The sequence below is a fragment of the Magnolia sinica genome, chromosome 1 (assembly GCF_029962835.1).
Source record: "Magnolia sinica isolate HGM2019 chromosome 1, MsV1, whole genome shotgun sequence".
Classification (NCBI taxonomy): domain Eukaryota; kingdom Viridiplantae; phylum Streptophyta; class Magnoliopsida; order Magnoliales; family Magnoliaceae; genus Magnolia; species Magnolia sinica.
In genome coordinates, this window is record NC_080573.1 from 135,092,585 (window position 1) to 135,164,673 (window position 72,089).

General features: G+C 41.2%; 1 protein-coding gene across 19 annotated transcripts; it reads right to left on the reverse strand.

The window, feature by feature from the left end:
* Positions 1–3,564: 3,564 nt before the first annotated feature.
* Positions 3,565–54,083, reverse strand: LOC131219021 (protein PIN-LIKES 3-like). 19 transcript variants are annotated; one of them, XM_058213993.1, is made up of 14 exons: positions 53,887–54,082; positions 53,714–53,789; positions 25,520–25,569; positions 23,921–24,097; positions 22,467–22,546; positions 21,441–21,565; positions 19,772–19,893; positions 19,143–19,391; positions 18,064–18,156; positions 16,838–16,938; positions 5,409–5,461; positions 5,142–5,327; positions 3,732–3,871; positions 3,565–3,590 (listed from the first exon to the last, which is right to left on the reverse strand). In XM_058213993.1, the coding sequence occupies exons 4-13, from the start codon at positions 24,053–24,055 to the stop codon at positions 3,747–3,749; spliced, it is 1,269 nt and encodes a 422-aa protein (XP_058069976.1). In that variant the 5' UTR covers positions 24,056–24,097; positions 25,520–25,569; positions 53,714–53,789; positions 53,887–54,082; the 3' UTR covers positions 3,565–3,590; positions 3,732–3,746. The 19 variants fall into 19 exon arrangements, with proteins under 19 accessions (XP_058069976.1, XP_058069987.1, XP_058070049.1 ...); XM_058214004.1 differs by adding an exon at positions 31,311–31,370 and having other exon boundaries at positions 3,571–3,871; positions 53,887–54,080; XM_058214066.1 differs by having other exon boundaries at positions 3,571–3,871; positions 25,529–25,569; positions 53,714–53,769; positions 53,887–54,081.
* Between the last annotated feature and the right edge of the window lie 18,006 nt (positions 54,084–72,089).

Genomic DNA, 72,089 nt, shown 5'->3' on the forward strand with positions numbered 1-72,089 from the left:
AAAAAGGTAAAATAAAAAGGACTTATTAAATTACCTCTTATTAAAGAAGCTCTTATTAAATTGAAATGGAGATGTCAAATGAGTCCATAGTCTTCTTCTGCCAACATCTACCATGGGCAGCAATGCAATGTGATGGGACAGGAAGAGATTTCATTGGCACCCACAATGGACAGGAATTGCTAATAAGCAGGGATCACAGTAATCATCTGATATTGTCTAACCAAAAAGCATCACATAAACTTGTTAGATGATGTTGATATATATATAATTTAATCATTTTTATTGTAGGCAGCACCGTAGTGCATGCTTTTTCATCACGCGTGCTTTTCAGTGAGTCAAGTGAGGGCTGCAGGCAATTTCCTCGTTGAATCAGGATCCTTGTAATATGGTTAAGCCAGGCAAGATGCTGACGGGCATGATGGAGCTGTCAGCGTCCGTTGGGTAGTGATTAAATGGTAGAAAATTGCTTTACTACATGTGGCTCAACTAAACAATGGATGGGTCTGCTTCTTTGGGCTGTGTATAATCACTTTACAATGCAACTTGTGGACCGTTTGGATCTTACAGTAAATCACCACCTCCCATATTCACAGGTCAGTCGGACTGGTTGAATGGACTAATCTACATGACAGGATCTTGTTTTGGTGGACCCCACACGACCTTTTGATATTTTTGTCTTATTTATCCTTTTCACCTCACCATACAGTGCAGGCAAGCAAGGAAAAATGGTAGGGTCCACCACTTAGTAGAACCCCAAAAGGCAAAAAGTGTTACCACTTAATAAATAAGTGGGCGGCTAATAGTATAATCGTCTCTCTTCTTGGATGGAATGTCTTCGCAAATTCAACTCGTTCTCCACTCTCGGACGAGGGCTTTGTTTTAATGTTTGCTATTTCTATATCAGGAGCGAGTATAGTCATTGAATCTAAGGTCCTTTTTTAATGATCCAAACCGTTCATATGATGAATGCCATTGATGTAGATCACCCTCTTCCTCAAAGATAACTACTGAACAGGTTGATCACCGTAAGAGAGACTTATCAAATCTATGAATAAAAAGCAAGAAAATAAAATTAATATTCATGAAAATTCATAAATTGATTGATAAATGAAATAAACAAGTCTACAACCTTTAAATAGGATTCCTAGCGTCTGAAGACATTTCGGAATTAAACTAAAACTATACTCTCTAAAATTCATAACTTCGTATGTGGCTTATCCATGTCATTCTCCTAACTTTTCTAAACACTCTTTGCATGTTGATCAATCCTTTGATCATTTAACTCCTTTAGATGTTGTCAATGTCAACAATTCTCCGATTCGTAAACAGTGTGGATCATTGCAAAATGGCACTGAATGTAAGAGCTACAAACCCTTCCAATGTCCCAAAAATAATGCAGAGTTTTAGTGGTCTCAACAACCAATTGAGAATCTAGCCCTAAGCCTTCTTTCGGACTGCTGAGGTAAGAGTACTCCATTTGTAGGTCTCTGATCAAAGAGTTTCAATCTGGAAGATTTTATGGTCATCCCCCAAATAGATGGTCCACCGTATCAATGGTTTGGATAATAGAACCATGGGCCCCAATTGTACGAAACTGGCCGATCAAGGAACTCTCCGTGTCCAGATGTGCAGGACTTAATAATCCCCACCCTTGAATTAATGCTAATTCACGGTGAAAGTCAACAATGGTGAGCGTTGAGGAGATTGCATGTGAGTGTTGAAGAGGTCTTCAAATAAAGAGAGAATATATGGTTAGTCACTGTTGTACCGTATTTTTTATGAAATCCAATTGGAATAACGTGTGATAAGATGACAAGACAGGGAACATTTGAGAGAAATTTAAAAGCAAATCAAGCAATCGACAAAGCAGCCGATAGCTATCCAAGAAGCTAATCAAGTAGCTGATAGTCATCCAGAAGCTAAACCAAGCGGCTGATAGTCATGTAGAAGGTCGATCAAGCGGTCGATAGTCATTCTAGAGCTCGACTGATTGACTGAACGGAATATGGTAGAATAAACAAGGAGGCCTGGAGCATTTAGGATAGGTGGCAAGTTTATAAGGAAGTTTCTAGAAGGTTATGTAGTGCTCGAACGATTGCAACAACAGTTAGAACATGGGAAGCATCCAGAATAAAAACAAGTAATGTTGAAATGGTTATAATAACCGTCATAAAGTGGAGAAACATACAGATGGTCGGATTGAGACTATAAATAACAAAGGAATTCAGTAGAAAGATTCGTCTCATACCAACCCAATCAAACCTAATAGATTTTTTAGTTACCTGTCATTTATATTTCTTAGTATAATCTTTTAGTTTTTTACTATTGTTTACCTTCGATGGTGTAATCTGTAGGCGTTAAACAAGTAATTGGTAATCTTAGCTATAATTTGAATCTACGCCCATACACTATATTCAGTTCTTCATCTAGGAATGTGTTCTACAATAGCTCTACATGACCGACTATAATTATTCCTTTCTTGATCTTTTATCTGTAATAAAAAATCCTTTCATATGAAAGGCAAATGTGTAACCCACTTCAGAGGACCAACCCTAATCCTTGAATATCGCCTGAGTGAGTGATGGAATAGGCGACCGATCTCATTCGATCTCAGTTATATACTACGTATTTGATGAACTCGATGCTACGGGTCATAGTTGTTTGGTTTGAATTGAGCTACAAATTCAACACTGGCATGCCCGCACTCACTAATCATGTACCCAAATTTAAAAACCAACCACCACAGTTACCACATAATAAAATAATTCCAACTGATGGTGTAGGGTCTCTTCACTTTACACAGCTACACAGTTCTCTCTGTCAATCAACGTCCGTGATCCACAGATAATACCTCAAGGGGCCCACCAAGATTGTAACATGTATACTTAGCACAAACTTGAGGATCCAGTGCTCTCAATATTATCCAAGTTGGTTATCAGGCACTCAATATCCACACAGGGGTACACATGTACAAGATCAGGACCTTTCATCTGGTGGGCCATACTGTGGATGGAATGTAACCCAAAAGTCACACAAACGGGCAAACCCACCCATTGACTGGAGGAATCCTAAGGGCTACCAATGGGTGGTTGATGAAGAAGCCCCACTAACAACTGATATTCAACTAGCAAAAATCCTCCAATGGATGGGTAGGATCATCATTCTCATGTGATTTTTGGCATTCGGTCCATCCATGCTATACAGCACACTAAATGAACGCTGTAGATCGCATAAACATGTGCCACGTGTACGGAGATTAACTGCTCGATAACTAACTCAGATATTAGCAAATATAGAAGCAGAAGCTTTCTCCAAGAACAAAATCTGAAATATTAATATCAGCTTCAAATCATGACATGTACAGCATCCCAAACACTAACTAGCTAGTCAATAAGCACCCCAAATGAAAAAGGAAAAAAAGCTCCTCTAACCAATGACAAACACAGTTTATTTTATTCATTTGAATTAAACAAAAGCATGCCTTGAAACCCTTTTTTGAGGGCGACAACAACAATACAAAAATAATTTTAAACCATGGGGGCTGAGAGTGGCCAACACCAACCATCTCACCGCATAGTGGTAGGATGCAACTAGATTGTTTGGTGTCCATGTTATGTATCACAACATCACCATCCATGAAAATATCAATAAACAAATTAATGAAATGGGCGAGTAAAAAAATAATGGTGCATGACCATGAAGTTCCAGGTTAGCAGCGACAATCGACGTACCGTAGCATTGGATGATCATCCCACAAACCACATAAAAAACATGCACCAAAGCGTGAGTGCGACTGTTGCCAAGATGTAAGCCCACAGGAAAATAACAGAGCATTCGCTTTCACCTGCCCCAAACAATTGTGTAATTGTACCTACCAAATTCATGAAAGATAGAATCAGTCTTCAGTTGGAAACCACCAAGGAAGAACATTTTTAAGATTTTGTATGACCAATTAGAGTTTTATATGTGGAACTGAAATTTAATTTATATTAGTGCCTATGGGTATGTATGGGTGTTCTCACTTCCCACAGTGAAGGTGATGTGCTGTGTCCATTTCACGAGTGATATGAGATCATGACTTCCCACTCTTATTAATGCTGGGGCATTTTCACAGCGGGCTCGAGTGAGGTGACCTGTGGGATGCAGGGGCACACTCGGGGTGGGCGGCCCATGTGAGGTAAAGGGAGTACCAAGGTGGTCTTAGTGCTCTCTTTCGAAAGCGAAGGCAAGGGTCATGTCTACAGTGGGACCGAAGGGAGTAGTGAAGGCTCAAGGAATGGGAGAGTCCCAAATGGATCCGAGAGTAGGTGGCTCGTGTGAAGCGGAACCCATGTGAAGTGGGGCCCACAGGAGGGGTTCGGCCAAGGTCCTAACCCATGGAATGGATGTGGGGCCTGGGCTATGAGATAAAGGGATTGATTCGCCATGCTCTATCAGTTCGAGCTTTTAAAGCACGTGGTTAATTGTCCAGTTGTAACTGTAAAAGGCCAGAAAATGGAAGACTACATAATGCATGTTCCATTTTCTGCAACGTTCCTGTACATCAAATGTATCCCATCTACCATGAAAGCCCCACCAACAGCGATTCATAGGTACAACAACATATGCCAAGGACTGCTGGTAGCATACCCATTTCATATCAAAATTGCACCAAAATGCTTTTCTTAAGCCTTGTTTGGATAAGCAGAATTCAAGGTGTGGACATTTAAAAAGTAATGACTATTTAATAATTATATCCATAAGCACTATTGAAAAAATGGATTCCATTTTTAAGGGTCCTGTTTCTTTTACAAGAGAAATCTGATATTCAAGTCACAACCTTATATCTTCCACTAAAAAACCGCGAGTCCAAATAAGGCTAATGATTGCTTTGTGAAATCCACAGTTTTCTTTGCAATCTTTCTTTGCAATCCAAACAATGAAAAATGTCAAATTAAGGAAAAGCAGTTTTTTTCCCCCACGCATTCCGCCTATCCAAACATGGCTTAGCTAAAAAAGAACCAAGAAGTCCACAGGGGAAAACAACAAGCGATTCTTGACATCAATCCAAAATCATCTTAGTCTAAGATACCATGAAAACATTATGGACATTGGTGGATTTTAAAGTTCAGTGCAAGTAACATAGATGTGGGGTATCTTACTTATATTCATTGCAGGTGGAAGTGCATATTGCACCAGAAGCATGAACTGATACAAAGGATTGTTGCCCACAAAACCAAAATGAATTGCCGCTTTCACTATGCCTATACCCAACACAGGCAGAAGGATATAACGAACGACTATAATTCCAATGACGATTGTGATTCGAATTCCTGAACCTTGTATTCCTGAATGGCACCAAGTGTTATTAGTCAAAGGCTTTCCTTTCTAAAGGAAAATGACTCATTTAGGATGATATGAGTTAGTACCCTTGATAAGGTTTCCTCCCAGTATTAGGGTGACCGTTGGAATAGCTGCATTACTGCACAAAGGAAAAGGAAAATAGACAATGCTAATGATTCTTTTAATCATTACTTCCTAAAAAACATAAAAATGGATGCAATAAACCCTGCTTATAAACATACAAGTGCAATTGACACATGATGCCATATAAATCTTGTAGCATTCAAACGAAAGTGCTGCTTTGGAATCATAAGCAATACAAAGTGGGATCCGTCAGATAGATGTTTCAAGATGATGATTGGACCTATTTTGTTTCTTTGATCAATCTTGACTGTCCATTTTCCATGTTATTGATTAGATGTTTGGGATCATCTAATTGGCGTGACTTTTGTACCATGTTTCTAGTTTTATGAACGAATGGATAGTTCAAATCAACGATTGGTTATCCTATATGTCATTTAGAAGGTTTTGGGACATTGCTAACATCCCCAAACCTTTTGAATGACATGTGGGACCCCTAATCATCAATTGAGAGCTCAGGATGGTTCATCCAATATTACCACTAGATCAAGACATAGTGCAAGAATTAGGCCTAACTGGTGATCCTAACCCTTTTAATGAGGCTAATTTGTTACAATCATCTGTTGTTTATGAGCATTAGATTACACGGTTAGAATCATCAAAACCAAGTACTACTTTAAAATCATAAGCAATACAAAGTGGGATCTATCAAATAGATGTTTCAAGATGAGGATTGGAACTAATTCGTTTCTCTAGTCAATCGTGATTGTCCATTTTTCATGATATTGATAACATGTTTAGGATTATCTAATTGTCATGATTTTTGTACCATGGCTTGCTCCTAGTTGTATGAATGAATGAACAGTTCAAATTGATGATAGGTCATCCCATGTGTCATTTAAAAGATGTGGGGACATTGCTAACAACTCCATAAAGATGGGTCGTTAGCAAAACTCATAGGGGACAGTGTGTGTGTGTGTGTGTGTGTGTGTGTGTGTGTGTGTGTGTGTCCAATCTATCCAACAAGGTTGCGCCATCATGAAAATAGGATGGCCCAAAAATCATGCCAATCCAATCATAATGTGGCCACATGATAGAAAACAATGGACCACCATGTAAAAACCTTGAAATTCACATGGTGGCTCACTTGATGGTTGGATCAACATGATTTTTGGGGCATCCCATTTTCAATATGGAACAACCATGTTAGAGCAATTGGAAGCCACACACTATGGTGGATCGCACACCCCAACCATGGTGTGCTGTAAAGGTCGTTATGTAGGGGTGTACACGAACTGAGTTAGCTCAATTAGCTTGCTTGACTCGACTCGAAAAAGCTCGATTCGACTCGGTACAAAGCTGAGTTCGAGCTGATTTTTTGGGCTCGAAAAAATTTCAAACCAACTTCGAGCTTGCCCGAGCTCAACTCAACTCAGATCGAACCTAGCTCGAATCGAACTCGGATCGAACCAGTTCGGTGACTCAGTTACTTTGATATTGATGTTGCTCACCAAGTGTTTGATGAAATGACTCAACGAAGTGTGGCTAGTTGATGAGGACATCGTGCACACACACGTCGCCTACACGCGCACACACACCGCCACCCCTACGCACGTACGTACGCAGAAGGAGGACTCCACCATCGATCTGGCTCAATGACGACGTCCAAGGAGGGTTTCCTACCTATAAGACAAGTTTTGGTTCAAAAAAAGTGGGCCCGATAGTCAAGAAAAAACCATCATGGGATCTCTGATCGTGGCCCACTCGTCAAATTGATTTCATATTTTAGGTTTTGCTTATTGTTATTATTTAAAACATCGTGAACGCTTCAGATTTCTTTGTTTGGTTTTTATTTTTGTTTGCTTCATCGCCAAGTAATAGATTGTGCACATAGTGTGAGTTTTTGGAGTATAAGGTTTTCCCTATAAATAGGCACCCCTTGTAGTTCTTTTCATTCATTCAAGTTTAATAAAAATTCCTGCTTTATTTTTCTGCTTTCTTCGTGAGTTATGAAAGAATTCAAAAGTGGGAGCTAACTACCATGGTGCAAAGCCACATCTATCCCCATCCACCCCTACCATCTTCCATCCATATCTCTCATCTTCTATCATCATTATTGTTTTGAATTTCTCAGCTTTTGCAGTTATTCATCCCCCTATAGCCAGTTTCCAAAACCTAGACCTATAGGAGGGCCGAAATTTCGGTGAAGCACTACGCCTCGACCTTACATCAGATCGTCGTCAAACTTGGAGAGATTGGAGGTCTCCCCTGGCCAACCAAGGCTTATGTGTCATTTTGGGGAGGCGGGCTTCCATCACACGTGTGGCCAACCCACCCGCGCACGTGCGTCAGTCCTGGGTCACCATCTGCACGCAGGAGCTTTCTCCAAGTCAAGTTTTCCTCTGGTTTTCCTCTTTTCATTCATATTTCCTAAACTCTAGCCTTAGTTTGCATTAGCCCTAATTTATTTGCCCCTTTTTTTCACCCTAGGGTTCCTTGAATTGAAATTGAGGAATCCCTTGGATTAGGGACTGATTTTTATGCATGTGTGGTTAATTTCTATTTTCCTTTGACATCGTTTAGTTTATAATTTTTATTAGTCTAGTCTTAGCCTGTGTCGGCCTAAATTGGTATGATCTAAGCCTGAATTCTTGCATCTCATACTTAAATTTCATGTCCTACATCAAATTTGGTATCAAAGCCTAGGGTTCTTGTAGGAGAATTCACCACATATTTAGGGTTTAGTTTGTTTGAGTCCTTCATGCATTCAGTCCATCATATATAGCTGAATTTTAGTAACGGTGTGTAGTCTCCTTCATATAAAGTCTCGTAGGGTCATTTAGTTTTTATACGCATATAGCTGCCATAGCAGGTCCTTCGGTTGAGCAAGTCTGTGTATGCCCACAAGTACAGGTCGTGGTTTCGGTTTGCACCCCACACTAAACATGGAGCAACTGCGTGGCCAAGTTAGCCCAGCGGGTTGAGTCCTTAAATAAGCACTTGGAACAACGCATAGATAAACGCCTTGAAGAAATAGAGGCCTCCTTCAGGGCAAACCCCACCACTGGGGAGGATGCCCAATCTCAGGCAGTTGGTCAAGAGGTTAGACCAAGGAATGGAGGCGGCCAAGGAGCTGGTCATGGGCGCGTACCTGTACACCCACCCCATGAGGGACATCATGATCAATATGACCCAGATGCACAACTCCTCAAGGGAGTTAGGATAGATGCCTCTACATTTGATGGCCACTTGGACCCTAAAGCCTTTCTAGATTGGCTGGCGGATATGGACCACTATTTTGAATGGTATGATATGTCGGATGTTCGACGAGTCCGATTCACCAAGATGAAGCTTGTGGGTCAAGCAAAGAGGTTTTGGGCGATGGTTGAGCGAAATGAAGAAAGAGCGAGGGAACTCCCAATAGTTCATTGGATAGAGATGAAAGAAACGCTTTTTTAAAAAAAGTATCTTTATTTCTCTTATCGCTTACGATTGATTATGGAGTGGCAGTCTCTTCGACAAGGTTCCATGAGTGTTGCGGACTATATCAAAAAGTTTGAAGAATACTCGACCTGCTGTGAGGTTGATGAGGACCCAGTACTTACCCTTGCTCGTTTCAAAACGGGCCTTCGTCCTGACATTAGGAGAGAATTGCTCGCCAAAGAGATAAACACTGTTGAACAATTGTACCAAGTAGTGTTAGATGTCGAGCAATACCTTAAAGCATCTATGGGAAGACGGTTTGACTTTCGCAAATCCGGTGCTAAGGCCAACCCCTCTGGAGCTAGACCTAACATGGGATTCCAAAACAAACTTTCCCCTGATGTTCAGCCCAGACCTAAGGATGATAAGGGTAAGGAGATTATTGGGTCTAGTTCACGTGGAAGTGGGGCCACTAGGTGTTTTAGGTGTCAGGGGTTTGGTCATTTTGTTCACCAGTGCTGCACGAGAGAGGGCACCGAAGTACTCCTTATTGATAGGCAAGTAGAAGTAGTGCCCCCAGATAGTGATAGTGAGGAGGAGGAATATGAGCCAGTAGAAACCCCTAGTGATGAGGAAGATAGAGCACAAGAGTCTGTGACCCTCGCAATTGTGCATTGCGCCCTGGCTCAAGCCAAGAACACTGATGACTTGCGCCGCAACACGATCTTCTACACTTATGCAAATGTGGGGAAAAGAGCTGTAAGATGATCGTGGATAGTGGTAGTTGTGCCAACGTGGCATCGACTAGCACTGTGAGTCGCTTGGGCTTGAAGCTGGAAGCCCATCCTCAGCTCTATAGAGTCTCCTGGGTTGATGAAACATCCATTCCAGTCTTGCACCGCTGTCTTGTTCCTATTCAGTTCGGATCATATAAAGACACAATTTGGTGTGATGTTGTTCCTATGAATGTGGGCATATCATTCTGGGTAGGCCATGGCTCTATGATAGGGATGTTACCATATTTGGTCGTTCAAATGTGTGTACATTCTGGTTTGAGGGCAAGAAGGTCAAGTTAAATCCTCTGCCACCAAAGAATACAACTGGAAAAGAGTTCACCACACAGAGTGGTGTAAGCGGCCCAAAAGAAGTGAAGGAGTCGAAGTCCAAGTCCAAACCGCTTCATATTTTGAATGCCAAAGACTTTAAGAGAGAGACGGAGGCGGACTTGATGATATACACCCTTGTGGCTAAGGAGAGTGTACCAGAGACTAACGTAGAGTTACCCACTGAGGCCATTCAGGCAGTACATGAGTTTCGTGATGTCTTTCCTGATGATCTACCGAATGAGCTTCCCCCTATGAGGGATATACAGCATGCCATTAATTTAATCCCTAGGGCAACTCTACCAAACCTCCTACATTACAAAATGAACCCAAAGGAGCACGCTGAGTTGCAGAGGCAAATTAATGAACTCCTAGAGAAGGGTTTCATTCGAGAGAGCATGAGTCTGTGTGCCGTGCCCACCCTTCTTATACCTAAGAAGGATGACACATGGAGGATGTGTGTTGATAGTAGGGCCATCAACAAAATCACAGTCAAATATCGGTTTCCCATACCACATCTTGATGACATGCTAGATATGATGGTTAATGCTATACTATCTTCTCAAAAATTGACTTCAAAAGTGGGTATCATCAAATCTGCATACGCCCTGGTGATGAGTGGAAGACGGCCTTCAAGACGAAGGATGGGCTATATGAGTGGCTAGTTATTCTTTTTGGGTTAACTAATGCCCCAAGAACTTTCATGCGTGTGATGACCTAAGTGTTGAGACCCTTCACGAGGAAGTTTCTGGTCATATACTTTGATGATATCTTGATTTATAATATGACTAAGGAGTAACACCTCAACCATTTGAGGCAGGTTTGTGGGATCCTTAGGGCCGAGAAGTTGTACGCCAACCTAAAGAAGTGCGCGTTCTTGTCTAGTAGTGTGATCTTCTTAGGTTTTATTGTGTCAGCTGAGGGCATATTGGCGGATCCCGAGAAGGTTAAGGCCATCGTTAATTGGCTTGAACCCTGCAATATTCATGAGGTGCGCAGCTTTCATGGCTTAGCCACTTTTTATAGGTGGTTCATTCGAGGCTTCAGTTCCATTGTGGCTCCCATCACGAACTGCATAAAAAAAGGAGAGTTTCAATGAAAAAAGGCCGCCTCGAAGGCCTTCAAAGAGATAAAGGTCAAGATGACCGAAACTCCAGTCACGCGACTTCCAGATTTTTCAAAAGCTTTTGAAATCGCATGTGACGCATCAGGAGTCAGCATAGGAGGAGTGCTTAGCCAGAAAGGGCACCCTGTCGCCTTTTTTAGTGAGAAACTGAATGAGGCGAAACAAAGATATTCCACCTATGACAAGGAATTCTACACGGTAGTGCAATCACTATGCCATTGGCGACATTACCTGTTACCACAAGAATTCGTCTTGTTCTCAGATCACGAGGCCTTGAGATACTTGAACTCTCAGAAGAAATTAAACCTCAAGCACGCCAAGTGGGTTCAATTCCTTCAAGAGTACACTTTTGTGCTTAAGCACAAGGCCGGTGTAGAGAATAAGCCTGCCGACACGTTGAGTCGTCGAGTCGCATTACTCAACTCCATGAGCGTTGAAGTTACGGGCCTTGAGCGCATCAAAGAAGAGTATTCTGAGTGTCCAGATTTTAGAGTTGTATATGCGTCTTTATTAGAGTCTGTCAGGAGCTAACAGTGAATAGTTGATTTTAGACGGATATTTGTTTAGGAGTGACCGCTTGTGCATACCATGCACCTCCCTTCACAATTTTCTTGTCTGAGAGTTACATTCAGAAGGGGTCACGGGTCATTTCGGTCGTGACAAGACCATTGCCCTAGTGGAGGATAAATTTCATTGGCCAAGCCTCAAATGGGACGTGGCCAAAATTATAGGGCAATGCCGTACTTGTCAACTGGCAAAGCAAAGAAAACAAAATGCAGGATTATATACACCTATGCCAGTCCCATTCATCCCTTGGCAGGACATCAGTATGGATTTCGTGCTTGGACTTCCCAAGAACATTTGGAAGTATGACTCCATATTTATTGTCGTTGACCATTTCTCTAAAATGGCCCACTTCATTCCTTATTCTAAGACCTCTAACGCATCTCATGTTGCCAAACTGTTCTTTAGTGAGGTCGTCAAACTGTATGGGTTACCAAAAACCATAGTGTCTGACCGTGATGTGAGATTCATGAGTTACTTTTGGAAGACACTATGGCACATGATGAATACTAGGCTCCAATTTTCTTCTGCCTACCACCCTCGGACCAATGGCCAGACTGAGGTGGTTAATTGGAGCCTAGGGAGTTTGCTTCGATGTTTAGTGGGGGAGCATACCAAGACATGGGACGTCATATTACCCATAGCCGAGTTTGCATACAATAGTTCTGTCAATAGGTCCACAGGTCTAAGTCCTTTTGAAGTCGTTACTGGTTACAAGCCTAGGAAGCCTATTGATCTTATCTCCATGTCATTGTCCCATAGGCCATCAGAGTCTGCAGAGTCTTTTGCACATCACATACATTCGTTGCATCAAGAAATCAGGCGAAAGATCACTACTAGTAATGAACATTACAAATTTTCTTCAGACCAACATAGACGTTTCAAAGAGTTCAATATTGGGGACTCTGTGATGGTCCGCATCAGGCCCGAGCGGTACCCTCCAGAGGCCATTCGTAAGTTACACGTGCGTAGCGCTGAACCCTTCAAAATTATAAAGCGAAACGGTCTCAATTCGTATGAGGTAAATCTTCTACCTTCCATGGGAATTAGTTCCACATTCAATGTGGAGGATCTAGTTGCTTTTCAAGAACCCACTGATACTTTGTCCGGCCTTTCGCCCACCCATCCTAATTCCCCAGATTTACCCTTTGATCCATGACTTCTTTCCGACCTTTCATCTAAGCCTCTGCCTCCATACCTAGCCTTCACACACCCAGAGAGGAAATAGAGAATATCCTGGACCATGAGATAGTTTCCACGTCGGATAGCGGGTTTCAGAAGTACCTAGTTAAATGGAAGTCACGCTCAGCTTCAAACAGCACGTGGCTCACTTTGGAGGAGCTTTAAAGACTTGATCCTGAGATCCTAGAGCAATTCAGGAGTTTTATTTCGCCAGTGGCAAAATCTTCACAGCCGGGGAGAGTTTATGAGGACATCGTGCACACGCACGCCAGCACGCCGCCTACATGCGCACGCACACCACCACCCCTACGTACAAACGTACACAGAAGGACCGCACAATCGATCTGGCTCGATGACGACGTCAGGGGAGGGCCTCCTACCTAGAAAAGTTTTTGTTCAAAGAAAGTGAGCCCGATAGTCAAGAAAAGCTCATCATGGGATCTCATGATCGTGGCCCACTCATCGAATTGATTTCATATTTTAAGTTTTGCTTATTGTTATTATTTAGAATATCATGAACACTTTACATTTCTTTGTTTGGTTTTTATTTTAGTTTACTTCATCGCCAAGTAATAGGTTGCGCACATGGTGCGAGTTTTTGGGGTATAGGATTTTCCCTAAAAATAGACACCCCTTGTAGTTCTTTTCATTCATTCAAGTTTAATAAAAATTTCAGCTTTATTTTTCTGCTCTCTTCATGAGTTGTGGAAAAATTCAAAAGTGGGTGCGAAGCCCTCCCTTCTTCGAAGGGCTAACTATCGTGATGCGAAGCCACATCTATCCCCATCCGCCCCTACCATCTTCCATCCATATCTCTCATCTTCTATCATCATTATTGCTTTAAATTTCTCATCTTTTACAGCTATTCATCCCCCTACAACCAGTTTCCAAAATCTAGACAAGATGACCGAAGCTATAGTCATGCGACTTCCGGATTTTTAAAAAGCCTTTGAAGTCGCATGTGACGCATCAGTAGTCGGCATAGGAGTACTTAGTCAGAAGAGCACCACGTCGCCTTTTTTAGTGAGAAACTGAATGAGTCGAAACAAAAATATTCCACCTATAATAGAGTTTATGTGGTAGTGCAATTACTGCGCCATTGGCGTCATTACCTATTGCCGCAAGAATTTGTCTTATTTTCAGATCACGAGGCCTTGAGATATTTGAACTCTCAGAAGAAATTAAACCCCAGGCACGCCAAGTGGGTATAATTCCTTCAAGAGCACGCTTAAGCACAAGGCCGGTGTAGAGAATAAGCTTGCCGACGCGTTGAGTCGTCGAGTCGCATTACTCAATTCCATGAGTGTTGAAGTCATGGGCCTTGAGCGCATCAAAGAAGAGTATTCTGAGTGTCCAGATTTTAGAGTTGTATATGCGTCTTTATTAGAGTCTGTCAGGAGCTAACAGTGAATATTTGATTTTAGACGGATATTTATTTAGGAGTGACCGCTTGTGCATACCATGCACCTCCCTTCGCAATTTTCTTGTCTAAGAGTTACATTTAGGAGGGGTCACGGGTCATTTCGGTCGTGACAAGACCATTGCCCTAGTGGAGGATAAATTTCATTGGCCAAGCCTCAAGCGGGACGTGGCCAAAATTATAGGGCAATGCCGTACTTGTCAACTGGCAAAGCAAAGAAAACAGAATGCAGGATTATATACACCTATGCCAGTCCCATTCATCCATTGGCGGGACATCAGTATGGATTTCGTGCTTGGACTTCCCAAGAACATTTGGAAGCATGACTCCATATTTGTTGTCGTTGACCATTTCTCTAAAATGGCCCACTTCATTCATTATTCTAACACCTCCAACGCATCTCATGTTGCCAAACTGTATGGGTTACCAAAAACCATAGTGTCTGACCGTGATGTGAGATTCATGAGTTACTTTTAGAAGACACTATGGCACATGATGAATACTAGGCTCCAATTTTCTTTTGCCTACCACCCTCAGACCGATGGCCAGACTGAGGTGGTTAATTGGAGTTTAGGGAGTTTGCTTCAATGTTTAGTGGGGGAGCATACCAAGACATGGGACGTCATATTACCCATAGCCGAGTTTGCATACAATAGTTCTGTCAATAGGTCCACAGGTCTAAGTCCTTTTGAAGTCGTTACTGGTTACAAGCCTAGGAAACCTATTGATCTTATCTCTATGTCATTGTCCCATAGGCCATCAGAGTCTGCAGAGTCTTTTGCACATCACATACATTCAGTTCCTTGAATTGAAATTGGGGAATCCCTTGGATTAGGGACTGATTTTTATGCATGTATGGTTAATTTCTATTTTCCTTTGACATTGTTTAGTTTATAATTTTTATTGGTCCAGTCCTAGCCTGTGTCCGCCTGGACCCGCATAGATTCCCCTTTTTAATTGAATGATTTGGATTGTCATGTGGGATGTGGAATTTGTGTTACTGCTTCTGAATTGGTATTATCCAAGCCTGAATTCTTGCATCTCATACTTAAATTTCATGTCCTGCATCACTGGTGGTAAGGAAGGTATGTGTATGAAACAAATACCCTTTTTTTTTCTTGATTTTTATGTTGATTAGAAGGTGTTTGATGAAATACCTATAAAACCACTGCAACTGTTTTACATACAGTGAGATTTTGAAGGTGCAGTCCATGTGTTTGTGAAAATGCTGCACAGGCGGACTCGACTCGATCTTGACTCGAACTGGCCCGAGCTGCTGACCAAACCGAGCGGAGCTGGCTAGTCAGGCTCGAGGACCGAGCGGAGCCGAGTTTGAGCTGGGGTTAGCAAGTGGCCAAACCAAGTTGAGTTGTGCTCACTCGACTCGGTTCGACTCGTGTATACCTCTGTCGTTATGTAAAGGTAACAGTGGCAACCGTTACACATTATGGGGTCATAACGACCATAATAGCTGTTATCAAAAACATGAGACGTAACCACCATTAACAACCCGTTATGGCCCCAAGTAACGGCTATAAGAACCCCATAATGGTTTGTTACGAGGAAAATATATGTTTTTTGGATTATTTTTTTAAACGTTACGAGGTAGATAAAAGTTTTTCGAGTTTTTTTTTTCAATAAAAAAAGAGATTGTAACGGCCGTTACGAGGGTCGTAACAACCATTATGACCCGTATCGTAAAGGTGACAGTGGTGGCCATTACGGCCACCGTTACCGTTACAGAATACCTTGACCCCAACTAGTTGTATTTGTATTTCATATATCACCACGTCCACCACCACCAACATCATCATCAAGTCTTTTCTTACTACCTCCATCCATATCCTTTTGGGGCTTCCCCTTGCCCTTTTAGACCTATCAACTTGTATCAACTCACTTGTTCTAACCAGCGTAGTTCTTGGTCGTCGTTACGCATGACCAAACCATTTAAGTGTACTTTCCCTCATCTTATTGTCTATTAGTTCTGCTCTAAAGTTCCCTTAATCATATCTTCTCCGTTTTGCCACTCATCCATCTCAACATTCTTATTTCAGCTACACTCATCCAATGAACATGTGGTTCCTTAATTGCCTAATATTTTGTCTCATAAGGCATGGCTGATCTTATAGCTATCTTATAAAATTTCCCTTTCAATTTGAGTGGTACACGACGATCACATAAAACATAAATAGATATCCTATTTGCATCTTTTACATACATACGCATATGTATGTGTACGTATATATGTATACATATAAATACATGCATGGAGTGTATGTGTGGAAAATGCTCACATGGTTTTGGAACCAATATTATCCGACTCCAATTAGTTGGGGTAAGGCTTGATGATATGTGTGTGTACATATTTATTCATATAAAAGGAGAGATCAATATAACAAATAAATAAATAAAAAAAGACGTTACAATCATAGAATTTAAGAAGCGACTTGAGTTCTAGGATTCAAAGAAAAACCCAGAAGCTAACCTTCTTGAACAATATTGCTAACATGCCCACTAACTACCCCTAGCATGTTCATGAATGCAGATTCACCTTCCAAAATTAGAAAAAGAAAAACAATCTTAGTCCAATCATAAGTTTATGGTTAATGTTCATACGCCAACAAAACAGCAGAATCTTCAACTGCACGAAGAGGAGCACTATCACCAATGAATGCCTTTCTAATTGGAGTGATCAGTCCGATAGTGAACCCAACAATCTACATAAGAAAATAGAGAGCAGTTTAGTTTAGGGACCACTCAGGCTATTTATAGTTACCAAACTTTCAACTCAAATACTCTAAAATGGGATCAGTATAGATATTATCGCTCATGCATTAGTAGAGGTTAGTTGTGTTCTGGTTTTGTGTAAGTTCCAAAACAAACAAGTGTTCCTTGCTATAGTTTTTTGGTTTGTCACACATTGGTTAGGGGAGAGAATTTAAAACCTTTTATAAGAAAACCCTCTTGCATAGGGGCTCAAGCCCCTTATAGAGACTATGCATTGAGGAGCATAGGGGTGAGCATGCCACATGCCAGTTTTCACATACACGCGCTGCAAGCATTGCCAATTTTGACTCAATTTTTCAGTTCCAAGCCAACTCTTAAATAACAAGTTGTTAGAAAATGTAGATGAAGGAGACGGTGAAAGGTCTATATATAAGACCATATTTCTATGTGTGTCATTAATATTGAATGAAATTAGAAAGAAAAAAAAAACAAACAATATTCTGAAGTTTGAAACCTGTGACTGGTCTTGAGCAAGGGTGAGTAGCTCTTGTGGTGTTGTTGCCACTAGTGGGCGTAAGACTTGTGAAATTCAAGTTCCGATGCCTAGTTATTCCCCATCTTTGTTACTGATTTCTGGGCATTCCAAAAATTTCAGAGAGATCTATGGCTACTTGGTGAAGAAGTGGACCCAGAGCTGATGTTTACATATCCAGCTTAGTATATCTGGTTGCACCGGGGTTAATACTGGGCAGGATCATGAAGGCATGTGACTGGTGTCAATTTGAGCCTTTGCCATGGGCGGTTCGAAAAGTGCTGGTAAAAGAGTCATGGTGGCGTTTTGTGGGCAGCCAATTGTATAATATTTTCAAGTATATCATTTACAACCCAAACCCAAGTTGTTGGGGAAATGCTAAGAAGAAGATGATGAATCAAACCTCAATGGCATAACCATGATTTTTTTTTTTCCCAAGAATTCGTGCTACATTTTCAAATTCAATATAGTGTATAGGCTAGGTTAATAATCATATCATCAGGATAGAATGATTTTTAGGTTCAAACCACATCAATAAGAAAAGGAACTGGCCATTAGAGAATGTGAAGCATGGGAAGCATACCGCTCCAATGGTTGAAGGTGCAAACACTTTTTCCAAGTCAATTTGCCCTGAAATTTTCTTCAGAATGTTTTTGAATTTAGTGAAAATTGTCACCTGGAAAAAAAAAAAAAAAAAAAAACTTCGAAAAGGTCAGAACCATGTAACAGTATTCCCGTCAAAGTCACTCTCACTGAAGAAAGAAATAACAACTTCATAGCAAATCTTTCAGATCTAATTGTGAAACAGTTCGTTACCATTCTTCCATACACATCCATACCCATTTATTTTGAACACTAAAAAATCAATAAATTTCAACAAAATGGTAATTTGTGAAGTCTAAACAGAAGAAACTAACAGTAGTTTTTATCACAATCTGCTGTTACTATCCCGTATTTCTTGCTTTGACGAACATGACAAATTAATTCTTTTGCAAGTTAAACCAACCTAAATCACAAGTCAAGCAATGCTATATGGTTCATCAAATTCAAGTGATTTAGATGTTGATGTCCAAAACAAAATGCTTTAGTGTTGGGGTGCATTTGATGTCCGCCAAATCTGGAGAAAAGTGGGTACTGTGCCTTTTTGCAGATAGGCATCCATTCATTTGGGGATGCAGACCTTTTTCAATTTTGGATTTGGAAAATGCACTTCTCCAGTCCAAATCATTAGTGGCAGCATTTCAAGTAGGACATGAAATGCCATTGCTCTTGTTTTGGGTAGAAAGGGCATCCATTCCACTGCGTTGACCTTGTTAGGCAAACATCCAAATGCACCCTTAATAATCATTGTCTGTATGAGAAGTACCTATCCAGAAACACACACACAAACACCCACCCCTAGAATCAAAGGGTCCCAACTCCCAAGAAAACGCCTCATGCCCTGATGCCAGTGTTTTTTTTTTTCTGGAGTTCTTAAAGAAATATGAGAAGCATTCATTGTCCATGAAACATACAACTTGTATAATGAAGGAATATAACATAATTAATAAAGTTATTCTAACAATACTAATACGGTTATTCTAACAATATTATCCAATGCATATACCAATCAAACAAACTTCGCAAAAATGAAGGAAGAAAGTTAAATTGGAAGACTGAAACCTTTTCTTTTTCAATAAATTCCTCAGGTCTGGGGAAAGAGGGAGCCCTTTGGTCTTCTAAATGCTCAGATGTTGAGAAATCCCCAGCCAAAGTTAGTCCCCCCGTGCTGCCTCCTGGGAGTGACTCTGAAGCTTCTTCAGGTGACCCCATAATAGGTTTGTAGCCATTCACTTCATCTTCATCGGTGCTCGTAGTCGAAGATATCCGTACAATATTGTAGACATAAGTCCATATAAAAATAGCCCCAATCTGAACTTGAAGCATTGTAATAATCAAGAAAGAAGGAAAAGAAATTATTAGTTTTCCTTTCCAGCTTGTGAAATACATAAATATTTGCAACAGATATACAAAAATGTTAAAGCATGTAACCATGCAGGTCCAATCATGCAGACCTACATATGCATGTGGAAATTGTACATTCTCGGGGCCAATGGACCTATAGTCAACAACTATCCAGTGTACAAACCAGATTTCAGGGCCTCGGGTCTGACAGAAATGCCTTTAAAGGTAAATGTATAGTAGTGGGACACATGATAACATTTAATCTATCCTAAGAAAGTATGTGATATTCCCTACAGTTCATCACCAAAACTGGATGCAAAGCAGTTATATTCCAGAGAGGATCATACCGCCATAGATAACGAAGCATATCCCAGTCCGTATTTCTGGCAGACAGTAGAGTCTCCAAATGGGCTACCTTCCTCATTACAGATTGCTGGGATAATAATGATTAGAATATTCCCCAAATTTCCTGTTTAAATAACCAATGTTAAATAAATTTTCTACTCACAAATAATTCATTAAACGTTAGAGAGATTTTACATAAAAGAAAAAGAAAATACAAGTATACAACCATCATAAAAATCACCATATAATTTATGAGTATAAATGTTGTCTAGAATTGTAACAAAATTTCCTGGTAACAAAGGGGAATGACATGAGTAACATAATGATTCCCACAAAAATATGGACATGTGTCAGGTATGACGATGATGGGGTACGGCAGATCCTCTAAACTTCATATTCTCAATGTGTTTGGCACAAATCATTAGAACTTAGCAAGTTGAATCACGTTAAACATAATTCCCAACAACTTTCACAAGTTGGCTTTAGCCCAATTGGTATTCAAAAAAGCTAATGGGTTGGATTTCAAAATCCATAGATTTCTTAAGTTTCAAGATTTTAAGGATTCAAGTATGATAGACCACCTTCATGATGAATGCATGAAATATCCCTGTACAACTTTTTTGAGACTGCCAACAATTAGACAGGAGTTGTAAAGCACAACTAGACAGGACAAGTTGCAAGACAACAAGTATTTTTCCACTGCAATCAACAGGAAGGACACCCATAAAGCCAGCTGTACAATCATATGAATTTTACATGCACTGTAGGTAACTGACAGCATATTTGGGAGCAATTTGATATGTATGGTATTATATAATGTGTTATGTGCAAAGGTAGTTTTTCTTATCTTGATATAGTGATTTTGTGAACATAAAAAGACCATTAAGGGCAGATAACTAATTGATATTTTTATTTGTTTATATGCCATAAGGCCCTTTTCAATTAATACAAGGCAGCATGCAATATTAGAGTAATGGTTATGGTCCTCAAGGCCATAGATAAAAGGTATCAATGAGCATTTCATTGCATAGAGCTTTGGGAGTTATTTGATGAGCATGCAAAGGTTTTTTTTTTTTTTCTTAGCTTAATATAGTGATTTTGTGTACATATGAAGGCCATTAAGGGAAGTTCAGTTATTGATAAGTTTATTTGTTTATATGCCATAGGGCCCTTTTCAATTAATAGAAAGCAGCATGCAATAGTAGAGTAATGCTTATAGTCCTCATCATGACCACAGAAAAGAGGTATCAATACTCATTTCATTGCATAGAGCTTTGGGTGTCAGTTATTTAATGAGCCAAGCAATTTAGAAGAGCAATGTCAATGTTCTCTCAGTTTCTGTAACCCCACCCCAACTAACAGAATGCCTTTTCATGCAGAAACTAATAAACAAAACAGGTCAGGATTTAAAAAATAAAAATAAAAATTGAAAGATACCAGGAATAGATGACCCCAATTAATTGGGATAAGGCTGAGATGATGATGATGATGATGATGATGATGAAGATGAAACAGATCAGGAATCCCAAGTTGAAGAATCCTAAATATTATTATGATGAATACAACATCCATGATATAAAAAGACCATTTTAGATTAGAAATATGAAATGATCCAATCATGACCAAATTATAATCCATCAGGCATCGTAACAAAACTCTACTGATATTCACCTGCAGAGCAACAACCCAAAATGAGACCATTCAGACGTGAAGGAGCTTTCAAAATTTTGATGATGATCCACCCAAGTGCCGAACCAATAATAAAAGTGAGAAGGATGTTTACTGGCATGAACCACCTGTACAATTAATCAAAAGAAACTCACTAAAGAAATAGCAAATGTCACTAAACGAGCCAGTCGAGAGCACAAAAACATGCACAGAAGCAACTAATTGATACATGTACATCTGCCTAACGCACTCAATGCACAAATTGTTAAGAAATAGCGACATGTGTTAAAATATGGTGGTGTAATTAGTACGAGGTTGTTCTTTGTAATTTTCATGTACAATAAGTGGAATTCCTATAATCTATGTAAATCTTTTAGATAGGCCTTGAGAAGATCTTCAGGATCTCTCCAGGTAAGCCTGAGAAGATTTCTAGAATTTTCTTAGGTAGACTTGAGAAACCTATAAGTACTATACCTTTGAATTCATTCCATTCATTTCATTTATCCAATAGAGAAAAAAATCCTAAACTTCAAGGTTCTTTTCACAGTATTGAACATGTCACAGACTTTCATATTAGATTCATCCAACTCTTATCACATTGGTGAAATTTTCTAACCCAAACCCTTGGGGTTCACTTTAAAACAAGAATACAAATCAGACATGGACGGCATTAGGTGAATTTCACATCTTATGAATTTTCAAGGAGGAAAAAAAAAAAACAGAGACAGAAGCAGCAACAGCATAGCCTTAACCAGATATTTGTGGTCGTCTGGTTGGCTTCACAAATCCTATTTCACCAATCATCAAGATAAGAAATGAGAATCCTTGTTTTAGGCGAATGTTTGAAAATTGGCTGCCAACCTGACATCTGGCTTCCTTTATCTAAGCTGGGGTTCTACTGGGGTGTTGCTACATGCAAAAAAATCTTATGCAATGTCCTTCACCAGCCTCACATGCAAAAAAAAGCAAGATTCTCATCATAATTGCGCAGACCTGAAATTGTACTAATAAGGATTAAAAGGAACTCACAGTTCAACCAAGCTTTTGAGTGTGATAGTTTTAGCTAGGTTGGTTGCCACAAGAGATGGGTTAAATACATAAAATACAATCTGTTCATAAACAAAGCAATCATGTCAGTTTACATAAGTCTACTCCGAGGGCACAAAAGTACACATGTAAAGTCAACTTAATAAAATACATCAAGAGAACATGACGACATAAAATCTTTTCATTTGTAATTTAAATTGCACAGTAGACGTTAAATTTACAAAACAATGTTTATCAAGAAAAAGGAAAGAAAATAAAAGAAAAGAGAGACAAGAAAACTACGGGCTTTTCTGGGAACAAGATGCAAATGTATGCGAGCAAATGGGTCAAGGCGGGTAATGTACCCTTGATAGACAATGCTAGCGTAGGAGAGGGTGATGCTCTTATGTCTATTTTAGATTGTAATGGATACTGGTGTCAAGTACAAAGTGGCACTAGTAGTGTGAGAACACGCTGCAGAGAGAGAGAGAGAGAGAGAGAGAGAGAGAGAGAGAGAGAGAGAGAGGACAGTGCCATCAAGTTCTAATACATGTTGGGTTCGAGCATGCCTCCCCGAATTGAATACCTGGCTAACGAAGCTTCAGCTTGACTCCTCAATTCCTGCACCAGCCACGACATGCCAGAACCCCTTCTTGTCAGCTTCATCTCATTTCTGATGCAGTGGTTGGCCTACCAACAAGACTTAAGAAGATCCCACTTGTGATCCCCAAAAATTGGAAGATAAGCTCCCTTGTGCTCTATCTGGAAGATTGATTTCCTCTCATAAAGGTATAAACAAAGAAATAACGGTATATTGTGATAATTTGCAAACTCCCTCAATCAGCTCGGACTTGACTCACCCAAGAACCAAGACAAATGAGCATGAACAGCATGTTGAAGAGAAAGTGTTTGGCTTAATCAGACCAATTAAGTTTTCTACAATACTAGCTGAGTTGGTTGAGTTAACCTGTCGAGCCTCATCCAGAGTTTCAAGGATAATTGGATTTACTGCACTCTAATGTGGCCAATAAAGAGTGCTATTGGGGTAACGAGGGATATAAAAGAAAGAATTTGGATTCTCTAGCTCTTGGGTTTCATCTTGCTTCATGAAATAGCACCATGAAGAGAGGTACATTGGACCTATTGGGTGGTTTCAAAGCAGCAGACATGCCCTGCCTTAATCCTGTCCACTTCAGATTATAGGGTTTGTAACTGGGGTCTATCTAAAAACCAGTTTACTCATACTACTGGTTAATAAATTCAATCGAATTTCAATATAAGTTAAAAATTCAATCATATCTTCACGTTTGCACAATGATTTTGTTCTGTTCGAATTATTTTCAGTTAGTTAAAAACTCAAAACATGAAAGAACCTATAGGCATGAACTATAAAAACAAGCCACAAACTCAATGAGAATGCAAATTAGAAACATGAACTGATAACCACAAAAACTCACATTGTTCATATGATTCCTTGCATCTTGATCCAAAAGACCCACACGGCCTATTGCAAGAAATGACCCAACAGCGGTCACAATAAGCACTTCCAGAACAGGTACCGATGAAGCAACAAAGAGAGATTTAAGGCCCATGCTGTAATTTCCTCGAAACTGAAAATCTTTCTCCTATCTTCTCTGAAAAAACACACTCAACATCAGCTACTTGTATTGCAAAATCTCATGTACAAATTTTGAAATTGGACATAATAAGTTTGATAAAAGAGGTAGCCTGTGCTAAATGCTAATATCTAATTAGTTACAAGCATTCAGTCTTTGTATGTGGCTCACACATGCGAAATCTGGACGATTCATCTATTGAACCCTACTGTGGATAGGCCATACGCCAAAAACAGGTTGGCCGTTGAATGTCAACCACAGGTTGGAATTTTTTCTGAGCAGCCCACTTTTCATTTAAGAGATCAGTGGCCAGGATAACCTGATCAGTGTGATTTTTGACATAAGCCCCATCCATCGCAGGCCCTAATAGCTGGAGGGTTTGGATCTTAGACGTGTGCCAACATTGAATGCCTATAACTTATATAATATTGATATCTTGGATCCTCTCTCATAATATGAACTAAAACAGAAATGGGGTTTTCGTTCAGCACATGCAGATGAAAAGATTCAAACATTAAGGGGCATTAACAGCTACTGTATTATATGATGGTTGCTGTAAGGAAGCAACACTTTTTTGGTTCAACCTAGCAAAGTTACAGGTGGGATTCACCTTTCATCATGTACATGGTTGATCTAGAGGGCATCATCAAGGGATGGACCATGCCTGATATCTCCCCTATCAGATGATCCAAGCAATCCATTGAGATTTAAAATTGGAAAGCTACATCTAATGGTCCACATTTAACGAATGCCAAATTGTTTGGTAAAGATCAGCTGATGCAAGATATTTTGTGGGTATCTCCTATACAAGGCCCGCCACATTAACAATTTCAATCACCACAACAGAGGCCTTTCCCAGACGTTCATTTTGTCGGGCGAACAAAAGCACGATCATGCTTTGTATATTTCCTCATAAAATATTCCATAAAGTATCTTAAAATCTTCTCCTCTGTTCTCTGAATAAAAAGCTCTTAACAATCTCCTTCAATAAAAATAATACAAAAACTTTAAAGGTAGATATGGGTTTTCATCCATTCAAAATGGCTTTTCCTATTAGAGATTAACCGAAATTGCTAATATCACAAAGAAACCCCCCTAAGTCAAAAAATCATTTAAAACATTTCAAGAGAAAGGGCACAATTCAACTTCATTACAGTCAAAATCTAGAAACAGGATTCATTAAATCGAAACGGGTTTTATCAGTTTGAGCTAGTAAGAATACTAATGCCAAGTTGCAGGCGATTTTAAACATCATTACTGGGTAGACCAAAACTCAACATTTTCAAAACCATTTTCCTCTGTTCTCTGAATAAAACTGAAAAAATAAATAAATAAAAAAGCATACCAACTTATTTCCATGCAACAACTGAAAACACGAAATGGGTTTTCTTCCATAAAAATCGTGACAAACAAGCATGCAGGAGACGAGGATAAGCTTACTAGAAATACCAAAAATTCCTTAATAATCTCAAAACCGTCCACCTCTCTTTCTGAAAAAAAAAAAAAAAAACATATTAGTATCTCCATGAAAAAAGAAAGAAAGAAAGAAAGAAAGGAAAGTTAAAAAGGAAATCACACCAACTTCTTTCAATGCAAAATCTCATGCAAAAGCTCAAAAAACGTAATGGGTTTTTCACACTAGAAAAACATTTCCAAAGGTCTCTCTCTCTCTCTCTCTCTGAAAAAAAAAAAAACAGACCCTTCAGATGGTTTTCCATTGAAACCAAATGGGTTTCTCCCAATCTCTGAGAAACCAGAATCCAAACCAGAGAACGAGAAAACGAAGAAGATCATAAAAGTTCACCAGCTATAGTTCCCGCCAAATCAAAATGCAGTTGGGATTGTGCAGCGAATATAAAAATATATATGCACATGCGTATACAATGTAAGAATCGGAAACGAGTGAAACGATGATAGCGATGCTTCGGACCCGCTCCAGCGGCAAATCAACACACTTTTTCACACACGACTGGCCGTTGCGGAAAATGACCATAAAAACGTACCTGGCTAAGTCTAAAATGCGCACCAGGAGTATCGTACTCCGCTAGCCTTCATAGGTCTGGTGCACATCGAGTAACCGTTTCGTACGCTTCCCTCGCACCACGACAAGCACACCGATTTCTCGGCACGGATCGAGCTACGGAGCTTGGATTTTTTTTAAACCGTTGCTTTTTGTGGACGTGGTAAAGTGGGTGATGGATCTGGTAATTTATAAACTTCAATCTAGTGGAATTTCCGGCTCTTCACTGAACTTTGCTAAGCCCACACGCGTGTGCTACACATGTGCAGCATGGCACGATAGGACCCGGATCCAATCCATCCATCAGGATGGAATCTCTATATTGATTCCCTACCACACGATTCAGGTTGATCCACTAGTCAGATGGGCCACAATTTGCAAAAGTAAAAAAGAACGGATCTGAAAAACTTATCTTTCCAACTCATCCACCCGTTTCCAGTATTGAGGCCCACATGTTGATTGGACCAGGTTTTATTTCTTAGAGAAACATGCACAAGGTCGGACCAACCAACCTGATGGACGAATTAGATATCGCAAGTACGTGCCATGCTGGCCCGTGGGGCATACACGACCTTTGTAGCACACGCGTGTGCGCCTAGCAAGAAAAAATTAGCACGGTAGACGCTACCTATCAACCGGCGTGATAGGGCGACGTACAAGAATCATACATTACTAATTTAGACATTCGGACAAAGGTAACTCTGAAAAGCAGAAAAGACTGTTGAAAAAACGGAAAAGGAGTGTTGTTTCGGCTATTATAGTTACTGTCCATCAATGATGAGTATTTTTTGGTAAACTAAATTTGCGATGGAAGGAAAAAAATAACAAAAGTAGTGATAAAAAGGTTGCGTCCACAGTAAAAACTGTTCACGTCATTCCTTAGACAGGGTTCCTCGGTCTCACGTTAGAGATTGAAGCGGTGCACACGACCCGCACCACGTGCCAAAGTGGCACATGTGTGCAGGATCAGAGCCAACCATAATACGAGACAGATTATTAACATGCCCTAGCTCATAAATCGATCTGGTCCACTCATCAGGGGAGCCACGCACATGTGAAGAAAAAGAACGGTTATGAACAAAATCACCAGCGGCCTATACTGAGGCCCAGCTGATAACTGGACAAGCGTGAATACTAGGCATAGACGTGTTTAGATATCGTCCCAACTGATGCATGATCCAGATAAGTCTCCCACATTCTCACACGTGCAATCATTGACATTTTACATTTACTCAGCCCTACATATTTTCAAAAGTAAGCGACAGCGGAATTGATTCGGAACAAACAATTCCGTAAGGAATCGCTTATCTAAAAACATGCTTGCGTAAACATTGATTGTGTTTGGAAACATTCTAAAAAAACGATTTCCACGCTAAGGTTTGACTGGTAAGTGTTAGATCCCAATAATTTTAATGACGTGGCTTACGCCGGCCTTGAATATAAGTTGTTTAAAGTCATACACATGAGATAGTGAAATGGATTGGAGTATAGACCGTACAGTTATTGCAGTGGCCCCCACGTTAGCCCCACATCGCCACAAGTGAGGCTATAAGAAAGTCGCACGATTTGCCATTATGGCAAGTCGGTCCAAGATCCATTCCATCCATTAGGCAAGCACGACTATGGATGCTCTGACCTAAGAAATGAGCTGATCCATTGGCCAGGTGAACCATGGTCGAAAAACTATGTGGCTCTCAAATACTTTGCTGAAGTTTTCTAATCCATACACCATTTTTCTGTATCGTGCCTCTCCAAACAAATGGGCCATTAGAAAAAATATAGTCAAACCATTTGATGGATGGATTCGATCTTAGACCTCTGTGTGTCACGATGGCACAAGTTAAAGGTATATGGCTTTACACTTGTGTACAATAAACAAACCTTTTCGAGTGAAAGATCTTTGATTTTGCAGGTGTAACTCTAAGAGAAGGATTTCTCTTCTTGCCCTTAGAATTTAAGATTCTGTATGGCAATCATATGCTAAGGAAGAGTTGTTGATAATAGATCTCAGTAGACTGATCTTGTGATTTGGATTGGGATATGTCGGTCTAGATTTTTCCTTGAAGTATCTTCCATTTATGGGCTATCGTATCCATGGCCTGATATACGAACAATGGGCCCACATGTCCAAAAAAAAAAAATTCTTGTTACTCCACAAGAACCCCATATATTCATCTCCCTAAAACCACCAGAACCCCACATGAACGTGAGGCTTCATGCATGGTCACCGACACCATGGATAATTTTTAAAACGAGTAATGAGCACCTACAACTACTTGCTTGTAGATTTTCACATACAAGACCGGCTCATGTGTCATATCCCGTGGGAACGTTGTGAGATGTGGATGATCACGTGCCCTATCAGCCATTCGTTGGTAGATACCTACGATCGACCCCTAGCATTGGTAGGGATGATTGTAAACACCTCCCTGTATGTTTTTATAATTGTACACACCTCCCTATATGTTGATCTAACCATTAGATGGCCCATCACCTAAATTTGAAAGTTTTTGAAGGAAGGTGGCACACTCGATGATTAGACTAGCCTGATTTGATAGGCATAAAATATTTAACAGTAGGCCCCCCTTGTGGGGCAAAAATAACTTGGAAGGAGAGTATTTTTGTCACATGGTAATTTCTCCCACATCTCTAAAGCCGAGGGTGGTAGAGGGGAGTTTCTGGCAATAATCAAAACTCGGGGAGGTGTTTGCAATTATTTGTTGTTATTAACTTACCAGTCATAAGGAACGGTCAGTCCCACTCTCGTACCCTCATCATTGCTTTTGAGCCGATGTAGCCGTACGCCCATGCAGATCATACATGCGGGTTAGCTACTGAACCCGACAGTAGCGAGTATGGCTACTGAAGTGACGTCACCACGTTCTGTGGGCCCACCATGCGAATGGGTCGAAATTTTCAGTAATCCAGACCGTTGAGCTACGGACGATTCAGATCCTCAACTAAAGGCTTTGTACCATATACTCGGGTTTTCAGCTGGGACAAGTGGGGCCTTGGTTCAGTAATCCGGACCATCTGTCCGGTGCATCGGGATGGACCAAAATACATCAGTGGTCCACCTTCAAGATTATAGTCCCAGTTCTACTCGCTGGAATCTTGTAATCCTCATTTGAATAATTTAAATCAATGAGCAGGTATTTTAAATCATGGCCCCCATTTGTATGGACTAAGGTCCTGATTTTTCTAACTGATCATGGAAGTAGAGATGATCAAGACCATTCATTTGGTGGGCCTGTAGTGATGGGGAGATATGCAAATATCGTATCAGTCGTTTAGGATTGAACAGCCTTGGATGGACGACTAACACAGGCCCGAAGAGTTTATCACATCAAGGCCGGAGAGTCAGTAAACATCCTTGGAAAAACCTTTTTTAACTACTAATCACGGGCCTTTAAAGGTTATTAACATACATGTAAATGTTATTAATGTGCGGAACTTGTTCATCTATATTCAACCAACGACTAGCTCACACACTAATCTGTATCGTATGTATCCACTGTATCGTATGTATGCTATCCAATCTGTGCATCAAGTGAGCCAAAATAGGATAATGGGGTACTCAACTAACCAGGTATATTTCATCACTAAGTGGGGCACATCATAGAACACCATAGACATCCACTCAAAAACTTTCAAATTTTCATGGAGAATCATGATGGTTTCATGGTGGGGAGTCATTCCAAGACAGGTTGAATTATATACCCAAACCACAGTCATCCGGCAACTGGAAAAGTTATATATATATATAAGAATTGATCTCCTGCACACAGTACTACAAGGAATTTATATGTGAGCCTTTATATAAGTCGTAAGATAAGGAGAATAGGAATGGCTGGGATTCAACTTCATTGAGAAAGAGAGTCTTAAAAAAAAAAAAAACAACAACTCTACTACATTTATAGAAAAACTATTGGAATTGCAAGCAAACTTCCTACGAAAGCCTTTCGCATGAAGATCATGCACAAGGATTTTGTATGAGGCCCACTATGATGTTTGTGATAAATCCAACCCGTCTATCCATTTTTTGAAATCATTTTAGGACATGCGACTAAAAATGAGGAGGATTCAAAAATTAAATGGGCCACATGAGAGAAAACAGTGGGAATTTTGTGACCACCGTTGAAACATTCATTTAGCTACAAAAGTTTTATATCGGTTTAAGTTCTTGGTATTTTCATTTCATCTCAGTGAAATTGACCTTATAAACAGTTTGGATGCAATATAAACATCAAGGTAGAGCCTAGGAAGGTTTCAACGATAAGCATTCCCTTCCTCACTATTTCATCTCGTATGGCCCACTTGAATTTTCGATCCTTCTCATTTTTGGTATAATGTCCTAAAATGATATATATATATATATATATATATATAAGAAGGGCATGAAAGAGAGAAATAAAAGAATATTATACTTTAAGATAGGCTTAAATGCATTAGGGTGTTGCTTCTTTAAAGTGATATTGTGATCTTATCAGCATTTAAACCAGTTTGCAAGAGAATTATAATATTTGGTTATATGATACAATAAGCTTTTTATCTTAAATTGGAGAAATGTAGGCTTTGACTTTTAAAACCGAAAACTATAACTTGAACACATTTGTAACATACACTATTGGCTTCTTCATTTTTTGCAATTTATATAGTTACGACAATTTTTATTGATTTTAAAAATTTTGGAGATGAAGGAGTGAAAATTGTTAGAGATCCTTATATGTTGGAATGACCCAAACATATTTAAAATTTTAAAAGGGATACTATGGGTCCCTTTCATTGAAAGATACTTGTCCTTTAATGATATTTTTTTCATTTAATTATATCCTTCCATCATCATTTAAATTTAAGGTTCGTAAAATAAATGGATCCACACATGTTCACCAAGACGCACCAAGATTCATAATCCAAAGGTCACCGAATAATACTAAGGGAATGTTTGGTTCCACACAATTATAGGTAAATTAACATAAATAAGCAATAATTGTTTACTTACATATTTTCTCGATTAAGATTTGACAAGTACGATAAACTAGGTTTGCATGATGTCCATACAATATTTAAGGGGCAAAACTCCATGGGCCTTGTTCATTGATTTTGCCAAATAGTTTTCGGGTATGAACCCAAAAATAGGGCAAATCCAAATCTTGAGTGGACCACTTTAAAGGAAGAAATGGGAATAATGAGACCAATAGTTGAACTCACTGTTTTTCCATGGTGTAGCCCACTTGAAATTTGAAATTGCTTCATTTTTCTGCTCAAGTCCTAAAATAATTTGAGAAAATTAATGGATGACACAAAAATAACACATACATTATGCTAGGGCACAAAGTCTTCAGTTAAGTTTTGTTTAAAATTAATGATGAAATTCAACCAATATTTCAAATAATCGCAACTGCTCTCAATACCATACTTTTACCATAATAATTTACTATTAAAATTTTGGTTTTAAAAATAAATAAAATATTTTTAAAAATTTTATTTTCCCTCTAAAACAATTTTTAAAATTTTCAAATGAAATGTATATTTTCAGTAGTCCCACATCGAAAAGAGTGTGGCAAAAGTTATGGTTTATAAGTAGTTGAGTGGATAGTATTCTTATTTAGAGAAATAGAGGATGAGATGCTCGGTTTGTGTGTTCTAATGCCTAGTACTGGAACACACGCACGGACCCGATCACGCACAAGTGTGGGCAGCATGGCTATAGTAGCGCTAGATGGCTTACTTTGCACTTCGCAAATATCACAAAGTGGTCACTCCCTCCCGAGATGGTGCGAGAGGTGTGCGATGAGCTTGGGTTTTATAGGTTGCTACAAACAGTCGGATCTATGGATTCGAAACCATCGACCATTTTGAGACAAATCCCATCAAAATCCGATCTGGTCTCACCTAATGTTTTTCCTTTTAAGAAACTGCCACGTAGCTCAAACAACATTTGAGTCACTGAGTTTGACCACTCATTAAATTTGTCAGATGATTAGCAGCGTTTACAAGGTTCCTAAGTAGATCCCTTCGTAATTGATGCGCACAGGATCTAACAGAGAAAGCTTGTCTTATCCTGTAAGCAATTCGCTTATAACTCATCAGCAATGGATAAGGGGGCAAATCAAGCTTTAAGGATAACGTATTTATACATGATTTAACCGGGTGTTAAAATTTAAATAACTTTAATTTCAATTTTTTAATATTTATTGCTACTTATCCAAAGTGGACATACCCTAAAAGTCATGATTTTTTTCAATTCTTATTTTATTATTTTTTATCATGAAAACCTAACGTGAAAGCCACGAGTGGTTACGGATATGGAATGAAGAAATGATTACACATAATCAATGTAAACTTCAAGAATCTAGTCCAACTTACCAATATCTTACGCATGCATGCCATCCGATCGGTGCAATAGGATGCACGTGTTGTAAAGAACATCTGTACCGAGGAACTAGAATGACCCATTTAGAAGAAGGATACACGGTGGAAATCAACAAACAGCTGCGAATGACTCTTTTAAAATGCTTAAGTTACTTAATATACATTGACAAAGTGATGATTTAACATACAAGAAAGATACACCGTGGAAATCAACGAACAGCCGCTCATTGGATGCGTGTGGCCTACGGATGGGGTCGAATGTTTGGAAGCAGATTGGCTGATGTAGCTCACACCAGCTACATAGCTGCTGTATTGACGTTAACAGGTTCTGTGGGTCTTATCATGAGGTATGTATTATATCCAAACCGTCCATCCATTTGGCAAGGTCGTCTTAAGGCTTGAGACGAAAAATAAGATAAATCTAGCTATCAAACGGACCACACTACAAAAAGCAGTAGGAGATTAAATGTCTACCATTGAAACCCTTTTTGGGGTCACAGAAGTTTTGGATCAATATGAAATTTGTTTTTCCTCTTCATCCAAGTCTTTGTGACCTTATGAACAGATTGGATGGAAAATAAACGTTATGGTGGGCCCTATGAATTTTTTAACGGTGAAAATCATTATCTCCACTGCTATTTGTGGTGTGGTCCATCTGATCTTTGGATATGATTCAGTTTTTGGATAATGCTCTAAAATGATCTATAAAAATAGATGAACATTGTAGATATAATAAATACATAACTGTGGGTTCCATGTAACTTTGATCTCCTTTGAAACGTTCGTACAAGTGGGAGCTCGACGAGCGTCAGTACTCGTCTTAGCAGCTATATTGCTGATGTGTGGTACACCAGCCAGTCCGCTTCCCGAATGTTTCTAGGACGCGGATTTCCTGCGAGATGTTTGCGGATTTCCTGCGAGACGTTTGTGAGAAATCCACCCGTCAATCCGTTTTTCGAACTCATTTTAGGACATAAGACTGGAAATGAGGTGGATCCAAAGCTAAGGTGGTCCACACAAAAGGAAACAGTTGGAATTCAATGAGCACCGTTGAAACAATCTTATGGCTATAAAAGTTTTATTTCAGCCTCTTTTTTTTTTATCTGTTTTTTTTCCCTACATCCCAGTGGGATTGACCATATAAACGGTTTGGATGGCATATAAACATCAAGGTGGAGCCCGGGAGGGTTTCAACGGTACAAATTTCTTTTCCCAATCATACCTCTCGTGTGACCTACTTGAGTTTTGGATCCATTTTATTTTTGTTCGCATATCCTAAAATAAGTTCAAAAAACGGATGAACGTTGTAGATTTCTCAGAAACATTACGGTGGCCTACGCCGCATCTTGAGCGGAAACTTTCCGCAAAAGGCTTTCGCACTAAATCGGCGTCCATGTTTCTATTTCACTCTAGTGCTTCGGAGGCGGGTTAGCTGCAGACAGGTTGAGTAGCGAGACTCGCTACTGAAGTGACGTCACCAAGTTCTGTGGGCCCACCATGATGTATGTGTTGTATCCACACTGTCCATCCATTTGGGGATATAATTTTAGGGCATGAGCAAAATAATGAAGCAGATCCATCTCTGGTAGACCCCACCACATAAAACAGTGGTGAGAGTGATTCCCACCGTTGAAACCTTCCTAACGTCCACCATGATGTTAACACAGACATGAAAGAAGGGAAAACGCAAGTATCAGCTAGATCTAAAACTTATATGGGCCTTAGAAGTTTTTAATGGTGGGCGTCACTCTCCCCACTGTCACTGTTTTTTTGTGGTGTGGTCCACTGGAAATTTGGATTTGACTCATTCGTTGGCTCTTACTCTAAAATGATCTCTAAAAATGGATGAACGGCATGGATACAAAACATACATCATCATGGGCCCACAGAACTTGGTGACGTTACTTCAGTAGCAGCGAGTCTCGCTGCTCAACCTGCCAGTAGCTAATCCGCATCCAGGTGCTTCTGCGTCCATATTCTAACGAAGAAGCGTCAACGTAAGATTTTTTATTTTTATTTTTTAATATTCGCTAAAAGCAATACACAGCGTTGAATATAAAGACATTTCGCATGTGGGTCCCACTATTTCTTTGGAATTCTGGCGTAGGTAATAAGTTCAAGGGCGGAATTCGCACGTCCTTTTCGTTTTTCGTGGCACGTCATGCGCACACAACGTCAAATAGAATGTCATTATGCCCGAACGTGGTCGAAAAACTTCATTTTCAGACCTGACAACACTTGATTACCTCCAGCTATAACCATAGGCTTAAAAAAATCGATTTAACATGCATAGAATCTGCGCCGTCAATCACGCATGCCACCCTGTTTTTGGCACCGATGCCAAAAATAAGGATGATTCAACAGCCAGGTGAATGACCCCACAGATACTTTATACGTAAAACCTCTTAATTCACCTTTCTATTTTTGTCCGCATGGGAAGCGTATTAGGTGTTACCCGCACAACACCTTATCGGGTGTCACTCTTACTACGTGGGCCCACCTTGATGAATATGTTATATATCAAAGCCGTCCATTCATTTTTTCTTGTCATTTTAGTATGTGATCCAGAAACTTAAGAAAATCCAAATCTCAGGTTGACCACACCACTGGAAACAGTGGTGAATGACAATTAAAAACTTTGTGGGCCATGAAAGTTTTGGATCAAGCCGATCTTTATACTTTCCCTCCATCCAGCTCTGGTTAAAATTATCAACGGGTTGTGCTGGGCTAGGAAGTTTTTAACGGTGAGCGTTCAGTCAACATTGTTTTTTATTGTGTGCTCCACTTGAGATTTTAATCTATCTACTTAATTTTTGGGACAACGTCTTTAAATGGACCCAAAAAAGGATGGACGACTATATATATATATATATATATATATAAAGGGTAACACCTAATCCACTTCCCTCAAGAGAAGGTGCTTGTGTGGGAAGCTGCTTGTGCGGGGACAAAGGATACATTTTATCTGGTCAGTAGTTTGCTGTTTCTTTTAGGAGGGGCCTGCTCTCGTGATCATGCGTTCCCGCCGCGCATGAAGTGTAGCGTCAGTTGCATACGAACTCCGGTTCAGTAGTGACCCGACCGGTACCGAGCTTGGCACTGGTCGGTACTGGAAAAGCCCGGTAAGCTCTACCATGATGTATGTGTTTTATTTGTGCCATCCACTCATATTGTGAGCTCATTTAAGGAAATGACTCAAAAATTAAGTTGATCCAAAGCTCAAGTGGGCTATGCCATAAGAAATAATAGGTGTTGAACACCGACCATGGAAACCTTTCTAGGGCCCACTGCGATATTTATTTGTCATCCAACCTGTCATAAGGTCACACGGACTAGGATGAAAGTGGAACATAAAAATCAGCTTAATTCAAAACTTTCGTGACCTAAAAAAGTTTTCAATGGTAGGCATTCAATCCCCATTGTTTCTTGGGGTGTGGTCCATTTGAGATTTGGATCTGCCTCATTTTTGGGAAGATGCTCGAAAATGATTTGGAAAAATGAATGGACAATGTGGAGACCATGCATATTCAAAGAGATGTCGTTACCATATAAGCTTCATATAGAGAATTTCATATTCTCAAATTATATATGTATAATTATTATAAAATATAAAGAAAAAAATTAAAAATATTAAGAACAGGTTGAAACACATGTGATCATGTTATCCTCAAAACATTATTCAACCCTTATTAAAGTAACTGAAATTGTTTACAAGTTGCAGACAAATAACTTCTAGGATATGACAAGCTTATACATGTGGTTCTACATTAAACAAGTATGAAGGAACCACTAATGAAAATTTGTAAACACAATTTTGCGAGCAAATGAAAATTAAAAGAAAATTTCCAAATAAAAAAGAAAGATAGAAAATGAAGTTTAACTTTGCTAGATTAGAATACTGCATTGGTTTGGTTTTTACTAGTTTAGACCACTACACTAGTTTAGTTCTTGTGGACTTGTTGGCTAAGGTTCGTATTGAACTTGTTAGCCTTGATCAAGAAACGCTTGGAGCGTCTTTGGTTCATATGAGAAGATGAGTCAAATGTCTTGTGTGGTTGAAATCAACCAGTCAAGATCGATTTATATAGACAAAGGTAGTTAGACGTTTTGGTCTAGGGTCATAACTACAATCGACCATTTTTTTTTACTATTGGTGAAAAACTAACCGTTATTTAGCAGTTTCCAATTGTTTTGCGTGTGGGAGACCAGCTACGTGATAATCGTTTTGACAAATTGGCTAGTTGTTTATGACTGTTGAACTAGCCACATGTAACAATTTCTGTATGGTCTAGTTTATTACTGCATGACAAGTTGCGTCAAGCCTTCTAAATTGCTAGTTTTAATTCTTACATGAGGTAAATAGGTCTCTCTCAAATCTCTTACCCACAAACATCTTCTAACGCCTCTATGGCCACACGCCTCACATACCCACGCCTGAGTCTATAACCATGACTATGTGAGTCTCCATACTCCTTTGATTCACCAAGTAAATAGTAAGGTATTTAATACCTAGATTATTAAGAGAATATTTTTCTTCATAGACTATTATCAAATATAAAAAATCAAACTTTTTCATAAACATTTATATATTTATATACAATTTTTTATTTACAATATTTTTAATCAAAACATTTTTCATAACACTCCAACCGATCATCTCCTGTCATTCTTAGTGGCATTCCCGTCATTCTCATTTGGTCGCCTAAATGCGATTATCAGTTTATAACCCAAGTTCGTTTTGCCTCAGACGCGACTCAGATTCCACCTTATGATGCCATTTACTGGGTCCACAGGTTGATATGGTCCAATGATTTGGACTGTCCAAATTGTCATCACTATCATCAATAAGCTATTATCCTATAATCAACTAAAATAGATGATCCTAACCTTTGATTATTAAAGTTGAATCAGAGCCATTGAAAGCCAGACCTTTCATTGTTCTAAATTCATCCACAGATACTGATGGCCAAAATCATCCATTTAGAACACGTTTCTTCCGGTCGCCCATGCATATTAGCTCACGCAGCATAGACAGTTCAGATCACTGGACCACTCAGCATATGGCACTGGCAGTAACACGCGCTAGATACTGAGTTCCGACAGAGGCAAACCAAACTCCCTATTCCCCTTATTCTTAAAATTGGGAGATGAAGTGGAAGATATGGTCGAGTCATCTCTAAGGTATGACGTGGAAGGGCGATTTATCAATTGGGACCGTCCATCTAGTTACCCCTATATTAGATGGCCAATAATCTAAAACGCACATGAATCAGACAATCCTAGCAGTCAGATTGATTGCCTTCAAATCAACGGTCATAAACAAAAATAGTTGAAGGTGAAATATACATAGTGGGAAAGTGAAGAGAAGCAATGGATAGACCCGATGGCATCCACCAACGTTCCCTTTTCTTGTCTTACACAGCACCTACACCTCAAACATACCCATGCATTCGCACCACAGTAGGTACTCAAATCCCCTTACCTCTGTCGAAACTCCCGTGAGTCTACGCATCAACAAGGATGTTGCAAAAATATTGATTTTAATAAAATAATATTTTAAACAATAAAATATAATATAATATATAAAAAGTTGTTTGAAAACACGTTTCTACGGGTTTTTTGGGAATAGTCCCACATGAAAAAGAAAAGAGAAAAACCTGTGGTTTATATGAAGGATGTGGAGTATTATAATATTTACCTACCTAGTCCGTGGACTATAGACCTTGCATGTTCCAGTGCGCGCGCTCGCGCTCGGGCTCGGGCTCGGGCACGGGCACGGGCACGGGCTCGGACTCAGACTCGGACTCGGTCTCGGTCTCGGTCTCGGTGCGAGGGCGTGGGCATGTGAGGCAGTGTGAGGTAGTGTGGTTGTAGAGGCGCTAGTGGCGCACTTTACACTTCGCACGTCCGCATCGTGTCGCAGAGGGTCGCTCCTTCGCGACCTTGAGCGAACCGGAGCGAGATGTGTGCGAGTAGCAGTGCGACTAAGTGGCTATGGCGGGTGGCTGGTTAATAGAGAGACTAAAGGACTGAGAGAGAGATCTCTCAACAGTACAGTGGAAATTTTTGAAGCCATCAATGGCTGGGATAGTATCAAATGTGTATAACTAAAATGAATGATATATAATATAATTCCATCAAAGTAACAAAATATGAAATAGCAGCTAAATCAAGATGCAAATTGATAGGAGATGTCAAAATGAACTCAGATAGGGTTATATATCACTCACTGCACCAGATGGCAGATCAGAAAGTGATCTGGCAAGATAAAGACAGAAAGTCTACCAATATTGCTGCTTTCGGATGCTCATCGAATTGAATTTCCATTTTTCTTTTTGAAAAAAAAACTTGGATTTTATTAAAAACAAAAACAAAACAGACAAAACAGCACTGAACCAGTAGCTGAAGATTTGAACTGACCTGTGCAGAAGTTTTTTCTCTTCTTTTCTTCTTCTTTTGGGATTTTTTCCTTTATACTGTAATACTGCCAGAAATTGTGTAATTGAGTTCCATTTAGTAGGCCTTCGTGTTTGCTGAACGTAGACCCACACCAGGCTCGTCGTATCCTAGAAGCTATTTGCCTGTAACCTACCAGTATACTCAATTCACTTGAGTAGGGGCAAATAACGCTTTAAGGACAGCGTTTCAAACGTGCTTCAGCCTGTCCTGATTTCTGATTATTTTGCACTTTTCGGTTTCCACATTATACATTAATCTGTATAATTTCCAACAAATGACCCATCCACATAGTGCTACCTAACTCTGAAATATAACAAAAAGAAAAAGGCCCACCAGATGGACAGACCCAATGAATACATCAGTTGCCACGTGTACTGTGAATATATTCATCTATCAGATTCCGGCAGTCCAGCTCTACTCTCTTCTGATTTGATTTGAAATTGGAAATAGCTGTAAAACAAAATTTCCACCCAGGGGGGCCCACATTCATCCATATGGCCTGAATGATTATTATTATTATTATTTTGTTAGCTTGTTAGTACGCCCACTATTAGTTCACACGTCACTGTTAGCCACCCCCACTAGGAATCGATACCGAGACTCCGGTGTTAAAACGAGGTATCTTTCACTCAGTCTACCACTTGAGCTATGGATCAAGGTGTATGTGGCCTGAATGATGATTGCATCTTTAGGCGCGTTATTTGCATGCTACCCAGCAACTATCACATCACATGGGTAAAAGTGTAAGACTCCATTCAGTGAGCTATACTTGATTTTCGTTTTAGATATCACGGCTTGATTATTCAGATTAAGAGATCCAGTAGGCTTCTCTATAGCTATGGTTATTATGTAAAGGTTTCGGGTAGGATGCTTGAACTATAATCCTTAGATGTGGTTATTAAGATGAATATGAAAACCTATAATGTACTATAGAGAATCAATAGAAAAAAGAAAAAAAGAAAATGTGATTAATAAATTTTCTAGTCATCTTTCTTATAAATACATGTCTTGGTCACCTCATCCTTATAGACAGATGATGCATGGATGGACGTGATGAGGTCAATCACTTTCTTCATCGGGGATAACTACTTTGAATCTATGAAGCTTCTCTAGACTCCTTATGGAGGTTTCTCAAATTCACAAGGAAAATAGGAAAATAAAAGTAATTATAATAATGTCAAAAATAGCTTGATTGATAATACAACAAATTTACGACCCTTTAAATATTAATACCAAACCTAGAAAAAAATTTCAGAATCAAAGTCCAACTCAAACTTCTAAAATTGTGACTTACTATTTATAAACGATTATGATTTCCACTAGACTTCAGGGTTATCGGCCAAAAATAATAAGTGTCTAAATTAGCCTAACCGCGTTATTTTCCTAATTTTCTAAGCCCTTTTCATATTGGGCACGACTTTAAGAGAAAGGGAAAGGATGAGAATCTATTGAAATTTGAAGAAATTGGCATGATCCAAGAGAGAAGTTACTACTTGCAAAGAGAGTAACGTACCGGGAACATGATAAAAAGGAAAAAATACCAAAAGTGTTGGGCTTTGTGCTGCAGAATCACACAGATATGGATCTAGGACAACAATCCAAGAGCACCAAGCAATCACAAGAGAACACAAAGATTTAATGTGAAAAATCATTTCAGAAAAAAACCATGGCACAAAGCAACAGAAATCCACTATGAAAATAAAAATTACAAAGATACCCGATTCGAACAACCTCGAATCTCACCCTTGCTACACCCGTTGAAAACCTTAGAACCCTTTTAAAAACTCTTGAAATACATTTAGGAAGCCTTAGAATCCATGAGAATGGCTCCTACGGACTACTATTTATAGATAGGGAAACTCCACTTATGTACCTTCCTAGAAACTGCCTCAAATTTACACAGTCCACGCATAAGCAGTGCACCGTCTGCATAACCCTTGACTAGTCGAGCCTGAGCTTTAACTGGTCGAAAGACTCATTCGACTAGTCAAGCGTCTTGGAAATTTCAAATACATCGTTACTAGACTTTCAGTGAAACTATCTTCGACCAATTGAAGGGACCTTCGACTAATCGAGTCAGTCCCTCGACTGGTCGAGCATCTTGGTGAACCAAGATTTAAAACAACTGTTTTACAACAATAAGCTCATCATTTCTTCTTGCGACGATAAGAAAAAGACAATCTCTAAAATGATAATAAAATTAATATTGATTGAAAATGGTCGTTTATTATATAATTTATACAACATATATAAACCTTGGATTTATAATTTATCCAAAATAATAAACTTCTTAAAAATAATAGTAATGTCTAAAAGACAATTCAAATAAGATCTTAAAATAAGATTATACTCTTTGAACTCTAAAATAACTTTAGTATATCAAAATTTCTATTTGCTAAAATATTAAATCTTGGATTTAAAAGATTATTCACAAGTCTTGTCAATAGCTTTCCAAAGACATTTTATATTAACAATTTCAATGACTAATTGTAAAGTTATGCTTGTTGTGAGTTATATTGCATGCTAGACAATTTTTGCCCAAACTTTAAGATCCTATGGATCAATTTGTTTCAATCTTAGTCATCTATAAAGTTATGACCTATCTTGCATTAGAGAGAGAAATGGCGCGGGATACACACAAATTATAAGAGGGTGAGTGGGAGTTATGTGTAAATAGAAGTACAAATAATGCATGCTATTTGGTATGAATTTAAGAGAGAGAGAGAGAGAGAGAGAGAGAGAGAGAGAGATGGCAGCAATATAAGCCTTGTGAGTAAAATGTGAGCGTGCTACACACCTCTAAATTACATAAAATCTTTGCCTTCATTTTACGTCTATCTCTATATCTTTTTAAAACGGAAAGAAGGCGGATGAGAAATTAATTTTGTGAGTAAAATTGTCAGGGGCTATTCGCAGCATATATAATAGAGATAATATAAATAGATCTTATGTTATTATCATTGCCTACATCACCCAACACACCATCTCCATACATTTGTCACACCTATGCTAGATCTAAATTACCTTTAACATATGGATCTTACCTTGGATGCCCTACTTGAAGAATAAAAAATTAAAGAAAAAAAAAAAACTTAGGGTGCGCTTGGTTGTACTAACTATCAGGAAATTTAGTACAACCAAACGCATCCGCCCTTAATGATTTCTGGTAATTGATTGGACGACTACTGATGATTGGGCGTGCCCTCAAAGGTCCAACCAATGGTCCACGTCCAATAGAGAAACAACCTCCGACCAGCAGCCAGTCTAATCTCGTAAGTTTTGGGTGTGGCCATCCTAAGTGTCGAACAACAGATGAATTGATCATATCTCATGGATGTGTGCCACGTGTAACGAGATGAGATGATGGTGCTTTGCAACTCGAATGGAACTACCAGAAACATGGACCAACGTACCAGGGGGACACGGTTTGGCTAGTGACGCCGCCACCAGCCAGGTGGCTAGTGGTCGGTGCTATGTGCACCCCACCATGATGTATTTGTTTTATCCACGCTGTCCATCCATTTTTAAAGATAATTTTAGGGCTTGATCACAAAAATGAGGTAGATATAAATCTCATATGGACCACACCATGGGAAAACAGTAGTGATTGAATATCCACCATTAAAAACCTCAAAGGAACCACTGTAATGATTATTTGACATCTAACCTGTTGATTAGCTCATATTGACTTGGAAGAAGGGTATATATATATATAGGGAAAAGGCACTATGCGCTCTACCTCACGAGTCCGTCACATGAGGTCGAGCTGTGTGGGCCCCACCGTGATGCGTTTCGAACATCTACCCCATCAGTCAGATGCACCATTCCATCATGGGCCTAGGTCTCAAAAATAAAGTCAATCCATGACTTGTGTGGGCCACACCATATACAGAAGTGGGGAGGGGCCGTGTACCATTAAAACATTCATAATCATTTTTTGGGCTCTCCGAGATGTGGTTTGCAAATCCAGCCCATCCACTATGTGTGTCCCACTTGGATGAGGGTTCAGACCAAGTTTCAGCAGCATTCAAAACTCAGGTGGGCCCCACCAAGTGCTTTTATATGTTTTAACGGTGTCTTCACATGATTTTAGATGGTATGGCCCACCTGAGTTCCTTATACGGCTGATTTTTGGGATATCCCATAATTTAGAGGGCACCCATCAAATGCACGATGTTGATGGTTGACACACATCACGGTGGGGCCCACACAGCTCGACCTCACGGGAGCTTATAGTGAGGTCAAGCGCATAGTACCTTTTCCCATATATATATATATATATATATATCAGCTTGATCCAAAACTTTTGTGACCCTTAAGAAGTTTTTAATGGTAGGAATTCAATCAACACTTTAAGATTTGGATGAGCCTCATTTTTTGGCTCATATCATAAAATGATATGGAAGATTGGGTGGACAGTATGGATGAAACACATACATCATGGTGAGGCCCATAGAGCACTTACCACTAGCCAATGGCTAGTGGCAGGGGGAGTAGCCAATCCCTTGCCGTACCAGGGCATGGTTATCACTTATCATGGTCCATGAATCTCATGAATGACTTCAGATCCAAATGTCTCAGGATAGTGAGCTAGTGATGATTACATAGGTAGACAAAATTACTAATTCAGTTACTTTTTCTGTTCCCAACCACTTACTGAGAAATAGAGATTAGGGTGATATGATCATGTAGAGCCGGTGCGGGACACCTAGCAGGTTGATTTATTAATCTTGACCGTCCATCTAGTTTCCTCCATCGTTCATACACACACATGAGACGATACAATCCATCACTTTTCTCCACATGTTCATACTGAGTGTGGATTTATTAATCCTGATCGTCCATCTAGTTTCGTTCATCGTTCATACACACACATGAGACGGTACAATCCATCACTTTTCTCCACATGTTCGTAATGACTATGACCCTTAAATTATTATTTTTTTGGTTTCTACGAAGTCTTTTTAAAGTCCACGGACTGAATGGCCAGGATCATCCAATATATGCTTATTTTGGGACATTTGACATAGACATCAAGACAATAAGGAGCAGTTCTCTCATGAGTTTTTTGGCCATTGAAACTTCCTGAGATTACTGACGCTATGGGGTATTCGCTTAATTGGAATGGTATATTCGCTCGCTACCAAAGGACTCCTACTATCAAATCCAGGTTACTGGCAGTCCATTTCCAGGAATCGCTTTCATTAGAATATAATATTCCCTTGCAACGAATAATCTATTTCCAGGGTGCAATGAATCCTATATTTATTTCCCCAATCTTCAGCAAATAGTGCTAGTGGATTAACCCCAGACGCCTTTTGATGTAGAACGTGTCGAAATCGAATTGCGTGCTGAGTTTCTCAGTACGCTCTTATCGTATTGAGTAAACTCAGTTGGGACCACCTTGAATTTAAGTGATCTATCCACGCCGTACATCCGTTTTTTCCATCTAATTTAATGGATTGAGCCCAAAATTGAAGCATATCCAAAGACCAAGTGGATCATACCACTGAAAACAGTGGGGAAAATGATTTCCACCGTTGAAACGCTTCTAGGCCCCACAATGATGTTTATTTGTCATCCAACTTGTTAATAAGATCATGCATAAATAGATGAAGTGAAAACACAAATATAAGCTTGATCCAAAACTTCCATGAGCCTCATGAATTTTTTAACGGTAGACGTTCAATTCAATTTTTTCCTATGGTGTGGTTCATTTGAACCTTGGATATGATTCAGTTTTGGGCTTATGCCCTAAAATTATCTGGTAAATTGGATGGATATAGCAGATAAATTATATAAATCATGCTAGACGTCACTGAGTTTACTCAGTATACTAAGCATGGTGAGTTACTCACTAAGCAATTCGCTTCCCAACGTGTCGCTGAATATTTCATGACTAAAGATTGATCAAAGAAGACCCAATCAGAGGCAGAAGTAATATGTAATATTGTAAACTTAAAATAAACATTTCTCATAAATAGGAATGAGTTATCTGACATGCCATATATGATTTTAGGTAGGAGAAGCTACTTTAGTCAACCAACCCTGCCACACTAGGTTGCCTATGTCTAATTTACAAGATTTTATCATATCAATGGTTGAAATCCCATTTTATTTTCATATTTACTATTTATAAAAAGTTTTAGTTTAATTGTAAATTGATAGTAGCTCTTCATCCGTTGGACTCTAGGAGTTGTGTCCAACATGAAAATTGCTTAGAAAATTTAGGAGAATATCATGGTTGAGCCAAATAGGACACTTACTATTTTTGGTCAAAAACCAGTAAGGTCTATTACAAATCATGACAGTTTAGTTTACTATTTATATTAAGTCAAAATTTCTAGGAGTTTTAGTTGTAGTTTGATTTCCAAACTTTTTCCTAAGGTTAATATCACTATTTAAGAGGTTGTAAACTCGTTTTTAAGAATCAATCAATTATTTTAAAATTTCTGAAAATTGTTTAATTATTTTCTTCTTTGTCTAGTGGATACGAGGTATCTTTTCGAGGAGTCTAAAGAAGCTCCCTAAATTCGAAGTACTTATCCCCCTGAGGAAGACGTTGCTTGACCTCAACACGTCCTTCTCTATGTTTCCTTTAGTTATGAATAGAGCTGGGCATGTCTGAGTCGATCCGGTAAATCCGACTCGACCTGGCCCGATCTGCACCGATCATAACCGAACCGACCTGGCCCTATCCATACTGATCAAAACCGAACCGACGGCCTAGATCGGTGAGGATTGAATTAGGCTATTCAGATCCGAACGTTTTTCGGATTGGAATCGGATCAATCTGGACCGATCCGATCCGAAAACCGAATCCGAATGGAGCTGATCCGGAGTAGATAAACCGAATGCATTCACTGTGTCCCCAACAGAATTGCTGCTACTCCTGGTTTTGAAACTAAACATGAGAGAGAGAGAGAGAGAGAGAGAGAGAGAGAGAGAGAGAGAGATTTTGAAAGAGGAGAGAGATTTCCAAGTTTACACAGTACTTAAGTAATTTTGAAAGAGGAGAGAGAGTTTACTCAGTAGTGTACTCGGTATTTTTGCTTCAAAAAACGGCCCAAATTGACTAACATAAATTTGTGAGTCCTATCATCACGTATACGACATATTCGCATCATCCATCCATTTCATCAAAACATTTTAACTCATGAGCCAAAGAATGAGGCAAATCTAACATTCAAGTGGCCCACACCAAAGTAAACAGTGGGCCCAACAAGTTTTTAACAGTGAGAGTTCGAATTCATTTTTACTATGTTGTGGTCCACTTGAACTTTGAATCTACCTCATTTGTTGGCTCATGCCCTAAATTCATTAGGCATGATGGTCGAACGGTGTGGATAATCTACTTACATCACGGTGGGCCCCACATATATTTCACAGCAACCTCCGTTGGAAGGTGCGGCGACAGTGATTACAAAGGGAAATGATTACCCATTTCCCATGCATTTAGTTACCTCTAAAAAATGAAACATGCCCTGTCAGCCCCACTATGATGTATGTGCTTCATCCATGCCGTCCATCTATTATTCTAGATCATTTTATGGTATGAAACCAAAAATGAGGTATATACCAATCTCAAGTGGACCACATTATAAGAAACAGTGTTGAATGAACATTGACCATTAAAAACTTTTTGGGGTCGTAAAAGTTTTGGATCAAGCTGATCTTTGTTTTTTCCCTTCATCTGGGTCTGTATGACCTAATCAACAGATTGGATGTTGAATAAACAGTATATTGGGCCTTAGGAGGATTTTAATGTAAAATATCCAATCATTATTGTTTTTCTATGGTGTGGTCCACCTAAGATTTTTAACCCTCTAATATTTTTTTATCAAGCCTTAAAATGATCTGTAAAAATGGATGAACGGCATCGATGAAATACATACATCATGGTGGGGCCCACATATCACCGAACACCAGCCACGGGGCTGGTGACAAGGGGAGTAGCCATTCCGTTTCCGTTAGTAGACGAGTACACTGATGCTCCTCGAGCTCTGAGTTGTACCAACGGTTCAAAGGAGATCAAAGTTATATAGGCCCCCACAGTGATGTATTTATTATATCTACACCGTTCATATATTTTTAGAGATAATGATCCCACAGTGATATATTTATTATATCTACACCGTTTATATATTTCTAGAGATAATGATCATTATCATTATCCAAAAATGAATAATATCCAAAAATCATCTTGACCACATCACAAATAGCAGCAGAGATAATGATTTTCACCGTAAACAATTCATGTGGTCCACTTGATAGTTAGATCTGTCTAATTTTTCATCTCAAGCCTTAATATGAGCTTGCCAAATGGATGGACGGTTTGGATATAACACATACCCCATGATCAGATCCATAGGACTTGCCAACATCAATACAGCAATTCCAAAGTTGCCTGCATTTTTGTGCTGAGCACATTAACACAGCTATGTGCCTCGAGCTCTGGGTTGTACGAATGACTCAAATGAAATGAAAAATTACATGGCTCCACAATAATGTTTTTATTACATCCATGCCATTTATCCACTTTTTGTGACATTTTAGAGCATTTAAAAAAAATTGAATCATTTCCAAAGCTCAAATGGACCACACCGAAGATAGCAGATGGACCACACTGAAGATAGCAGCTCACCGTCAAAAAATCCAATCCATACCCAACCCGATCCGACTCGGTTTCCCTAACCGAGTCGGACTTGGTTCAGGTCAGACCAGCTGTATATCGGATCAGATCGAGTCAGATATTCTGGACTCGGTCACGGATCGGATCGAGTTCGGATCAGCCTATATACATTTCGGACTGAATTGAGTTGGACCCAATCTGATTCGACTTACTCCGATGCCCAACTCTACTTATGAACTATACCTCCATTGACCACATTTACAGATTAATAGCCTAAACGAGGTGAAGATTATATCTGAAACATGGAGGATAAAAGGAAATAAAAAGATGATAATTGAAGAGAGGAATTGGTTCCGTGGGTGAGTGAACCCCTCTGTACGAATCATAGAGGTTGAGTGTCCATATATAAACATTTCGGATAGTATATGCAGATGTAATGCATGTGCGCACAGTGATTGATGACAATGATTTGAACATTGAATCGATAGTTCAAATGAAAAAATAGCCAACGGTTCTACGTCCACATCAATTCTAACCAATCTGATTTTGGGATGACAAACTATCTTTAGTGGCCCCACAACTTGAATGGTTTGATTTAAGTTAATGTATCCTGCGTGTAGAACATAGATCTGTGTGTCCATCAGCACATGATATACATCAGTCTTGTGGTGGAATTCAAATCCTTTGCTAGCCACAAATAATGGGATTGGCACATCATAACAAGTTGCATTTAATACAACATTGTTAATAATGTTAGTGATGACATGGACCAATTATAATATAAAAAACAAAAATTTTCTATTTAAATTGGCTGGTGTACCACCAAACTTGTTGGTGTGGGTATGTCGTGCAAAGACGAGCGTTGATGCTCCTAATTGAGTTCCGATTATTAATAGAACCAGTTCAAAGGATATCAAAGTTATATTGAGTACACCCTGATCCATAGATCAAGTGGTAGACCGAGTGAAAGATACCTCGTTTCAACATTGAGGTCTTGGTATCGATTCCCTGATGGGGGTGGCTTACAATGAAGTGTGAACTGACATTGGGTGTACTAACAAGCTAACAAAAAAGAAAAAGAAAAAGAAGTTATATTAAGTGCTACAATTAGGGGTGTACATGAATAGAGCTAGCTTGGTTAGCATGCTTGACTCGACTCGAAAAAGCTCAATTCAACTCGGTTCAAAGCTGAGTTCGAGCCGAGTCGAGTTGATTTTTTGAGCTCGAAAATGAGTTCGAGTAGGCCCCAGCTCGACTCAACTCGTATCGAATCCAGCTCATCGAACTTAGATAGAACTAGTTCGGTGACTTGGTTACTTCGCCATTGATGTTGCTCACCAACTATTTGATAAAATGACTTAACAAAATATGACTGGTGGCAAGGAAGGTATGTACAGGAAACAAATACTCTTTTTCTTTCTTCTCTTTATTTCTTTTTGTTTTCTTGGTTTTTATGTTGCTTAGAAGGTATTTGATAAAATACTTGTAAAGCCATTGCCTCTGTTTGTAAAACAATGGAATTTTGAAATTGCAGTTCAGGTGTTTATGAAAATGCCTCAATGGCGAACTCGGCTCGACCTTAGCTCGAACTCGGCCCGATCTTAGCTCGAACTCGGCCCAAGCTGCTGACAGAATCGAGCTGAGCCGGCCAGTCAGGCTCGAGGATCGAGCCGAGTCGAGCTAGGGCTAGCTCTACTCGGTTCAACTCGATTACACCCCTAGCTAGAATGATGTGTTTATAATATTTAGGTGTTCGTGCATTCGGGGAGAGAGCTCAAGTGTACCGCACCTCAAATAGCAGTCATGTATGCGGGGAGAAAGCTCAAGTGTACCACACCACATATGGAAGTCCGACAATGATAATTATAATTAAAACATTTATAGGGCTCACGGTAACGTTTATTTTCCATCCACTATATTAATAAGGAAACACATACTAGATAAAATAAAAAATAAATACCATATTGGTCCAAAACTTCTGTAACCCCGAAAGGGTTTCAATGGTAGACATTCAATCTCCCACTGCTGTTTGAGGTGTGGTGTACTAAATCTTTGGATCTATCTTATTTTTTGGCTTAAGCCTTACAATGAGCTCGCCAAATAAACTGACGGTTTAGATATAAAACATACCTAATGATGGGACCCACAGAACTTGGTGATGTCAACACACCATGAAAATCGGTGGTGGCTGGTACACCAGCCGATCCGCTTCCCAGAGAAACGGGATTTGTCAGAATGGTGACGATGATGATGATGTCAACATGCATGCAGACAATGTAGACTCTGACGCAATCGTCTGAAAACTATAAACGCCAATTGACCACTGCAAGGAGCTACACCCTCAAATCCGCCCAACAGTATAGCTGTCAGTTCCTCGCACTGAGACGAAATTTCTTTATTTAACCCGCCACGTTTTTTATACGGACTTAGATCTTTTTATCAACTAGAGCAAGGTGGTCAATGGGCCAGGCCTAGCTAACAAATTAAAAAATGGGCCTGGCCCACATGCCCATGGACCCATTCATATTCCATGTCGTAAACAACACTAGGCCCGGTCCATCGAAAGCTACATATCAGCCGGCCTTCTGATTCTGAACAAGGCCTGTTCGGGAGCGAGAGTTCTCCCAGAACTAGGACGGTTTCATTTGAATTACTTGCATGACCTGTAACGAGATTTTTGTAGGTAATTTTCAAGCGCATGAGTAACATCCATCACACTCTACCAGAGCATTAAAGTTTTTATCTGAGAGACACTCCGGCGATCTTAGTTGCATTGGTATGCTCAGATAATTCAATCCATTGATCTGGACTGTTCATTAGGCCTACCGCACACTTCATGGGCTTCGATGTAAATATCACGTTGATCTTACAGATATGAACCATTTGATCAATGATTTTAAAATGGACGGTTAAGATAATTTACACAAAAATAAGTAAAAAAATCGATCCATCTGTAATAGAGCCTTATAAAGGTTTGCTTATGATATTAAAGAATCATTTTTTAAGCAACTGTAACCATTACATCCATGGTTTCTAAAATGGATGGCTGTAAAAAATAAAGCTAAAATCAAAGATGCACTGAATCGTCCCATCGGCACGATTTTTATCCGATAGACAACAAAATGCTTCATGGACTTTTTTATATATGTATTGGTCCGATCAATCGAACGGAGTATACAAATGAGCCGATGCATCTAGGAGCACCATCAAGTTCATAGAACTCTACGCCATGCTGGACACGTGACATTAAGGATGACACAATACTATCCATTTCGTGATTTCTATGGTGAAAGATGGTCCAAAAACCATAATATCTATTATTTTCTGGCGAATAAAGAAAGGTTAAAAGACAAAAACCAGCAACGGCCTAACGGCTCCAATTACGTAAGCAGTTTATTTACTGTAAAAGTTTTGTTAAGGGATAATCAACGGGGTGAGACTACAGCATATCTGGTTCGTTCGGAACGTCATAAGGATGTGCCACGTGTGAGATTTAGCAGAGTCGATGTCGCACGCGTATGTTCAAGAACTCGCCATTTATCTGGTGGGAAAGTAGCCACGTTGAAACTTGGGAATGGAATAGAATCTTCTGGACATACAACGGTTGTCGAACGAGCTCTGTGGGCCACCGTATTGTTTCTATGACACCCGTTCATCACGTTAAACTCTCGGTGTCATGCCCTTTTAAGAAAAATCGCTAGGTTCTAGAGGTACTTAGGACGTGGATGTAACAAACCAATGGTCTGGATTACCCAACAATGGACTCCACAAAAGTGGGGCCCAAGATTTGGTTATAAGAACCGTTGATCTGGTTCCCCTCAAAAGATCATAACCATCTAATTGGAAGAGATAAATACGTTAGTCAGAGGTCTAAACTTGATTTTCGAAATCAATGGTTAAGATCGTCAATAGTCCATCCATTACCGGGGCATGATTTTGAAAGTCTGGATTCGTCTGTAGTCCATCTTTTAACGGTGTGACCCATCTTTTACACGGCTCTGATGTCCTAACTCCTACACGCAGGTGGGAAAAAGACCGAGCTGTATGTGAAAGTTCAAGTGCAGCGCCTGTACGTTACCATTTTACACGGAAACGGATTGGCTACTCCCCTGCCACCAGCCCGGTGGCTGATGGTTGGTGCTCTGTGGGCCCCACCATGATGTATGTTTCTCATCCATTCGGTTCATACACTTTTACAGATCATTTTAGGGATTAATTGCAAAAATGAGATGGATATAAATCTCAGGTGGACCACACCATAGGAAAACAATAGTGATTGGATATCCACCATTAAAATCCTCCTAAGCCCCACTGTACTGTTTATTTCAAATCCAATCTGTTGATTAGGTCATACAGGCCCAGATGAAGGGGGGAAAAATCAGCTTGATCCAAAACTTTTATGGCCCCCAAAAGGTTTTTAATGGTCGATGCTCGTTCAACACTGATTCCTGTAACGTGGTCCATTTGAGATTGGAATATACCTCATTTTCGGTTTCCTACCATAAAATGATCTGGAAAAATAGATGGACGGCATGGATGAAACATATACATCATGGTGGTGCCCACATAGCACCGACCTACGAGATATTTATACCCATCATTTTTAACTATTGGTAATACATTAGTTTCTTTCTGTACTATTATAACAACAAAAGTAGAGAAGAGAGTACTCAGGTTATCAGCCAAGATGGGTGTAAATGTCAATTCCCAAAAGTGACCGCAGTTTCGGGAGAAAGAAACTCTGATGTGCTGCCAAACCATGCAGAGATGGTCAAGTAATGAGAGCCGTCCATTTAAAACGTGCTACTTTGAGCAATCTAGAATAAGAAACTCTTTTTTGTGCGGCTCAGATTCAACTCCACGAATCAATGGGATGGACGATTGAAACGCTCTTGGAGTGGACGGTTCGGATCATTGGACCATCCCGGATGTAGTTCCCGGCGGGACACGGTCATCCTGAGTCCCAGCATTGGCAAAACGGAAGCGGATTGCCTTGTGACCCTGCCACCAGGTTGATGGCAAGCGTGTGGGGCCACCGTGATGTACGAATGTTTTTATCTGCGCCGTCCATCCGTTTTCCCAGCTCATTATGGGATATGAACCCAAAATGAAGGAGATAAAAACTCAAGTGGACCACACACCTCAGGAAACACTGGTAATTGAACGCCCGCCATTAAAAACTTCTTGAGGGCCACGAAATTTTGGATTTAGCTGATATTTGTGTTTTCCCTTCATCCCTGAAAGTGTGATCTAATGAAAAGATGGCCGCTAAGAAGGTTTTAACGGTGGATGTCATTATTCGTTTCATGTGGTGTGTTCCATTTCAGCTTTGAATCTGCTTCATTTTTTGTTTATGCCCTGAAATGAGCATGAAAAACGATGGACGGCGTGGATATAAAACACATACATGACGGTGAGCCCCACAACGTCTGCCCCAGGAATCCGCTTCCCCCGGCATTGGAAGCGGATTGCGTACTGAGTAACTCAGTACGGTATGCGTACTGAGTAAACTCAGTGGGCCCCAGTGTCATTCATGCATTACATCCACTCCGTCCATCTCTTTTAACACATAATTTTAGTAATTGTTCCAAAAATGGAGTATATCCAAACCTCAAATGGACCACACCACCGGAAACAGTGTGAATTGAACATTTGCCGTTGAAATATTCTTGGGGACAACAGAAGTTTTAGATCAAGCTGATATTTGTGTTTTCCCTTCATCCATGTCTTTCTGATATTATGAGCAGGTTGGATGACAAATAAACATCACTGGGGGCCTTAGAAAGTTTTCAACGGTTGAAATCAATACTTCCACTTTTTCCAGTGGTATGGGCCAGTTGTGGTTTGAATATGCATAAATTTTGGTTTGACCCATACAATGATCTGAAAAAACGAATGGACGGCGTGGATAAACCACATACATTCGCGGTGAGCCCAACTGAGTTTACTCAGTACGATAAGAGCGTACTGAGTAACTCAGTACGCAATCCGATTTCCCCGGCATCGGCAAAAGAGACGAAATCATCACCCGTAGTCTATGCTACCTGGTTTTAGTTTTTTTGTTTTGTGTCATTTTCACGCTAATAGAAAAGGAGATCTTGCCTCTCACTGAGGAAAAACGCCACAAGAGAGAGATTAAAATCCGCACCTGTTTTAGAAACTTCAAATTTCCCGGATTTTCATCTTCCCGACGTACATCTCGAGCTGAAATTCCGTAAAAAGAGCTGAAATTTCACAAAGAACAGGAGGATCTATTGGATTTATAGGGTATCGATTGAGCAAAGGAGAGAATAAGGAGAGAAAATTGAAATCCTTACGTACTTTTTGGTGTTTTCGACTCTCTGGCAGTTAGATCTTGTATTTCTTTCTTCTTCTTCGGCTCTCAGTCCATCCACCCTTTCATCAGGTTTATAATGGGGTTTTTTTTTTTGGTTGAATCTGAAGTGAAATAACGGAAATATATAAACATCTCTCCGCGAGATATACGCGGGCGAATACTCTAAAATGTCACAGTGAAATTACTATAATTTCCCTGTAAATACATAAATAATGACAGGTATACAAGGCTCATGACTCATATGAGTCATGAATCATGAATCACAATGCCGGGATTTTAAGGAGTATTTGATAGTCTGGCGGAGTACGATAGTTCTTACACCTTCACAATACACGGTACCTGTGTGTTATTTTTCGCTTTAAAAAAACCGTACAAAATGTGGACCCCACTTTAGATAGGTATAGCCACGGATATTGTTGATGACAAAATCTGGACGACTCCCCAATCCGACTCGCGAATTCCGAATCGCTTCAACCCATTGGACCTACACACCTGCAATGAACAAAGGAGGCTATGATCTAAGCAGGGCACCCTCCAATGCCTAAGTCAGGTCAAGGAAATCTGGGTCTAACTTGAAGAGTAGAGGGAGAGTGCAAAATGTTGCGTACCTGTAGCAATGGTGTCTCAATGTATTTATACCTGACCATCGGACGAACGGGGTCCAATAATCTCGGCACGATTCGTTCAATCAGTAGGATTTTTTGATCGTGGAGATATTTTCCGCAATCCAGGGATCGTGTAGCGTATCATGCGTATCTGTGGGCAAGGTAATCGGTCATGTTTACTTAAGGTAGCTTCTTATTTTAGGTGCGAAGCGTCCACGTTCCTCCCTGGCCTCGGCTCGGGACTTCTGGCCGAAGAGGCCCTGACTAGCGTGCACATGGGCCTTCACTGTTGGTCTGTTAAACGTGGATTGCGTCACCAGTATGAGCCGAGCACCAGTCTGTACGGAATGTGGACTTGGCTTTATTCATCTGTTGAGCATTCCAGATGTCTTCCCTCCGAGCTCTGAGGTGGGTCGGCGGATCTGTCTTGTCGAGTTGAATTTTTCTACAACTAATGCAAGTGGTTAAATTATTCGTCTCTGGTCGGGCACTAGAGGAACGGTCTGGAGTACTTGGTCCGAGCTCCACACCGACTATTCCGGTCTCAGATCAATCCGAGCTGACTGCCAGCCTCGGAGTGGGAGCGTCACTGTAACCTTGCTACGAATCTTCCTTCTCCTTCGTAACATCGTATCATATCAGATTGACTCTTGTGAGTCTGATCGAATCAAAGGGATGTTGGTCCTCGGAATTGTAAGTGACTCGGATCTTCCCATAACAGAAGCCCCTTACTCTTCAGGTTCAGACTAGAACTCGGAGAGTAAACACACACGGAAGATCAACCGCTTCCCCTGCCATGTCATCTACGCATGCGGTTGTAATTATGGTCTTTACTTTTAAAGATTTGAAAGGGCAAGTCCTCGAGGTTTCCTGTCCACGGGCCAACCTTCAGCGGACGCGTGGCGAAGGTTAAGATCTCGCATAATTGCTGAGCCTTCGACTAATTGCCACGTAGGCCATGGGTGACGTTTGAACAATGCTTCCCCTGCTCAGGCGTCGCTTCCGTTACTCCGTTACTATCTTTCCATCACTTTTCATTTACTTTTGTTATCCCAAGTGCATTGCATGCTCATATATCTTTTACATTGAAGACAATATACATTTTAGGTTGGGGTGGGAGATTAGGTCACCTAATCAGTGTTTTCTTTGTCTTGAGTAAAAAATTTGTGAAAATTTTTAAATTTTTTCTCGAATTTCTTATAAATTTGATGTGATTTTGATGGCCATCTTTGATTTAGAATTATAAGATACGTGATGTTGGTAATTTATAACTCTTGGATTCAGTATCTGTTAGATTTCACAATTATGTTTGAATTGTTAATCCAGAATTAGAAGTTGTAAAAATTGATTGAGTCATGATTTCACATGTCACATCTCGCTTTCACATTAACGTTTTAGTTTGATATTAAAGGGTTAACTTGATAATCACTAAGCATGTAAGGAACCAACCTGAAAAATTTACTCGTCATGATTAATTGAAAAAAAAAAACAGATATCTTTAAAAAGATTTGGATGAATAATCTTCACCATAGGTTTGCTCCCTATAGGTGTAGATTTAATTTCCCATGGATAATATATGAAAAGGGTTGGGTATACAGTCTTTACCATAGGTTTGCTCCCTATATGTGAGAATTTGATTCCCTTCTTGGCGTTACTTTTAATAGAAAAATCAAAAGCCGGAAGAATGAAAAGATGATATGTGAGGCAAGTTTTGGTTTAAGTCTTGGTTAACATGAATTCTTTTGTTGGTTACTAATGATATCTTGAAATAGAGAAGTGAATTTTAATGATGATAGGCCGAGATTAGACTATACACTCATGGATCCTAATGTTTAGAATTTTTTTCTAATTGATGGATTAATACTATGATCTTGATTATGAAGTCTACCGAATGCTTGAGTATAGGGAATGTAATGCTCAACATTCATGAATCTTAGAATTCTAGTATCTGGATTGTTTTCAAAAATCACTCGAGTTCATAGAAATTGTCCTGTAATTCTCAACTTATTTTTTGCATACTTTGCTCGGGACTAGCAAAATGCTGGTTGGAGGTTGTGTTGAGGGTCAAATATTGCATAGTTGACCCCAGTTATTACCTGATTTTACGAACCTAATACCGTTTAATGCTCTATTTTAATCGTGTTTGTGCTGCAAGGTGAATTTAGGAGCTTGGACTGAAAAAGGGTGCTAAATGCATGGATTTGATGCTCCAGAATTACCAAAGCAAGGGACGGACCCCAGGGGACCGAGATCGATAGATTTACATGCCAAAGATTGGAAAAAATCAAGAAACTGAAGCTCAAATGGCCTAAAAAGGGTCTAAAATGTGAAATCACAGGGTTCCCACCATTCGGTTGGCTTGAAACTGTATATATGGCCTAAGGACCATAAATTAACCGTACATGTTGAATTTCAGCCATTGGATCCCTGTGTATGTGGCCCAACGGACAGATCAGCCCATAAACCATCAATTTTGGGCCCACTTCATCTCTGGATATGCCTCAATTTTGGACTCAACGCCTTAAATGATATGACAGAATGGATGGACGGAGCGGATTTCATATATACATCACGAGTGGACCCCACTAGCAGTGCCAGTGCACAATGCACAAGTGCACTTGACGTGCACTGGACGGAGACCCCCAGTCAACGGAAGGAGACCCGTCTCCTTCTCCTCCTCCAGCACGGACGACTAGCAGATGCACGTGGTCCGTTCGGTTTTGACCAGTGGGCCCCACTCATTGCTCGAACAACTGATTGGGACCGTAAATTCCGTCTCTATAGGGGCAAGACCTTCTCCTAGGTGTCTGTTTTGTCTCTTGCAAACGTACACAGATTCTAGCCAATCAAACTTAAGGTAGACGGTGATAAGAAGAGTCCATGGGCCACACCAAATTAAAGACATAACGCATAATACCTTAACGGTTTCTCGAGAGGATTTTAATGGACGGTGTGGATTTCCCAACTGACCTCAATCATGGGTCCCACCGAACACATCATCGCTTCTCTATTTATGCAAGAACAGAGCTCGCGACTGTCGTCCGTTGGGAGGATGTGTGGCCCACATTAATCATCCGGATGGATAATCCGAACTAACCCACGTACTCAGGGGGAGAAATCTACCAAATCCTGATCCTTTCCATCCATCCATGCACAAGAACAGGAGTGCACAGTCCAGATCTTTCTCCGTACGTTGATCAACGCCGTGGCTCACCAAAAGCTAGATCCTCTTTAAATTTGGCATGATATCCTAAATCAACCTCAAAGAGCTAAAGGACGACTCTGATGAGACGTGAAGTCGCTATAAGTGGGCCCCACAGACATCGCCGACTCTAATACCCAACGTGCATCCGCTTTCTGCTGCGAAAGAAGGGTGGGTGCTCCACCCCAGCCGGCCTACATCAGGTATAAAAGTATGAGGGAGAGAGTAAGGAAGGCACCATTCTTTGGAAGGTGCAGCCGTGGAGGCAATCTAATTCAATTTGTAGCCAGGATGTGGAGCAGGGAGAGAGAGTAGTAATTCAGATTTCTTTTACTGTTTGTTGTTATGATTTCTTTTAAGATGTTTAGCCTAATCATGTCTATGCTAGACTAAACCTCTTAGCTAGGGCTAAGAGGTGAAGCTTGTTGTGTGATGGAGGAGACTTTTTGCTTGTGCCTTTTGTTTAGACTGAACTGATGTTGATTTTAGTTTAATTAAGGAAATATTTTTAGTTTTTAATGGTTTGTTGTGACTAAAATTACAATGGGACTGCGATAGCTTTAAGCATGTTCCTTTCCTTTTTATGTTTATGACGTCAGGAAACCCTGTTTTTCACCATTATCTCCTGGGCATGGTCGGATGACAGTACCCTTCCTAACCTTCATACATTTTATGATTGGTTGTTAATTAGTTTAATTCTGTTGTTTGCTTTGTCTCCTGGGCATGGTTTGATGATGAAATCCATTCTAATTCATATATCTTTCATCTATTGAAAATTATATCAAAGAAAGTTCAGTTCGATTTTCATGGTTACACCCTTCAACTGGATTAAGATGAGACTCTAAGTCTAGTTGAGTTCTTGAAGCAGGCATAAGATCTCCCTGATATCTACAAGTGGATCCTCTGAATCCCTAGTTTCCTTCCTCTGAATTCCTTAAGTGTTATATTAGTATTTCACCATTATTCCCCAAATTACAATCGATTCAAATTTCATCTTAGTCTAGTTCTAGTACTACTTAGTTTCAGATTACGTACAGGTTTCAGTCCCTTGGAATTCGACCTCGGTCTCACCGAGTTTATTACTACATCACAACCCTATACTTGGGAAGTGAACACCACGCAGACTCGCTTGCTAAGGAGAACGCTCGACTGGGGGAAGTGCTAGAGCGGATTAGGGCCGAAGCAATAGAAGAGCAGTGCAGGGCGGTTTCTCAGGCTAGGGAAGCCCAGCGAACTGAAGATGAGACGTCCCTAGCTTCGGTCATGGCCACCAAAGTAGAGGCTTTTAAGGCTTCGTAGGAGAGGGCCACCGAAGCCACTAAGTTTTACAACTGTGACTTCGACGGTTATATCGAAGCGATCCAGGATTTGTATCCTGACCTCAACCTTGAGCCTCTACTGCCCGAAGACGCAGCAAATAAGCTCGCTGAAGATGTCCGCCCAGATCAAGCCCCTAGCTCCCAAGCTCGTCCTCCTCCGACTGCATAGTTTTCGATGCCTCCCTTTTTATGACTTTTTTAAACTTATCTTTTTGATGAATGATTTGTGGATATTATTTTTTAACCCTTTGGAGAAGGTGCATGGATGATGATGATTTTTGACCCTCCGGAGGGCGCATGGACGATGACTTGTTATGTATTAATCTGTAGTTGATTCTTAGATGTTGATTGTTGATCACCGAACTAACTCACTGACAGGTTGGTTCATTTCAGGACATTGCCGAGCCGACTCCTTGACGGGTCAACTCATTTCAATGTCATCTCGTAGGAATTTAAACTCTATAGTATTGTCATTGTTAGGTCCGGCCCCTAAGGGATCGGTTCCTCCCACGATTGGCGAGCGACGTTTAGTAAACTTATTGGTAGGGCGACAAACCGACATCTTTATCAGGAAGTCGGGTCGTCTATTGGCTTTTCCCTTCAACTTGAGAGGATGCCTTGTAGAATTTTCGTGAGATAACGTTCTGACCCCTTCTTTAAGGGATCAATTCGTTAAATCCGCCACTGCACATGAGAGGGAACATTTTCTTAGTAGATAATTCGTTCACGTAGATAGGAAGAGATGTGAATTTCATTGAGAGCTTTAAAAGCTAGTCACTCGGAGGCGTACATTTATTGAGGGCCTTAAAGGCTAGTCGCTTGGAGGCATACATTTATTGAGGGCCTTAAAGGCTATTCCATCAAGGATAGTAAACTTTTAAGTGCTCGGCGTTCCATGAGTGGGGGAGCTGGCGGCCCTCGAGATCTTCTAAGTGGTAGGAACCCGGTTTTGCCGATCGGACCATACGGTAAGGCCCTTCCTAGTTGGGTCCGGGTGTCCCAGCCCCTGGCTCGACAGTGTTCTGAAAGACTCGGCGAAGGACTAAGTCCCCTGAACGGAACCGTCTGGTTTTGACCTTAGTGTTGTAAAACCACGCCACCTGTTGATGTCGAGCAGTGGCTTGAAGTCTGACGACTTCTCTGACCTCTTTAAGTAAGTTCAGATTGGCTACCATCTGCTCGGCATTCCGATTCTCTTGATAATTTCTAACCCGAGCCGTAGGGAGGCAGATTTCAACTGGCACCATTGCCTCCAAGCCGTAGGATAGCGAAAATGGGGTCTCCCCAGTAGATGACTGAGCCGTGGTCCTGTAGGCCTAGAGAACGAATGGGAGCTCCTCGGCCCAATTACTTTTTACTTTCTCCAACTTCGTCTTGAGATGATGTTTGATTGTTGACAGCTTCTACCTGTCCATTGGATTGTGGGTGCCAAGGCAAGGAATATGCATTGGTGATGCCGAGCTCCCAACACATGCCTCGGAACTTGTCATTGTCAAACTGCTTGTCATTATCAGATACAATGGTGCGTGGAATCCCAAACCGACAGATGATGTTTTTCCAGACAAAGTCTATCACCTTCTGTCTATGATTTTTACGATGAGCTCGGCCTCGGCCCACTTGGTGAAGTAGTCGACTGCGACAATGGTGAATTTGACTTGTCCTTTTCCCGTGGGCAAAGGTCCGATGATGTCAATTCCACACTGAGTGAATGGCCACGGACCACTCATGGGAGTCATTTCCTCTGCAGGTTGTCTCGGTACGGTCGCATGTCGTTGGCATTTGTCACACCTTTGAACATAGTTCTTCGAGTTCTCCCTGATAGTCGGCCAAAAATATCCTTGTCGGAGTATCTTCAGGGCCAGGGCTTGGCTACCAGGGTGGTTTTTGCAGATTCCTTCGTGAATCTCCCGAATCACATAATCTGCTTCATCAGATCGGAGACATCTGAGGTAAGGCTGCGAGTGCCCTTTCTTATATAGTGTACCGTCCAGGACTACGTACCACGCCGCTCTGACTCTCAGGCGCCTAGCTTCCAGCCTATCCGTAGGGACCTCGCTAGATGTGAGGTAGTTATAAATCGGATCCTTCCTTCATGAATCTCCCGAATCACATAATCTACTTCGTCGGATTGGAGACATCTAAGGTAGGGCTACAAGTGTCCTTTCTTATATAGTGTACCGTCCAAGACTATGTACCACGCCGCTCTAACTCTTAGGTGCCTAGCTTCCAGCTTATCCGTAGGGACCTCGCCAGATATGAGGTAGCTATAAATCGGGTCCATCCAGCTTGGAGCATCATCCACTGGATTGACTGTTTTCTTCTCCATCTGATTGATGCTCGGATATTCTATGAATTCCACGGGAATGATTTGCGGGATCTTTCCTTCTGTGGCAAGCTTTGCTAGGGCATCGGCCCATGAATTTTCTGCTTTGAGGATCTGATGGATAGTGCAGCTCTAAAATCTTTTAATCAATTATTTTGCTTCGTCTAGATAAGCAATCATTCTTGTTTCCTTGGCTTCATACTCGGTGAAGATGTGGTTCACTACCAGCTGAGAATCACATTGGACTTGAATAGACTGGACCTCCAAACTCACCGCCAGTCTGAGTCCAGTGAGCAGAGCCTCGTACTCCGCCTCATTTTTAGAGGCCTTGAAGCCGAGTCTGATCGCGTACTGGATGGGTGTGGAATCAGGCGCAATCAAGACAATTCCTGCTCCGGCACACTTGGCGTTGGACGACCCATCTACGTAGAGGACCCATCCTGGTTCTGATACCATCTCGGGATTACGTGGGGGATCGAGTGAAGGAGTCTCCTCGATCTCTGTACTAATTTGTTCCTCCTCAGGGGTGGTGAATTCTGCAATGAAATCAGATATGGCTTGGCCCTTGATTGCTATCCTCGGTCGGAACTGAATGTCAAACTCCCCGAGTTTGATAGCCCACTTGGTCAACCGACCCGACACTTCAAGCCTCCGAAGGACTTGCTTAAGGGGAGAATCAGTCAACACCATGATGGAATGAGCTTGGAAGTATGGACGTAACCTCCGAGCTAAGACGACGAGACTAAGTGCTAGCTTCTCTAGAGCCGGATATCTTGTCTCGGCGGGCACCATGGCCTTGCTCACGTAATACATAGGATGCTGCTTACCCCCTACCTCTTTAATCAGGGTCCAGCTGACATCTGAGGCTGAGACTGCAAGGTATAAAAATAAGGATTCACCTTCTTCAGGCTTGGACAGTAGGGGTGGTGAACCTAAATACTGTTTAAGCTGTTGAAAAGCCTGTTCGCATTCCGAAGTCCATTCTGCCGTCTTATGACCCTTCAACTGCTGAAAGAATGGGAAGCATTTATCTGTAGCTCTAGATATAAACCGTCTGAGTGCTACTACTTGTCCGGTGAGGCATTGTATCTCTTTGATAGTCCGAGGTGAATTCATATTGAGGCGTGCTTTGATCTTGTCGGGAATTGCTTCGATACCCCTCTGGCTAACCTGAAACCCGAGGAACTTACCTAAGCCAACTCCGAAGGCGCACTTCGCAGGGTTTAGCTTCATCTGGTATTCTCGGAGGATGGTGAAAGTTTCTTTGAGATCTGTCAGGTGATCGGACGTCTTAATGCTCTTTACCAGCATGTCGTTGACATACACTTCCATGTTATATCTGATTTGTCTGGCGAACATCTGATTCACCAGCCTTTAATATGTGGCCCCAGCGTTTTTCAAGCAAACGGCATGACCTAGTAACAGTAGAGTCCCTTGTCTGTGACGAAGGTAGTCTTTTGCCTGTTTGGGGGATGCATCGCGATCTGATTATACCTAGAGTAAGCATCCAAGAAGGAAAGTAGTTCATGCCCTACTGTGTTGTCCACCAGCTGATTAAGCCGAAGCAACGGGAAGCTATCCTTCAGACACGCCTTATTCAGATCCGAGTAATCTACGAAGACCGGCCATTTTCCATTGGCTTTCTTGATGAGGACCACATTTGTGATCCAATCGGGATAATACACCTCCTCTATGAAGTCAGCATCGATCAGAATAGAGACTTCGTCGACTATGGCTTCGTACCGCTTGGCATCGAACGACTTCCTTTTCTGTTTTACTGGTTTGTGGTCTGGATCGACATTCAGTTGGTAGACCATGACATCCGGAGAAACCCCGGGTATATCTTCATGCGACCATGCGAAGACATCTCTGTGCTGCCAGAGGAAGGCTAGTATTTTGGACCGCTGCTCAAGGTTTAATGATGTTCCGAGCTGAACAGTTTTGCTCAGGCATGCCTCATCGAGCAGTACTTTCTCCAGGTCTTCCACGAATGAGTCATTTGCGTTTCCTCTGGGATCTAGAACGTTGACGGTAAGGGCTTGCTTCACTGACCCTTTCTTCACTGCTATCGCGTAGCATCTCCGGGCTTCACGCTGGTCGCCTCGAAGGTAATCTATCCCACCGAGGGTAGAGAATTTCATCATCAGATGATAGGTGGAGACAACTACCCTCATTGCATTGAGAGAAGGTCTGTCCAGAATGACGTTATGTACTGATGGTATATTAACAATGAGGAAATCTACCATGATGGTCACTTGATGTTGTCCTTCTCCTGCAGTCACAGGGAGGGAGATAGCTCCCTCAGAGATCACCCTTTCTCCGGCAAGCCATGTAGGGGGTCTTCACAGGTCTGAGGCATGACCTTGAAATCTCCATTCTTTCGAAGGCCTTGGATTAGATCACATCTGTTGAGCTTCCGGTGTTGACCAGGATCTGGTACACCTTGTGTTTGGTTATGGTTATAATGACCACCAGGGCGTCGTCGTGCAGATGCTGGATTTCGCGCGCACGGGCTGACCCGGAGCTCTTTGCTCGGCCACTTGGTCAAGTGAACATAATGTTCCGGATAAAACTTTCGAGAATGGGCTTTTCGAGTCCTGTTTGAATCTCCACCTTCAGACGAGCCGCCGACGATGGTGCGCATTTCGGCTGGCTTTTCTGTGGTGTTATTCAGCTGCTCTCGCTCTTCTTTCCGAACTGTTTTCCCTTCCTTCGTATATTGGCGAAGATGGCCTTTGCGGATGAGGACCTCAATTTCATCTTTAAGGTCTACACAATCGGTTGTGTTATGGCCGTGATCCTGATGGAAGCGACAGTACTTGCGTTTGTCTCGATGATTTGGGTCGGCCCTCATACAAACAGGCCAATTCAGAAGCTTGTGCCTTCTGATGTCCAATAGAATTTGCTCAATTGACTTGTTGAGGGGGGTGTAGGAATGGAATTTACCCTCTGGTTTTCTACTCGGACAAAGATCGCGAGGGGCACGGTTGTCTAGTCATTTACTGGATGGCTAAGGTTCTTCGTTCCTTGGCCTCTTCCCCTTACTAGTCGGCTCTGTCACTTGAACATTTTTGTGGGCATTGAAAAATTCTTCAGCATTAATATACTTCTGAGCTCTGGCGACAAGGTCAGCTAACGTCTTCGGTGGATTCTTTCCAATGGAGAAAGTGAATTGTCCCTCTTTTAAGCCGCCGAACACGGCAACGAGTGTCATCTTATCGTCGTAGTCTTCTACCTACAATGCTTCCTCATTAAAGCGGGCAATATAGTCCTTTAATGACTCCTTAGGCTCTTGCTTGATGGCGAACAGGTGACTATTGGGCTTCCGACTCCTCTTACCGCTTATGAATTGGGTAAGGAATAGTTGGCTCAATTCCGCGAAGGAACTAACGGAGTTGGGTTTAAGCTGACGGTACCAACTCCTAGCGGATCCTGTGAGTGTGATTGAGAATCCCCTGCACATCATCGCGTCCGTCACTGTCTGAATTTACATCCACAAACGATAAGCCTCCACGTGCTCGGATGGGTGACCAGACCCAGAGTATCGGATGACATGAGGTATCCGGAACCTCTGAGGCATCACCTCATCCACGATCACAGAGGTGAAAGGAGGCTCGGTTTCTTCCATCATTGCTTGAACAGTAGTGGGAACTGACGATGGCAGTTACTTCTTTCCTAGCGTCAGAATTTTGTTGTTGAGCTCCGCGAACCGTTTTTCATAAGGATCTTTATTCTCAGCTATTATCTCCTGGGTGTTTTGTATTTCGGGGTCCTCCTTCCCCTTCTCCGTTCCAACTCGTGGCAGAGATCCTTTGGTGTCAGGGCCGAGGTGATTGAGGCGTTCGTTGGAGCTTGACTTGCTGTATTCCAAGCTGAAACTCGGATTTGGGTTGGGGGAGGATTCTAAACCGAGGCCGGTGCCCGAAGGGGTTAACGCGGGGACCCCTCGGGTCTCGTACTCCTCGGCACGGAATGAGCTTCCACAACCAGACCAATCAGCTTAGGAACAAGGTTCTCCTGAGCTGGATGTGATTTCGGCTCCGTCACTGTTTCATCTGGTTGATTTCGTCACGCCGGTCTTATATCTTGCTCTGCATCGCTCGATACTTGCTTTCCCGATTGCGAGAACGCTGGGAAGGCCCTGGTGCTGATTCGGCGTGTAGTAGCGAAGAGGAATGGGTCTGCTCATTTTGCTCTGGTTCCATAGCTGCTATTTTCTTCTTCCCTCTTGCCATAATGCTTAAGAATAGGAACTTGACCTTTCGTATCAGATTCCCACAGACGGTGCCAAAAATGTTGATGACAAAAACTGGACGACTCCTCGCTCTGACTCGCGAACTTCGAATCGCTTCAGCCCCTTGTACCTGCACACTTTCAATGAGCAAAGGCGACCCTGGTCTAAGCAGGGGACCCTCCGATGCCTAAGTAAGGTCAAGGGAATCTGGGTTTAAGCTGAAGAGTAGAGGGAGAGTGCAAGATGTTGCGTACCTGTAGCAATGGTATCTTAATGTATTTATATCTGACCATCGGACGGACGGGGTCCGATAATCTTGTCACGATTCATTCAATCAGTAGGATTTTCTGTTTGTGGAGATATTGTCTGCAATCCAGGGATCATGTAGCGTATCATGCGTATCTGTGGGCAAGGTAATTGGTCATGTCTGCTTAAGGTAGCTTCTTATTTTAGCGCGTGAAGCGTCCACTTCCTCTCTGGCCTCGACTCGGGACTTCTGGCCGAAGAGGCCCTAACTAGCATGCACACGGGCCTTCACTGTTAGTCTGTTAAATGTGGATTGCGTCACCAGTCTGAGCCGAGCACCAGTCTGGACGGAATGTGGACTTGGCTTTATTCATCTGTTGAGCATTCCAGAGGTCTTCCCTCCGAGCTCCGAGGTGGGTCGGCGAATCTGTCCTGTCGAGTTGAATTTTCTCGCAACTAATGCTAGTAGTTAAATTCTTCGTCTCTGGTCGGGCACTAGAGGAACGGTCTGGAGTACTTGGTCCAAGCTCCACACCGACTATTCCGATCTCAGATCAATCTGAGCCAACCGCTAGCCTCGAAGTGGGAGCGTACTGTAACCTTGTTACGAATCTTTCTTCCCCTTCGTAGCATCGTATCAGATCAGATTGACTCTTGTGAGTCTGATCGGATCAGAGGGATGTCGGTCCTCGGAATTGTAAGTGGCTCAGATCTTCCCATGACAGATATGATTGATCTGACGATCCTAGACTATTTTCGTGGGACATGGTTTTCTTAAATATAGACCGTTGAAGAAATCTCGTTTTCTTAGATATCGGTCAGTGTGACTTTGTTTTTATGAGCCATCTACAGCCGGGCCGTCTTTTGGACGGTTTAACTCGAGTGAGATGCATGCAACGCGTGGAAGTGCATGCGTAAGATCAATAGCTATCAAAGTGAAAGAATGGTCCAGTGATCTAAGCCGTTGATATGATGATCCCACGGCAGACGAACTACGAAACGAGAATCCAATAGATTGTAAGACTCTATCCATCTAATCTCTGGCATCTGGTATTGCATTTTCTTGAATGTGGATGGTTGCCGAGTTTTCTTTACTGATGGTCACGTCGGTGGTTTAAATAGTGGGCTTTCCACTTGGGGGATTTTAGCTGCAGTGGTCATTTAAAGTGGGCTGCATCAAACCAACGGTTTCGATCACTGAAACGGTGGGACCCACTTCTAGACACTGAAAAGCCTTGATCAAGCTGAATGGTCTATCATACGAGGGGGTTCAATATCCACCGTGACCGGTCGTATTTGATATATGGTTCTCGTGGGATGGTTCATGGTTAAAGGCTCTCTCATTGGCTATGGTCCATTCACTCGAACCCACCAAATAAATGGTAGAAATCATTTCTGATGGCACGTGGATGATGCACTCTTAAGTTGTGAATGCGGTAGGGTCCTTACTCTTGCTCGGGTTGCAGACTTTTTGGCGTTTCAACACCCGGTCAAGGGTTCGAGTACCCATCGGTGGTGAAATTCCACCAGCGTGAGTGTGTGGGGCGTGTGTGTGCGTGCGCTAAAAAAAAAAAAGAGTTGTGAACGCGGTAGTTTGATTTATGCAAGAGCATGTATACTAAAATAATAGGCGTGTAGATTTATAATAATAACTAGGACTGTCGACGGGTAACTTGATGTAGAGCGGGTCGCGGACAGTTTCATGGCCAAGATGGATTAGAAAAGGCCCGGTCGACGACAAAAGTGATCCGGACCATCGGACCTTAGATCAGGCGTATCTCGCAATCTGGAATGAGTTATCTAACGTAAAATATATGATTTTGGGGTAGAACGAGCTACTTTAGCCAACCAACCCAGCTATGTTGGGTTGCGCAGCCCAGAATTATGAAAAACCCCTTGATCGACGGTCGTTTCCCTGTTTTAATTTCATTTTTACTATAAGTAGTAAGCTTTAGTTTGATTATAACTCTTCATCCATCGGGCTTTAGGAGTTGCGCCCAACGTGAAAAGAGCTTAGAATAATTAGGAGAACGGTTTGGTGAAGCCAAATAGGACACTTACTATTTTTGGCCGAAAACCTTGCACACTAGTAGACATCACGACCGTCTATAAATAGTAAGTTTACTATTTATAGTAAGTTGCGAATTCTAGGAGTTTGAGTTGTAGTTTGATTCTGATTTCTTTCCCATTGCTTGGTACCCTTATTTAATGTCACGCCCCAAACTCGGAAACCGGGCTCACAAAATTTTCAATCGCCGAATCTGGCGCCGACAGCCTCCGTAAAACCCCATTCTCGGCTCCCAGCGCCCATTCGCCAAGTTCCGATCCTGGGATGCTACAAGGAGGATTTTCAACATCAGTTTGATTCGTAATGAGCATAACCAAAGGCATAACCCACAAACAACAACCAAAAACTCCATCACATTTTCACTATAATCAAGAACTTTACAAGTACAATGAACATAAGGGAAATACAATGAAGATAGACCAAAAGCTCCAAAAGAAGATCAGCTACGCGCCCAAGCCTCAGCGCTGCTGCGAACCAACGTCACCTACACGCAACGGTCGTGCATAAGCTTATAGAAAGCTTAGAGGGTGGTGAAAGTGTATGCTCAAGGTGGTAATGTAGCTATGCAGTATCAGAGTAATGCGGAACATGCTGATGGATGCTAAGAATCCCACAAGCCGTACCAAGGCCATGCGGTGCAAAGAATGATGTCGGCCATACTAAGGCCATGCAATGCGAAATGCAAGTCAAGCATACAAATCCTCATCTAAGTCCACATGTCAATACGGCTCAAATCTGGAATATCACCGGGGTCTAGTACACTCCAAGCCAGATTGCCGCCCCATCGCGCGCAATAAGGTGAGCGAAAAAGACCTCACTATCCGCCTGCCAATATCGGGCTCGGCTCGTCAATAGCGGACCCATTCCTCGAGCTGGTCAGACTCAGCCTAGCATTGCCCCCTACTCTCGGGCGGGTAAGGCCGCACCCCCTTCCAACCGACCACGACACAGTGGAAAGCGCAACCGTCTGGTAATCGGCACTCAGCGCTCATGCATCCACTCGGTCTAGACGTTGGAGCAACCTCCTGGTACCATAAGGGTTTAGGGACTTTCACCCAGGGATATCTATCGCACCCCATGTAGAACAAGATTTTCGGTATCCAATCTGTCAACCATGATATGCATGTGGAGGCTACGACCCTGATGTCGCTAGGGCATATAGTAACCATGTCACACAATGCGAATGCATGAATCACACTATTCGGTCATGCAGGCAATCCTACGCGTATCGTGCGCTCATGCGGGATAACTCCACCTATCGGAGCCCCTAAACAATCTGCCCGAAGGCATATGCGATGATCAGTCATTTCTCATATCAAGCATACGTATGATGCATATGGTTATGAATTATGGGACTAAACATGCTATATAGGATGGATGATGTGCATAACGAAGATGGGCCTAGACGGCCTACACATAACACGTACGAGCTTAACAATGGGCCCTAGGAAAAGTCATAATGCGGACATTTAACCACACTATACTTGCAATGTGGACGTCAAACCACCATTGCTCCCAAGGCATAGCCCGACGTAAGCATCATTACATAAATCATGTAGGGACTGCACATTGCAATGAACCTTAGGTATATCCCATTGGGCCCCCAATACATCAAATGGGCCGTATCATATGGGCCTCATGTTTATCAAGTGAGCCACATCAATGGGCCACACCAATAGGCCTTATGTGCATTGCAATGGGCCATAACCCGTGGGCCTTAGAATGCATCCAATGGGTCTACTCACATGGGCCTTATGTATATCAAATGGGCCTCGCCAATCGGGCCCCCATATGTACATCAAATGGGTCTAAACCCATAGGCCCCAAAACATTTTTAATGGGCCATAACCCATGGGCCTTAGAATGCATCCAATGGGCCTACTCACATGGGCTTTACATGCATATCAAAGTGGGCCTCAATCATGGGCCGCAAGTAACTGAGGTGGGCCTCCCACCAATATTATATTAAATATGATATAATATAATATATATATATACATAATATATATACATAATACATATGATATTATATATAATATAATATTATGTATATATGTATGTATATATATATATATATATATATATATATATATATACACACACGCACACACCACACATGCGCACACACACACACATGCACGCACCAATCCACACACGCACCCGCACACATCACAATGGGCTCCACCGTCCGCTGGACGGTGGCTTTAAAACATACACACCACTGAGGGATCCATGTGGGGCCCACTATGATGTTTCTATGTCATCCAACCCGTTGATAAGGCCTCGTGGGCCCTGATGAAGGGTGAAAACAAATTTCACCTTGATCCCAAACTTCTGTGGGCCCAGAAAGGATTTCAAGGGTAAAGTCTAATTCACACTGTTTCCTTTGATGTGGGCCACCCGAGTCTTGGATGAACCTCAAATTTGGAGGGTGGTCCACTAACCTCGGGGTCCACCATATGAATGGATTGGATGACTCATAAACATCAAGGTGGGGCCCACGGCTACAGCCGTGGGTGGCTGTCCGCCAGCCTGACACAGCAGCGTTGCTGCTGTGTTGCCCTTTTTTATTTATTTTTTTTGATTTTTGGTTTTCTTATGGATTTTGCAGGTGGGGTCCACATCTTGTAAATCCACTCCGTCCAATGGCTCTCCATGGCTCAGCACGAGCAAAACAAGTCCAATATTGGATGTATTTTGGCGGATAAGAAATCAGGGAAGGTTTCAACGGTGAAAACCACCGTTTGGTATGGTACGGCCCGCCCGAAGGTCTGATTAACCCCATCTTTTGGCTCAACGCCTAAAACAGATTTGGGAAAGGAATGGACGGCATGGATTTAATACATACATCGAGGTGGAGCCTACACAAGTGGGCCATCCCCAAACCAAGCTAATTTTTACATTTCCCATGAAACGTCCAGCGTCCCTGGACGCTGGACTCTGCAAATATACTAGAGGTGGGCCTTGCTTATGTGGGCCACCTCATGGAGGATGGTGTGTATACTACACACAAGGTGGGCCCCACTCGTAGGTGAGTTGGATGGAATACATACCCTATGGTGGGGTCCATTCAAGTGGGCCACACAACCTCTTCATCATACAACAAAATAAAATAAAATAAAATAAAATAAAATAAAAATAAAATAAAATAAAAAGGGAGAGAGATAGAGAGTGAAACCGCGTGATGGAGGGACCCCGGCACTATGGGCCCTCCCTTGCACTAAATCATACATCAAGTGGGTCCCCTTACATGTGGGTCCATTAAAGTTAAATCCAACGGTGGAGATCCCTTCTCCACTAAATTAGACGGTCTAGATGACCCAAAACATATAAGGAAATAAACATCATGATGGGGTCCATGGAGAATGGCCCCATCATGGAACGATCATGATAATCCAAGTGGGCCATTGGCCACATCTTAGGGTCCAAAGTAAGATCCAAACCATTGATCGGTTGGCCTTACTTGGCCCATCTTAAAAATATGAAAATCTACCCTATCAAGGCACCCACCACTTGATCTTCTTGCTCCCTTGGCTTCCTTAGCTCCTTGTGCTCCTCTTTGATGGAGGAAGATGAGAAATGGATGGTTGAGATGAGAGATGGAGGGGTGGGAAAGGTGGGCCTCACAAATGCAATTCTCTCACCATGGGAGGACCATACGTAGGAATTTTTGCTATGAGAGAGTTTGAATGAGAGAGAGACTTGTAAGGGAGAGAGAGAGAGAGAGAGAGAGAGTGATGGGTGATGGAGTGATGGGGGATGGTTTGGGTTGAAAAATTGTAAAAAGGTGTATGGTTGTTGTTGAAATTTGAAAAAGAGGAGTGGTGAGGTGGAAAGAATGGTGGACTTTTGAAAAAGGTGGAGATGGGTTGTTGTACTTAAGGTATGAGATGCTTTAATGGTTGATTGATGGGACTAATTGTAGAGATTCCCTCGAAATCCGCAACGCGCGGTGTTTCTTCGGAATAAACGCTGATCGGCATCTTCTTGCCTGGGTATCGGTTCGGTGCGCAAGTCACGGCGTTGGAACCGCGGCGACGACGCGGTCGCTATGATATAACTTTCGGACCAAGCCGACGTCGGTGCGCGGGACCTGGCTTAGGACCGTGCACAAACCCCGAATACGGTGCGAAGGTTGCCGGAATTCGACCGGAAGGACCGCGGAAGCTAACGGAACAGTACGGATTAGG

Excerpts from the sequence above, each read along its gene's own strand:
- LOC131219021 (XM_058213993.1), bottom strand. The coding sequence starts at position 24,055 with ATGGGCCTTAAATCTCTCTTTGTTGCTTCATCGGTACCTGTTCTGGAA. Across the intron at positions 22,547-23,920 it reads CAAGGAATCATATGAACAAT|ATTGTATTTTATGTATTTAA; the intron begins GTGAGTTTTTGT and ends GTTTATGAACAG. Across the intron at positions 19,894-21,440 it reads TTTGGGTTGTTGCTCTGCAG|GAAATTTGGGGAATATTCTA; the intron begins GTGAATATCAGT and ends TTATTTAAACAG.